Source organism: Schistocerca cancellata, chromosome 4, assembly GCF_023864275.1.
Source record: "Schistocerca cancellata isolate TAMUIC-IGC-003103 chromosome 4, iqSchCanc2.1, whole genome shotgun sequence".
NCBI lineage: Eukaryota > Metazoa > Arthropoda > Insecta > Orthoptera > Acrididae > Schistocerca > Schistocerca cancellata.
In genome coordinates, this window is record NC_064629.1 from 98,429,799 (window position 1) to 98,501,887 (window position 72,089).

Genomic DNA, 72,089 nt, shown 5'->3' on the forward strand with positions numbered 1-72,089 from the left:
AATTAACTGCTTGAAAAACACGGACTTTAAGGTTTAATCTTGTCTAATATCATATCTACGAGGTGCATTCAAGTTCTAAGGCCTCCGATTTTTTTCTAATTAACTACTCACCCGAAATCGATGAAACTGGCGTTACTTCTCGACGTAATCGCCCTGCAGACGTACACATTTTTCACAACGCTGACGCCATGATTCCATGGCAGCGGCGAAGGCTTCTTTAGGAGTCTGTTTTGACCACTGGAAAATTGCTGAGGCAATAGCAGCACGGCTGGTGAATGTGCGGCCATGGAGAGTGTCTTTCATTGTTGGAAAAAGCCAAAAGTCACTAGGAGCGAGGTCGGGTGAGTAGGGAGCATGAGGAATCACTTCAAAGTTGTTATCACGAAGAAACTGTTGCGTAACGTTAACTCGATGTGCGGGTGCGTTCACTTGGTGAAACAGCACACGTGCAGCCCTTCCTGGACGTTTTTGTTGCAGTGCAGGAAGGAATTTGTTCTTCAAAACATTTTCGTAGGATCCACCTGTTACCGTAGTGCCCTTTGGAACGCAATGGGTAAGGATTACGCCCTCTCTGTCCCACAACATGGACACCATCATTTTTTCAGCACTGGCGGTTACCCGAAATTTTTTTGGTGGCGGTGAATCTGTGTGCTTCCATTGAGCTGACTGGCGCTTTGTTTATGGATTGAAAAATGGCATCCACGTCTCATCCATTGTCACAACCAACGAAAAGAAAGTCCCATTCGTGCTGTCGTTGTGCGTCAACATTGCTTGGCAACATGCTACACGGGCAGCCATGTGGTCGTCCGTCAGCATTCGTGGCACCCACATGGATGACACTTTTCGCATTTTCAGGTCGTCATGCAGGATAGTGTGCACAGAACCCACAAAAATGCCAACTCTGGAGGCGATCTGTTCAACAGTCATTCGGCGATCCCCCAAAACAATTCTCTCCACTTTCTCGATCATGTCGTCAGATCGGCTTGTGCGAGCCCGAGGTTGTTTCGGTTTGTTGTCACACGATGTTTTGCCTTCATTAAACTGACGAACCCACTAACGCACTTTCGACACATCCATAACTCCATCACCACATGTCTCCTTCAACTGTCGATGAATTTCAATTGGTTTCACACCACGAAAATTCAGAAAACGAATGATTGCACGCTGTTCAAGTAAGGAAAACGTCGCCATTTTACGTATTTAAAACAGTTCTCATTCTCGCCTCTGGCGGTAAAATTCCATCTGCCGCACGGTGCTGCCATCTCTGGGACGTATTGACAATGAACGCGGCCTGATTTTAAAACAATGCACATGTTTCTATCTCTTTCCAGTCCGGAGAAAAAAAATCGGAGGCCTTAGAACTTGTATGCACCTCGTATATTGTATAAAATCATTTGCCTTATATCAATAGTATATTGTATAAAATCATCATACTATTAAATAAAACCAGGTCGATCACTCGCCTGCAGAAGAACCTACTCCAGTCACTGAAGACAACAGAGCACCTTTCCACTCTCCAACCATCTCTTTCACAGCACCAGAGTAGCCTTGTTTGGTGTTGTCGTGGTGTCAGTGGTATATGGCTAGGGGCATGCGTGATCCTAATCCTGTGGCAAACATACGGTTCCCAGTGGTCTCTGATGATGCAGCAGGTGCAATACGTGATCAGATTTCGTCCATGAATGATGTTTAGCGTTCAGTTGGCCATTGCTGCTCGCGCAGTGTATCGTCTTGACGTGCGTCTGTACTATGCGGACGTCGAGAACCTGTTCGATAGGTGTGGAAATGTTCCACAGACCACAGTTAAAAGCAACGGCACAGCACCGATACATTGCGCCCACTGCCTGCAGTGTCAAAACAGAGGGTACAGAGAGAGGCCCCCTGAGCGCGATCTGATTGCTGATGACCGTGACGAATAAATTAACATAGGTATGCACATATGAGAGCGCGCAGCGCGGGGTAGCCACGCGGTCTTGGGGGCCTTGTCACGGTTCGCGCGGTCCCCCCCCCCCCCCCCCCCCCCCCCAGCGAGTCCTCCCTCGGGCATGGGTGTGTGTGTTGCACTTATCGGACATTAGTTTAAGTTAGATTAAGTAGTGTGTAAACCTAGGGACCGATGACCTCAGCAGTTTCGTCCCATAGGAACGTACCAGAAAAATATGCACGTATTATACTGCTTCACATGTTGGGCACAATGTATCGGTGCCACTGAACCTACAGCTTGAGGGTGTTGCTTTTTTCCCGGTAGTGTAGATACTTATCCTGAAATTGAATATTATCGAACAGCGTTTACTCGGCCTCATGATGACACTGAGGAGCTAGTTGAGTGAAAATTAGCAGCTAGAAGTCCAAGAAGCCAACAACGGAGAGAGAGCGGGATGCTGACCCGACGCCCCTCCATACCACATCTAATGACGCGATTGGCTGAGGATGACACGGTGATCGGTAGGGCCCCATTAGCCCACCAGGGTTAGAACGGGGAGCTTTGTTTTCTTTGGTAGAGGGTGAGAACACATTAAAGTTAAGCCTCTAGCGACTGATACGTTTCTTTCAATTCAAGAAGTTTGGTTTACTTTAGACGCAACATGCAACTGTGCTACACACAAATAATTAACACATGGAATAGCAACAACAACAATATTGATATCTTTTGCACGCTCCTCTCTTTATTTTTCTCGCCTTGGATAGTTAGTCTACGCTAATGACATTCTCTGTAAATGTTCGTACCAACTTTGTTTGTCTTTATTTTACTCAGAAGTGGTTTAATTTAAGATGCTTTCCGTTTCCACTCTACTTTCGTGAGCATACATCGATGGACCTAAACATTAGAGCCGCTGCCCACCGCAAAACTGGATGCCGTCTGATAGCTCTGCGCCCATGTCACGTGCTCAGGAAAGTACGAGGGCGTGCTGAAAAGTAATGCATCCGACTCTTTTTACGTTAAAACTCATAAACCACTTTAAATGAAACCAAGTTTATTAGAATTACAAATGTTAACTGAATCTTCGTCGGTTCTTGGTAGAACAACGTTATAATAACTGAAAAGCACTAGTTTGCTTATTTTCTACAGTATTACTTTTATTATGCTAACCGGTTTTCGGCTTACACGGCCATCTTCAGACATCTGAAGATGGCCTTGTAAGCCGAAAACCGGTTAACACAATGTAAGTACTACTGTACAACAAAAGCAGACTAGTGTTTTTCATTTATTACAATTATAAATATTTGTTCTTCGTGTCTACTTATTTATTCTTGAATATAGTTATACTGGGGACGAATACATTTCTCGAAAAGATAGACCAGCAGTTTTATGAGGGTTCTATCGCAACTCCATAATTACGTTTGGCCTTGCACACACTAGTACACAAAGTCGAGCGATTTGTGCATCTTGACAGTGTCTGTAGACAATTGAGCGATTATGTATGCAGACAACTGAGAGACGGTTCTAGTCCATAGATACGCTTTCGCAACAAAATCGCAGAAATTTTGACTCCTCTTTGAAATGGACGACAAGAGACAGTTATTCGACAGTTACTATGTTTACATGCACTTCCGAAACCGGCTTTCGTAAACCGATTTACCAATACCGATTATGGTTGTTCATGTAAACACTCCAAAATATATTCTGGATATCTGTTTCTAACCGCCGCTTTTCCACTTCCAGCCGGCCGCGGTGGTCTAGCGGTTCTGGCGCTGCAGTCCGGAACCGCGGGACTGCTACGGTCACAGGTTCGAATCCTGCCTCGGGCCTGGGTGTGTGTGATGTCCTTAGGTTAGCTAGGTTTAAGTAGTTCTAAGTTCTAGGGGACTTATGACCTAAGATGTTGAGTCCCATAGTGCTCAGAGCCATTTGAACCATTCCACTTCCACAATCGATTTTCGCTCATATATAAACGCACAATCGTTTTTTAAACGTGCCTGGGTTGTCATGTTGTGTCTTGTTTTCAGACTATTCGACTAATATGGACGGAGTGGGTTATTGTGCAATGAGGGAGAAACAGAAATATTGGACTTACTCCCGCCGGAAGTTCGAGTCCTCCCTCGGCCATGTGTGTGTGTGTTGTTCTTAGCAGAAGTTAGTTTAAGTAGTGTGTAAGTCTAAGGACCGAGGATCTCAGAATTTTGGTCCCTTAGGAATTCACACACATTTGAACATTAAACTTGTTTAAGCGAAGAGGTATTGCGATTGTGCTGACTAAATCAGAAACTAGAACAGCTGTTTACCATACACCATATTTTACTGGGCTAGCAAATCTGGTTCAGACCTTAACACATAAATGCGACAGCGGGGAACGGTTTTCGAAATTCGGTTTTCTTGTTTCCGAAGATATGTCGCATGTATACATAGTGAATGTGGCGCAACACCTCTTAGTGGACGTGTTGGCAGACATGGTCTCCAGATATTTTCTTCGCGCCGTGGAAAACGCTTAATCGCTTTTTTAATATTTTTATTGTTAAACATCCCTTATCAAGACGTAGCCAAAGGAGGAAGTGCTGCAGCTGATTGAAGATTTTCACGTGGCATCATGTTCATGAGAAGATAGTATTTGCGAATTTAAAAATCGCATGGGCTGGACAAAATATATTAAAAGTCGAAAGTAAATTACAGTCGAAACGATGACCCTCCACAAACAGGTCACGTTTCTAAATTTCCTAGTTTTTGATTTCTTTCACTGTCCATTATTATCACTGCGTAAACCCCGATCCCAACAAGATCAGCCATATTTGTCAAATATCGACGAACTAGGCATCCATGTGTGTACACGAGACAAAGTCTACACACATTGTCTGGCTACATGTCTATAGACAGTACCTTGACAATATCAAATACAGTCAAAAAAAAATGGTTCAAATGGCTCTGAGCACTATGGGACTCAACATCTTAAGTCATAAGTCCCCTAGAACTTAGAACTACTTAAACCTAACTAACCTAAGGACATCGCACACACCCATGCTCGAGGCAGGATTCGAACCTGCGACCGTAGCAGTCCCGCGGTTCCGGACTGCAGCGCCAGAACCGCTAGACCACCGCGGCGGGCTATAGACAGTCGTTCGATTTTGTATACAGGTGTGTACTTCCCTTTACACATCGAGATGTTACACGCTCCTACCGGCAGAGGGTTGCAACTGGCGTCAGCGAAGCGGGGAAGTCGCCCGAGTAATATGCATGACATGTAATACCTCAACCGATATTGAGAACAGAATGAAGAATTCGGAGCCATTACTTTTCAACACGTTCTGGTATACTCGTGTAAGAGGAGCAAATACGAATGGAAAATCAGTCTAGCGGCGATACGGACCTCATATGGCGAAATCCACTGACGTAAACGACTTTGACGAGGGGCAGATTGCTATAGCACAGCACCTGCAAAAGAGCATCTGGGAAACGGTGAAACTAGTCTACTGTTCGCATGATACTTTCCTGAGAATCTATGGAAAGTGCCTGAGCGACGTTGAAACCACAAGTAGGCTACAAAATGTTGGACGTCCACGCCTCATCACAGAACGGGAAGTTAGGTAGGTTGCCAACCGTTTAAAGCAGGATAGGCAGAGATCCGCAGCACATATAGTGCAAAGAGTGCAATGATGCAATGTTGGTGCAGGCAAAAGTATTTCGGAGCACGCAGTTTAGATCAAACTGCTGAATATAGGGCTCTGCAGTAAACGACCCTAGCGCGTTTCCATGTTCACCCAACGACGTTTTGAATTACGACTGCAGTGGGCAAGGGATCACCGAGATTAGACGGTGGATCAATGGAAACGTGTCATCTAATTGAATGAATCACGTGTCTTGTTACTTACACCAGGTTGATGGTCGTGTTCCGATACGTCGTCATCCAGATGAACGGCTGCGCCACGGACAGCGGGTGGTGAGGGCAGTATTGCGCTATGGGGTACATTCATCTGGGTCCCCACGGGATCTGTTTAAGTAATCCAAGGCACAGTTACAACTGTGAACTACGTGAACGTTATCGTGGACTCCCAGCATCTGTTTGTGCTTGATGTCTACCGCGATAGCGATGGCAACTCCAGCAAGGTAGCTGAGCGTGCCACAAGGCTAGAATCTCTCTACATTTGTTCAGGATTTCGTCACGATCTTTACCATTTTAATACACAATATAACATATGAAACATGTATTTTTTTGCTTTTTATACAATTTTTTCTTTAATAATGAAGTACTGTCGTATTTAGAGAGACAATTCTTAAATAATATGCTGCTGCATACTTGCTTATAATAAAAATTGCCTGTCGTAGTTTATTGTCACTATCAAGCATAATGTCTTCATGATAAGCATGCAGTATTGAATTTAGAGAAATATTTTCCCCTACACTAATCCTAGGATGAAGCTTCGATCACCATGCTCCAAACATGCCATTCATGAACGTATTAATCGGTACTGACCGAAGAGTGCAAACTTGTCTACTTATTTGTTTATGGGAATCTTTTCGGTTACACATACATTTTTTAAATGCTAGTGTTGGTCAGAGAACGTCAGTACGTAAAACACAATATATTTACTGAAACTTGCTTCATGCTATTAGATACGTCTAGTTTAGGAAGGCAGTAATTTCGTTATGAAGGTATTTTATTTTACTCCCCACAGCAAAAACTGCGTTTTGCTGCCATAGCTGCAATTTCAGAGTTCTTCGATCGTCTGAAGATACAATAAAGCTCCATCAGTTTAAACGTAACACTATGTTAGACAGTGTAGTGTGCAATAAAATTGTGCACTTGCGGTGAATGTACAGGTTCATTCCTATTCCGGTTAGTGGTTACCTGTTTTGAAAATCAGTCCTTATCCCCTTGCTTCCAATGCAGATGTAGGTGTAAATGTAGACGTAAATAAGCACCGGTCAGTACTCTCTGCAGTTGCCACTTCATAACTCGGTGCAACTTCCTTGAGTTAAGCATTAACGAAGACGCAATGCGAATAAATGAAGCTTACTTTTCTTTACACCAGGATATCAGAATGGCCTCCCTTTGCAGTTACAGCAGCCTGACACCTCACTGTCAAAGATCCGTCAAATTTCTGCAGCGCAGTTCTTGAAATCCAAAACCGAATACTGTTTTCCAGTTGTTCTACCGTATGAGAATTGTTTGAGTACACCTTATCTTTCAAATTTCCGTAAAGAAAGAACCCGGAGCCACGTCAAATACCAAATAATCAAAAACATTTCGTAATACTATCATAAAGGCATTGGTAGAGTGTGCTCTTGCGTTGTCCCACATGAAATACATGAAAATTTCTGGGCAGTTCATAGTTCTCTGAAGAAAGGCGATGGTTTCGTGGGGAAAGATCGGACCAATAATTCGAGGTACACTTACACTACTGGCCATTAAAATTGCTACACCACGAAGATGACGTGCTACAAACGCGAAATTTAACCGACAGGAAGAAGATGCTGTGATATGCAAATGATTAGCTTTTCAGAGCATTCACACAAGGCTGGCGCCGGTGGCGACACCTACAACGTACCGACATGAGGAAAGTTTCCAACAAATTTCTCATACACAAACAGCAGTTGACCGGCCTTGCCTGGTGAAACGTTGTTGTGATGCCTCGTGTAAGGAGGAGAAATGCGTACCATCACGTTTCAGACATTGACAAAGGTCACATTGTAGCCTATCGCGACTGCGGTTTATCGTATCGCGACATTGCTGCTCGCGTTGGTCGAGATCCAATGACTGTTAGCAGAATATGGAATCGGTGGGTTCAGGAGGGTAATACGGAATGCCGAGCTGGATCCCAACGGCCTCGTATCACTAACAGTCGAGATGACAGGCATCTTATCCGCATGGCTGTAACGGATCGTGCAGCCACGTCTCGATACCTGAGTCAACAGATGGGGACGTTTGCAAGACAACAACCATCTGCACGAACATTTCGACAACGTTAGCAGCAGCATGGACTATCAGCTCGGAGACCATTGCTCCGGTTACCCTTAACGCTGCATCACAGACAGGAGCGCCTGCGATGGTGTACTCAACGACGAACCTGTGTGCACGAATGGCGAAACGTCATTTTTTCGGATGAATCCAGGTTCTTTTTATAGCATCATGATGGTCGCATCCATGTTTGGCAACATCGCGGTGAACGCACATTGGAAGCGTGTATTCGTCCCCGCTATACTAGCGTATCACCCGGCGTGATGGTATGGGGTGCCATTGATTACACGTCTCGGTCACCTCTTGTTCGCATTGACGGCACATTTCAGCAGTATAATGCACGACCGCATGTTGCAAGTCCTGTACGGGCCTTTCTGTATACAGAAAATGTTCGGCTGCTGCCGTGGCCAGCACATTCTCCAGATTTCTCACCAATTGGAAACGTCTGGTCAATGGTGACCGAGCAACTGGCTCGTCACAATACACCAGTCACTACTCGTGATGAACTGTGGTATCGTGTTGAGGCTGGATGGGCAGCTGTACCTGTACACGCCATCCAAGCTCTGTTTGACTCAATGACCAGGCGTATCAAGGCCGTTATTACGGCCATAGGTGGTTGTTCTGGGTACTGATTTCTTAGGATCTATGCTCCCAAATTGCGTGAAAATGTAATTACTTGTCAGTTCTGGTACAATATATTTCTCCATTGAATATCCGTTAATCATTTGCATTTCTTCTTGGTGTAGCTATTTTAATGGCCAGTAGTGTATTATACACCGTACAACCGTTTTCGAATTATAAACATCCTCTTGATGTCACAGATGACCATTTACGGAACTGCAACGTCGGTTGTTCTGCAGGATCACGTATCCCGACAAATGAAGTCCTACTTAGAAATAAGAGCATTGCTGGGCCATCCTCTCCATCGAAAACAGACCACAATAGGCAGTGACATACTGAAGTCGAGCAACAATATCTAAATCAATGAGTCGATACACTAGCGTTACTTTTTGAGGTGTGATTTGACGTACAGCTCTGCGAGCAGGTGCTACTGACACGCGAGCTGAAGTGTTACGGCCGGCCGCGGTGGCCGTGCGGTTCTGGCGCTGCAGTCCGGAACCGCGGGACTGCTACGGTCGCAGGTTCGAATCCTGTCTCGGGCATGGGTGTGTATGATGTCCTTAGGTTTAAGTAGTTCTAAGTTCTAGGGGACTTATGACCTAAGATGTTGAGTCCCATAGTGCTCAGAGCCATTTGAACCATTTAGAAGTGCTACGTGGCGCAATGATTTTGTCGGACTGCTATCGAAGACCACTCCTAGCTCGCCTAATTGTTTAACGAATAAAACCGATATGCCACTTGCCATAGTGCCTCATAGCCAAACCTCCAGATGTCAGTCGGTGAAATCGTTGCTAAACGTTGTATATCGACACCATATCACCCAAAGCTCCCATATAATTTGTAGTGTCTGCTGTCGTCGAGGAGAATGTGCATGAACGGTAAGTAACATCTGATCTACGGATCACAGGAAGAGCATAACTGTCGTCGAGCAGAGCTCCAGTGGGGTAGTCGGTAGAGCGTTTGTTTGCCATATCAGGGGTTCTAGCCCTGGCCATGCCAGTTTTTGTTCTGCACGACGCGTGAAACTATTGTGTACAACAACATGTTCCTGACATGTACATCTAAGTCTTCGTACATACTCCATAATCCACCGTACGGTACATGGTGGAGGGTACATCGTACCACGGCTAGTCATTTACATTCCTGTTCTACTTGCAAATAGAGCAAGGGGAAAACGCCTGTCTGTATGTCTCGGTATGAGCTCTAATTTGTGGTGCTTACGCGACACGTATGTTTTCCGCAGTAGAATCTTCTGTAGTCAGCTTCAAATGTCTATTCTCTAAATTTTCTCAATAGCGTTCTTCGAAAAGAGTTCTAGAAGCAACCCACAACGCGTGCCTATTGTTCGAACCTATCGGTAACAAATATAGCAGACCGCCTTTGAATTTCTTCGGTGTCCTCATTTAATCCGACCTGGTACAGATCCCAAACAGTTGAGCTGTACTCTAGAAGAGATCGCACTACCGTCCTATATGTGGTATCCTTCACAGATCAATCACACTTTCCCTAATGTCTCCCAATAAATCGAAATCGACCACATGCCTTCCCTACCACAATCCTCACGTGCGTGTTCCATTTCATATCGCTTTACAACGCTACGCCCAGATATTTAAACGACTTCACTGTGTCAAGCAGGACACTAGTAATACTGTAGCCGAACATTACAGGCGTTTTCTTCCTGCTTATCTGGATTAATTTACATTTTTACAGATATATGGCTAGCTGCCATTCACTACACTAACTGGAAATTTTGTCTAAATCGTCTTATATATTCCTACAGTCACTCAACATCGACAACTTCCCGTACACCACGGCATCATCAGCAACAAACCGCAGATTTCTGCCCATCCTGTCCTCCAAATCATTTATTTATATCGAAAAGAATAGCAGTCCTATCACAGTTCCCTGGGGCACTCCAGACGGTACCATTGTCTCTGATGAACGCTCGCAGTCGAGACAACGTACGGGGCTCAGTTATTTGAGAAGTCTTCAAACCGCTCACATATATGTGAACTTATTCCATCTGCGATATCCGAACATTGCGGGTTTGTTTTTCCTACTCATCCGAATTAATTTACATTTTTATGCATATAGAGCTAACTGACATTCATGACGCCAACTAGATATTTTGTCTAAGTCATATTGCGTCCTCCTACAGTCCCTCAACTATGATACCTTCCCGTACACCGCAGTTTTGTACTCCACTTGTTTATGTTTATTCTGTGGCACTACAAATGTACTCTAAAGCTTTGCTACTTTCAAGAAAACGAAGCGAACGCTGACTGCCAATTGAATATTGCTACAAACTTCTGACAGTTCTTTTACATGTCAGGAATATGTTGTCCTAGACAACCTTATCACACGCACAGAGATACAAAAACTGGCATGACCAGTGTTCGAACCCAGGGCCCTTGGTAAGGCAAACTAACGATCTACCGTCTTCCGCACGTGAACTGTACATGACAGCCACTCACAGTTATGCTCTTCCTGTGCTCCGTAAGTCAAGTGTTACTTATTACTTACTGTTTACGCACGTTATTCTAGACGACAGCACGTAGCACAAGCTATATCGAAGTTCTGGTTGATACTCTGACGGTATACAGGGCTCGGTAACGATCTGACTGACAGGTGGAGATTTGGGTGTCAGCGACGGGCTACAGCGTCCTGCGATAATGGGGGCTGGCCTACCGCCTGCGGTTGTGTTGGTTCCGCTGCAAGGCGGGAGATAGCCTCGTATCGTACGTGAAAGAGCTCGTATTTCAATATTCACGCTTTCTCTCAGACGTGGTATTGGCAGCTGATGCGAAATACTCCGCAGCATGAGAGATTTTTACCTACGTGGAAAACATAGAAATCAACGTTCTGAATGCGTCCTACTCCTTTTCAATCTGAGTACATTACTGGTGTAAAATCAATATCAGTGCCCTGAATATATACCCCTCGTGTAGAGGTTTTTGAGCAATAAATTAATATTAACGCGATCTGGGATATTTGTGAGACATTCGGAGGTAGGAAAGATTTTCATTCCGCAATGATAAATATAGAGGATCTTCAACATGTACTTAAACAGCTTCAGTACACTCAAAGCTTGCTAACACGATGTTAAAGTGTATTTTATCCTACCTTATATGAATCATGTGTGCAGTAGCAATGTAGATCCCAAGTTGTATAAACTAACATCTGTTCTTAACAAGATTTAAACACACCAGTCATTCTCAGCATACTGAGGACTAGTACTGGTCTCGAAGTTCTCTGCAGCCCACGTCTATCTCAATCTTGCTGTAACATGCATGCAGAGAAACAATTGTATAATCTTCGGATGCAGCTTGCGTAAACAATGACTCCGCTGAAGGCCCAGAGTATTCAGTTAGTGTGCTCATGTCGAATATGAGTTTAGACAACCATTATATAAGCATATGGGAACTGACCAAGAAAGGATGATAAATTACGATTTGTTTCGGGGTGACAATTAATTAAAGACAAACTGGAATAATGGTTGATAATATTTCAAGGAAAACAGCACTGTGGCTCAGCAGTGAAATTACAGACGTGGAATACAATGATTACCAATCACCAAAATCAGAACAAAGAGAACCCCATATAATTTGTAATCCCTGTGGTTCACTAAGGTGACAAAAGTCATAGGATAGCGGTACGCACATATACAGATGGCGGTAGTATCGCATACACGAGGCATAAAAGAGCAATGCATTGGCGGAGGTGTCATTTATACTCAAGGGAATCATGTAAAAGGGTTTCCTACGTGATTATTACCGCACGACGGAAAGTAACAGACTTTGAATGAGGATTGGCAGTTGGAGCTAGACGCATGGGGCATTCCATGTCGGAAATCTGTAGAGAATTCAGTGTTCAGAGATCCACAGTGTCAAGAGTGTGCAGAGAAAACCAGGTTTCAGCCATCGGACAATGCAGTGGTCGACGGCCTTCACTTAATGACCGAGAGCTGCGGCGTTTGCCTACAGCTGTAAGTGCGAACAGACAGGCAACACTGCGTGAACTGCAGAAGTCAAAGTGGGACGGACGATGAGCGTATCCGTTAATGGGCATTGGCAGCAGACGACCGACGCCCATGTCTTTGCTAACAACACGAAATCGCCTGCAGCGCTCCTCCTGGGCTCGTGACTATATCGGTTGGACCCTAGACCGCTGGAAAATCGTGGCCTGCACAGATGAATGGCGATTTCAGTTGGTAAAAGCTGATGGTAGGGTTCGAGTGTGGCGCAGACTCCACGAAGCCATGGACGACACATGTCAACAAGGCACTTTGCAAGCTGGTAGTGGATCCATAATGTAGGCTGTGTTTACATGGAATTGACTGGTTGCTCCGGTTCAAGAAACCGGATCATTCACTGAAAATTATTGTGTTCGGCTAGATGGAGGCCATCTGCAGCCATTCATGGACTTCATCTTCCCAAACAACTCTAATATATGAGTACATACATCCTGAGAAATCAGAACCCAGAACAACCACCTCTGGCCGTAATAACGGCCTTTATACGCCTGGGCATTGAGTCAAACAGAGCTTGGATGGCATGTAAAGGTACAGCTGCCCATGTAGCTTCAGCACGATAGCACAGTTCATCAGGAGTGGTGACTGGCGTATTGTGACGTGCCACTTACTTGGCCACCATTGACCGGACGTTTTCAGTTGGTGAGGATCTGGAGAATGTGCTGGCCAGGGAAGCAGTCGAACATTGTCTGTATTGGGATACCCTGGATACAGGACCTGCAAAATGCGGTCGTGCATTATCCCGCTGTAATGTAGGGTTTCGCAGGGATCGAATGAAAGGTAGAGCCACGGTTCGTAACGCATCTGCAATGTAACGTCCATTGTTCAAAGTACCGTCAATGCGAACAAGAGGCGACCGAGAAGTGTAACCAATGGCACCCCATACCATCACGTCGGGTGATACGCCAGTATGGCGGTGACGAATACACGCTTCCAATGTGCGTCCACCGCGATGTCGCCCAACACGGATGTGAACATCATGCTGCTCTAAACAGAACCTGGATTCATCCGAAAAAATGACATTTTGCCATTCGTGCACCCAGGTTCGTCGTTGAGTACACCATCGCAGGCGCTCCTGTCTGTGATGCAGCATCAAGGGTAACCGCAGCCATGGTCTCCGAGCTGATAGTCCATGCTGCTGCAAACGTCGTCGAAATGTTCGTGCAGATGGTTGTTGTCTTGCAAACGTCCCCATGTGTTGACTCAGGGATCGAGACGTGGCTGCACGATCCGTTACAGCCATGCGGATAAGATGCCTGTCATGTCGACTGCTACTAATACGAGGCCGTTGGGATCCAGCACGGCGTTCCGTATTACCCTCCTGAACCCACCGATTCCATATTCTGCTAACAGTCATTGGATCTCTACCAACGCGAGCAGCAATGTCGCGATACGATAAACCGCAATCGCGATAGGCTGCAATCTGACCTTTATCAAAGTCGGAAACGTGATGGTACGCATTTCTCCTCCTTACACGAGGCATCACAACAACGTTTCACCAGGCAGCGTCGGTCAACTGCTGTTTGTGTATGAGAAATTTGTTGGAAACTTTCCTCATGTCAGCACGTTGTAGGTGTCGCCACCGCAGCCAACCTTGTGTAAATGCTCTGAAAAGCTATCCATTTGCATATCACAGCATCTTCTTCCTGGAGGTTAAATTTGGCGTCTGTAGCACGTCAGCTTCGTGGTGTAGCAATTTTAATGGCCTGTAGTGTATTTTTTTGAATGTCAATGCGCCTTGGCGTTGGGCTACAGTTGTTCACGATTGGTTTGATGAACATTCTGGACAATTCGAGCGCATGGTTTGATGACGCATGTCGCCCGAGATGAATCCCATCGAACACTTATGGGACACAATCGATTGCTGAGATCAAGCTCAAAGTCCTGCACCGGCAACACTTTAGCATGGCTCCAAATTTCTGGAAGGGACTTCCAACGACTTGTTGAGTCGATGCCCCGTCACGTTGCTGCATTACGCAGGGCAAAAGGTTTCCAGTACGATGTTAGGAAGTATCCAAATACTTTTGTCACCTCACTGCAATACTTCATAAGTGGAACAGTATCTTGAACCACGATTTATATTTACGGATCAGTTAATCAAACACCGATATTGGTCCTTGAACAAGGAACAAAGGCTCTCGTTCGTGACAACGGATTTAGCATTGGTCACAAAGAAAGTACATCTATAAAGCTGAAAATTAAATAAAGCTGAAAATTAAATAGGATATGACGCCATAGAGCGCGAGGCGCGACATTCTCACCGCAGATTCTTGTAATTTGCGGCACAGAAACGTTAGACAAAGTCGTCAAGACAGATTAAACATGTAAATGCAGGCAGCACCCATGCTATAAATCTGGCCTCTGCAACTCCAGAAATACAAGTGTCTTTGTCTCACAGTCCACATCGGGCTCAACCGACCTTATACATGACTGTTCAGCCAGAATCCCCGATGTGCTTACGTTATGCAGCCACAGTCTGTGGCGTTCCTAACAGACGAAATCCGTGCACTGAGTGTCTTTGCATCTTGCCAGAGACTTACAGTTCACTTATGGATAAATGATATGAAGACCTTTTCTGATGAAAGGTATTCATATCTAAAGACGGAATTTCCTTACTTCCGTTTCCTCCTTGAAATGCAAGGGTTTGCCACTGTCTACCTAGGCGGTGCTGGCAGTTAGGAGTTTTCTGTTCTGTTGGGTGACTCTATACTGTACTTCATGGACACTTCTTCCTATTGTTCGTCCTTTTTCTTTTATTTAGAGCATTCAATGACGGCCGTAGCAGAAAATGGCATGTGGAATTAAAATTACTCGAACACTCTAGCTGTAAATTACTCCATGCGTATACCACGTGTTTGGGGTCCAAATTTCTTACCTTTGGTAAAATGAAAATGCTACAAGGCATGTCTCACTCAAAGTAATAATTATATTTGTTATTAAAACGACTTAATGGTGCTAAAAAATTACCATCGTGATTTTTGAAATTTCCTGTTATGCATATTGTTATAGCTTCGAGTCAGAACAAATATTTGTATCTCTTTACAGATCAAGTGGTTATCGATACCATATACATCTGGGTAACGTTATAGCTAAGTTAAACGCAGTATCGATAGGCAACAAACGAACAGAAGACAGGGATCCACTATTTCCTCGATTATCTGTTGTCATCAAAATATACTATAGAAGAACCTATTATAATTTTGGACGGTTGTAGTAAAGTAAGCCACCGTGTTCAGACTACGGAGCTTCTTCAGTTGATCTTGAAAGAGAGAGAGAGAACTGTACATCAGTCTCTTTATTCGTACAATGACAGTGATGTGCAACAGTGTGTGCTGATTCTTGTGTGCGGAAATAAAATGTCATCATCTGGTTGAGAACAGTACATAGAAGTATATGATTTGCGTAAGATTGTATGTGTAGTGGTGTTCCATAGTTTCTCTGTATTTGTCGAATGAGCATACAATTTAGGTCGATATTCTGACAAAAGAATAGACGAGCTGCGTAGTAAGTATATATAAATATCGACGTGTTAGCAGAAGCGTTATCTAAGTGGTGTGTATTGTCACTGATCCACGTCGATCTATGATTTTTACCAAACCTGCAAGATAGAAAAATTTTATGACGGTACGTAAGAAATGGCATGATCACATCGATTATTAAAGTTTTCTTTATGGTTGCGATAGTTAATGTGTCTCTGTCGAGCTCCAATCCGCTTGTCTCCAAAAATATCTTATCTGGTTACATCCATTGTCTCCTTCGATTTTCTTTCCATGATATTTGTCTTTCAAAAATGGTTCAAATGGCGCTGAGCACTATGGGACTTAACATCTGAGGTCATCAGTCCCCTAGAACTTAGAACTACTTAAACCTAACTAACCTAAGGACATCACACACATCCATGTCCGAGGTACGATTAGAACCTGCGACTGCAGCGGTCGCGCTGTTCTGGACTGAAGCGCCCAGAACCGCTCCGCCACAGCGGCCGGCGATATTTGTCTTTGGTGAAAGATTAAATACCATGAGCACCTCATTATAGAACACACGACCCTCTCCTCTTCGTAAGGAGTTGTATAATAAACGTTCCGGTTTCATACGTCTAAAACCGGTTGCCTAATCGTCTTGTCTTCCCTGTTGCCTGAAAATGTCTTAGAGAAAATTATGTTTCCAGGAGCTAAAGTTAATCCTATTTTATTTCAGCGCCTATATTAAGTGGAAGGGCTCTAATTCATGTAATAACATGTTCTTAATTTCTTATTGCCTCTTTCAGGATTTTGTGCCACCGCTAATATGATTCGAACAAGAATTTTGCGCACATCTTAACGCCCAATAGGCAATTTGCTAGACTGGAGGTGAGCCACATCCCCAGCAGGCGTTCCATATGAACGATTACTGCCGTGTTACAGGTCCCTCATGTTGATTTTGCGCCCTTTTACGTCTACGAGGCATACAGGCAATTTCCTTAATTTGTTCCCACATGTTGACCTTGTGGGAAACAGACATTTTCTGTCATTCAAGAGAGCACACAGAGTGGCACACTCGTACAGCAACTCTATACTATCAAAAACAATTGCCGTTGGGCACTATTCCGCACAACTTGAGAATTTGGATACATTTGAATAGTCTTTCTAGCTGTAGTTCCGTACAAATTCAAAGAGGACGTTTTCAGCAGTAACTGTTAAGTGCGGCAAGTAGAGAGGAAACTCAATCTCTTCCCACACTATACTTCCAGTCTTATCCTGTACCACGTTACTGCTCCGTCACATGTTGTATGTAAAGTACAAAACTTTTTCCCTGCACTGCACATAAGACGCCTTTCTTAATCTACTAATTGCCTAACATATCACAACTGGACAGTGTCCACCAGAGGCCTCAATTAATAAATTGAAGAATCACTATGAAACACATGGCAAGTATCGTGTAAAGTTCAACCCTTCTTTGGTATGATGTACTGATGTAAAGACAGTCTTATTACAGTTCGAAGTAGCATCATAAGCTGCGCATCTCTTTCCAGTAATGTGGTTTCATTAGCCCTAATTATAATCACTTTATTTATTCTTTCGTTATCAGTGAGCAGCACTTTTTATTCAGTATATTTCCGGATATCGTACTACTTATTTCGATTTTAAAAATATCTCTAAAACTCAATAAACGTAAAAGCCATATTCATCATATTGCAGGAGTTGGACGTACACTTGTGATTACCATCTTGAGAGCGAAGTTTTTCGGAAAATTTTCAGGTACTGTTGAAGTAAAATGGAAGTTGAAGAAAGAAGAAGAATGAAATCAGTCATCTTTAATACTGCCGCGCAGAAAATTATTAGTATCTTAGTATCTGCGAAAATCTCTTTAAGCAGAGATAGTGGAACGGTTATCCGTTGGGAGGGAAGAGTATGAGGGCCTAGAAATATACTGGTGATCTTACCCTATCAACTCAAAATCATGCAGTTTTCCAAATCATGGAAATGATTGTATGAGGCGCGTTCGGAAAGCGAGGACTATTTGAAAATAAAACTCTCAAAGAATCTTTTTTTTTTCAAGCCAAAATTTATTATTATAAGAAAGAAGATTTCTTAAACTATTTTTCTACATCGTTGCCACCATTGTTCAGACATTTGTCATAGCGGCAAACCAACATTTCTCTACCCTTGTCATAGAAAGATGCCGCTAGTGAAGACAGCCACTGCTAAACACTGCATTTTGCATCGTTATTGCTGTTAAAACACCTTCATACAAAATCATAGTAGAGCTGACTTCACTGGCGGCATCTGTCTGAGAAGAGGACATACAAAAGTAGGTTTCCTGCTATGACATATGTCTGAAGAATGGTGACAACTACGTAGAAAAATAGTTTAAGGAATACTCTTTCGTGTAAAAACAAATTATGGTTTGAAAAATGTTTTTATCAATTCCCTTTCGAAAAAGGTGCTTACTTCCCTGACACACTTCGTAGATGAAAATGCAAGAGAAAACGGACCTGCAGTTTCCTAAAAATAGACGTAAGTCATGTAGTGCTGATACTAGTGACATATTTTCAGTGAGAATAAAGAGGAGATGTCTCGTAGAACACGTAAGTTGAGATGCTTTCAAGACAGGATAGCGGCAGTCTCTTTAGGAGAGAAAAGAATAACGTTGCAGAATGTGGTAACACCATAGGAAACTCAGGGAACATGAGAATTTTTCAAGGACTATGCAAAAACTGCATGTAGCAATGAGCTTGAAATCATATGGCAATGTCCTGAGAATGTCTGAAGAATGGTTAGACGAAATGATGTTTGAGTACATTGGAGCGATAAAAGTGACAACAAAATACTTAGAAGTTCAGAGGAACGCGGAAGTGATTACGATCACCGTATTGATGATAGATAAATCCTGAAAGAAATTAACTAGAACTAAGATAAGAAATATGATTATACGTGGCAAAGACAATGACAAAAGTCGAAAGACTGGCTACATCTTGAGAGTAGATGGTACTGGACGGGCATTACATGAATCACTATTATCAAAAGTGAAAGAAAGCAAATGAAAATCACTTAATGCTTTGTGTCTATGTCAGCCGTCTTCAGTGCATAATACTTACGATAATGTTTCGATTCCAAGGGACTTATCATTCCGTGCGTCAACGAATCTCAACGTTTCCCAAAATAATGAAATTGTACAGCCATGTGTACATTCTTGCTCTATTACAGTTCTGTCTACTGGACAGTTCATGAGCGCTACAATGGTCGGAATCTACGTTAAACTGTACGTGTCCTTATATCTGGCTATGTAAGTCACTTCAAAAGGTCGGTGGGGGGAGGGGGAGGGTAACGGTATGCCACCTCAAACAGGACCATGACTACCAAAGCACTGTGGTGTTCCAGGATTGATAACTGCTTTACATTTTAAGTTCGAGAGCAGAAAATTCAAATGGGAGGAAAAACCGAATGACAGTTCGCCTGTGCTCCGTTTTAATTCTAATACGGAACCAGAACTTTTCTGTCTTGGACTAATAAACGATGGCCATAGATCTAGCATTTAAAAATCAGGTTTCGAAATATGGAAACGCGTACGTAAAGACACTGCCATATGTTCGGTGCACTGGTGTGTTGGCCATGATGCACCGCGGCAGTCGGGTTCTCCCCTCGGCGGATTCAGCACCTGCACGCTACTCTTCATCTGCTCCACATGGCTCATTTGCCTATAACAGATTTTTAAACCAGATCTCTGAAGAGAACCGTATGCCATTAGCCAAAGGATCTGTGCGCTAATTGCACATATGTAAGTGCTCGATTTGGTGCACTTGTGTGCGGACGAGCACGCAAAATGCAAATGGTGCATTCGAGTGTCATATTTGAATACGCGGGAAAACAGTATGCAAATCGCGTCGACACACGTGGCATATGTGCACCACTGATTAAGAATCCCTCAACGCAACACACCTGCGCGTTACTGTTATCTGTTTTGATATGCTAATTTTCGGTGTCGTGCACGGATCCTTGTTAAGTTACAGGAAGCCGTGACGCTTAGTCCGGCAGTTTGGGTTTCTCTGCACAAGTGACTGGTACTGCAAATGAAAATACTTTCAAATATACACTAAATGGTAATTTTTAATACACTTTCCGGCTTGCAGTAGTGTCTCTGCATGTTGAAAGCCGTTCGGTTAGTAGAAAACAGGAAATTGTTTAAAGGAATTCTTTATCAGCTTCTGTCTGTAAATTCATTATTCTTATGCGCTGTCTATCGATATCGATTTCATGCCATTTTCAAGCGATCGCTTTGTAGTGCGTTAGTGACATGCGTAGCGCGCGTACTAGCGAGACACGTAGGCGAGCCTGACCCAAACTAAATCCGTACGGCGGATTGACAACCTTAGCCTGTTACAACAGACAGTCTGGGTGTGGTTTTTAGGCTGTTTTTCACGGTCATATAGGCAAATTCTGGTCTGTTCCTGAATCTCCGCCTCAGAAAATACGGTACCCGAACAGGTAACATACGACACAAAACAAACGTTCTACACGACTCACATACAGATAGTACACAGGACATCCTACCCCTAGTTTAACTGGTGACTGTGGCCACAGGAAGGGCATCCGCCCTCAGAGATCAGTGATAAGGTTTATTCAACTGAAGACGTATTCTGTTTTCCTATCACTTTATCAGTGACGATTGTGGCGTAATCGTGTGCTGAGTTGCATGTGATGGGGTGATAGGCGTAGGTGGCAACCAGGAGTTACAACATCTGTAGACGCCGGCGCTCTACGCGGTACGTTTGAGAACAGAAATCAGGGAAAACGAGAGAAATACTGTGATTCTTGCCGAGGCGCAGCATAAGTTCTTTCTATAGTCATGGAGGCAACTTCAGTGCTGAAAATGTGACTCAAAAGAGGAGAACGACACCGTAAATAAGTATTAAAACATTGGACAACAGTGTAAAATTTTAAGGAAATATAAAAACTATGAGAATTGGACTCTGCTACGGTCGAGGTCTTCTGGAATCCAGAAACACTAAGCAACTGCCGCATATAGCAATCCAGGGGATATCTGTTTTATACATTGAGCTGAAGAACAGTAGAACGTTAAATTTTAAACATGTTAAATAGCTGTACAGTTATTTCATCATTTCTGTAAGTTTTGTAGCTATGATAGCACTGTAAATAATAAGGTTAAACTTACGCAATAGGCGGTAATTTTTGTTACTGTTAATATATGCGCTCGTTTGTAATACTAAATGCAAGCAATAGAACTAACTAAAGAAAGGGCTGATACCATGGTCAATATTATGTAGTTAAGATAATGAGGAGGTAAATTTAGTTTGTAATTTTATTTACGTTAGTACTTACGGATTCAGCCAGAAAAACAAAATTTTTCTGATAAGATTTACTAAATAAATTTATAGAATGTTATTTATTGTAAATAAATAAAAATTACGGTTTAGTTCACTTTCTAGAAAAGATGTATATTAGCAATAAATAAATTAATTTTTAAATTCCCACGGCCACTAGTCGACGTTTTTGGGTGATCCCGATTGGCCGCGAAGCCAAAATTTTACCTTCTCCTGAAGTGGTCAACTGAGTGCGTGGTCGTTTTTCGAGACTAGTCAGCTGTACATGGTGTCATAATTATCGTTAAAATGCTTTACAAAATACTCATATCCATAATAGAGCACTCGTCAAAGTATTTAAAAAGACACGGAAATTATTTTCATTGCTTATGATAATAATAAGAAATTCTTTTTGAAAAATTCAAACGTGTCATAGTTCCATTTCTGTACTTTAAAACCAGTTCCCGTACATACTGCACATGTATTTCACGTATATTGTTAGATCGGTGAAGCCTGTCTGCATCATTCATTTTAATGTAGGTGGTTGTTTGATTTGGAACTATAGCGTCAACTAAATGATACATATGATGTGAGCTTTCACAATTAAGGCCAAAAGCCATGCCAGATGCCTAATGAGTACTGCTTGTTCTACCAGAATTTATAAAATTGGCAGCCCAAATTTCGGGCGGAACACTGAACTTCAATTAACCTTTTCGGCAATGGCGGCAAAATATTCCTACTATCCACATAAATATAATTTTTTATCTTAGTAACATTTTGGCTGGAAATATCGACTCGATTGTAGGCAACGTCTTCGCGAATTAATTTCAAAGGTTCCTAACATTACTCATTAACAGCCTTCCGTTTTACACTATTGGAAGTTATTTGTCTCTGGCTTCATGGTTAAGACAGACTTCATTAGTAAATAGAATCTTTTAAGTAAATATGTCACAAGTTGTTACTGTGCGCCACTACACAATTCCACGTTGTGTTTCTCTGTCTTCCAGAAATTTATTTCTTCCAACAACGATCAGCTTATGGCGTCTTTTCACTTTTCAAATGCTCCACAGTAACGTTACAACTGCTTTCTAACTTACTAGTCACATACGATGAGTTGGAACTGGCATACACAACACAGTACTCGAGAAAAAAACTAATGGTAACAGCGCAACCAACGGTTCAGAGCAGACATCACCAAGCGGCAAATAAAACACTCACGTACAGTCGACTTTTTTGTTGAGATAATGTTGAACCTACTCTTACGCAGTTGGGCAAACAGTAAAACTTTTTACGCGCAATCGATAACCACTCGGCGTTTTTATTACCACTTGCCGATGGCTGAAGTGGTCCTCAGCAGAGAGTCCAGTTCTTTACAGGGGTCATTTTTCCACCCTGGCTTCCATGAGAGTGTGTGCAAATGATAGAGTGTTTTTCCAGTCCTAGTATTCGACAGGCTGGCTGGCCACCACCGAACAAAGGTAGTTTTCGCTATAGTTTGCTAAGTTTTAAGTACAATTCCTGACAAACTAAGACCCGCAATAAAAATGAAAATTGTATGAAATTACGTCGTCCGAACCGCAATCAGTTTGAAACTCTGATGAACGGCGAGGCTTTTTTTTTTTTTTTTTTCAGGAGGAAACTTCCATGATCATCCCCTGCAACTGGCAACGACGTGTGAGCTATTGTTTCAGATGACGTCAGACAATGTTGTCATCCCATGAGATTTCATCTGTTAATGGTCTCTGAAATTACTTTGGGATAACAAATATTCAACGAATTTTTCAGTTATCTCTCTTTAGTAGATCAATACGTAGAGAACTGCAGTTATTCTTTTTCGCAACAGTGAGCTTTCGTACGAGATAAGGCTCCATAGTGGTTTAAGTATTAAATATTAATTTTATACTGAAACACATTTACGTGTTAGAGAATCATATGCGCAACATTAATTCCTATCGATATTTGGGCAGCTGTTGTACACTACATTGGTGGGAGCTGTTTCCAAATGGCGCACATCACGCTCCCAGACGTGCTCAATATATTGCACTAAGTTCAGATGTTATGAGGAAGCACCCATTCATCTTCGTGTGAGTCAATTGTACCTGAAACCACCCTGACATCATTCAAGAGCGATGGTGTTTTGTGAAGGTATTTATCGTCTGCGGGGCTCTATAGGCGGACAAACGGATTCACATCAGCTTCCCATGTCGCTCGCCGAGAAGAAATGATGCAAATATTTCATACCATCCCGCCTAAACATCCCCTGCAAGAGAATATCCCCAGCACTGGCCTCAACGGGATGCTGAGGAGTGTGTTCCACTACCTTGCCACTGGCTTGTACTAACGTTTATCGTACCAAGCCCCATGCTACGCACGCATGCTAGTCTTCGTTCCCTGTGACGTGCGGTGCGCCGTCTTAGCCATGTCAGAGGTGGCTTCTGTGCACCATAGGAAAGAGATGGTGCTACATGACTGAGCTGTTCACCGGCGGTTCTTGTGCAACAATGCCTTAAGTGATTGGTTTGCTACCCTGTGGTTAGTCCACCCGCTGTTGCAGCTCGCAATATTCGACGGGAATACCTGCCATAAATACGTTTTCGCGTAGTAGATGACTCTAACGGCTGAGATTTTCAGCGAATCGAGTACTCGCTTTAAACCCTTCACATTGTGGCACGTGAAAAGCCCAGAACCCACAGATCTAGGAGATGGAGTAATGTACTAGCAATATGGCCGCGATCAGATTCCTTGATGAAGCGTCTCTCGTCCATCATGCAATCGACTGTCACACCAACAGCCAGTACAACATATCACGTCTTCTCCGTCATCTTACAGGACGCACTAGTCCATTCCTCGTGACGACAGGTACGCACAATTTCACATGAGTGTAGAAAAATGTGCAGTACGCAGATTTCTTCACAGATATTGTTAATAACAAGAGAGCTTTTTGTCATTAAGCATAAATGATTTTCGTCTGAGATATAGTCCAAATTATTCAACGAATAACCTTCTGTTTATACTGTGAGTGCACAGTAACAGGTTGGTTGGTTGTTTTGGGGAAGGAGACCAGACAGCGAGGTCATCGGTCTTATCGAATTAGGGAAGGTTGGGAAAGAAGTCGGCCGTGCCCTTTCAGAGGACCCCCCCCCCCCCCCCCCCCGGCATTTGCCTGAAGTGATTTAGGGAAATCACGGAAAACCTAAATCAGGATGGCCGGACGCGGGATTGAACCGTCGTCCTCCCGAATGCGAGTCCAGTGCACAGTAATACAGAGATGCTATAACTTTATAGCACAGTAGTATTTTCCGTGCCTAATTACGCACAACTTTGTTCATTTGCAGTGAAAACGTTTATCTGATTTTTTCCACCGTTAATCAAACGTTGCTCACACTGATGTCTCAAATAGCTTTATCATCTAGTTTCGTCTCTGAAAACTGTCTGAAAATTTTGTCGCAAGTACAGTCTGTAGTAAAGAAACAATAAATTAAAACGTCATTCTTCATGCGGTAGTTTTACGGCATGAACAGCAAAAATATAGTAAGCGGTAAATTTTTCTCCTTTCACCATTTTATGGGGGTTGTCAGCAAGAAAAGTTTCATGAAGGTTAGAAACTATGCGTAATCTTTGTTGCGAGTCACTAAGTGCTTTCGTTCTCAAATACTGGATGACCAAAGTAAGGGTACTAACTGTTCGCGCATTAAGCTGCTATTACATCCCCCCCCTCCCCCCGCCCTTTGGTAGGTATGTGATTGAAACTTCCTGGCAGACTAAAACTGTGTGCCGGACCGAGACTCGAACGCGGGACCTTTGCCTTTCGCGGGCAAGTGCTCTACCGTCTGAGCTCCCCAAGCACGACTCACGACCCGTCCTCACAGCTTCAATTCTGCCAGTACCTCGTCTTGCCCGCGAAAGGAAAAGGTCCCGAGTTCGAGTCTCTGTCCGGTACAAAGTTTTAATCTGCCAGGTAGTTTCAATTCAGCGCACACTCCGATGCAGAGTGAAAATCTCATTCAGGTATGTGATTGTTTACCCCCATTGTATACCAAATCTGATTGAAATCGGTCCAATGGTTTACGAGGAGATGTGCAATATACGTACATACTTGCATATATACACTGATCAGCCAAAACATTATGACCACCTACCTAATAAGCGGTATGTCCCCCTTTGGCACTAACAGCAGCGGTGAGGCGTTGTGGCGTAGAAGCAATGATTCGCTGGAGGGAGGTGGCACCACATCTGCACACACAAGTTACCTAATTCCCGCAAATTCCGGTGAGGGGGGCGATGGGCTCTGACGCCACATTCAATTACATCCCACGCGTGTTCGAACAGGTTCAGACCTGGCAAATTGGGGGGCCACCGCGTCAGTTGGAACGTGCTACTGTGTGCCTCGAACCACTCCATCACACTCCTGGCCTTGTGACATGGCGCATTATCTTGATGAAAAATGCCGCTGGCGTCGGGAAACATGACAGTCATGAAGGGGTGTACGTGGTGGTCTGTAACCAGTATACGATACTCCTTGGCCGTTATTGTGCCTTGCATGAGCTCCACTAGACCCATGGTTGCCCACGTGAATGTTCCCCAGAACATAACAAAGCCGCCGCCAGCTTATCTCCGTCACGCACTACGGGTTTCAAGCAGCTGTTCCTCCTCGAAGACGATGGATTCGCGCCCTCCCAGCAGCATCATGAAGAAGGTATCGTGGTTCATTAGACCATGCAACGCTCTTCCACTGCGCCAACGTCCAGTGCCGATGGTCACGTGCTCATTTCAGTTGTAGTTGGCGATTTTTAGTGTTAACATTGGCACATGCATGGGTTGTCGGCAGCACAGATCCATCGTTAACTGTGTTCGCTGTATTGTGTGTTTAGACGCACTTGTACTCTGCCCAGCACTAAATTCTGACGTTAATTCCTCCACAGTTCGTTGCCTGTCTTGTTTTACTAGTCTGCCCAACCTCGACGTCCGGCATCTGTAATGACGGATGGCCGCCCAACCATTGGACGTCTGGGCGTGGTTTCACCTTTGTTTCGCCACGTGTTGAAAACACTCGCCACATCACTCGTCGAGACCCGACAAGTCGCGCAGTTTCCGAAACGCTCGTGCCGACCCTCCGGGTCATCACAATCCGTTCTCAGTCAAACTCGGACAGATCGCGTACCTTCCCTATTCCACGCACGGACAGCACGCTCACTTATACTACATGCGCGGTGCGTGTGTCTGACTAGCAGTCATTCCTCGCCAGGTGATGATACTATGAACTGAACGTGTTTATATCGTTAGCAGGGCGGTGGTCATCATGTTCTGGCTGATCAGAGTACATACATCTATCTTCATAATACTCCCCTTTTAGAGATTTCCCATTCACTCAAGATTTATTGTTGCAACAGTACATATGAAACACATGAAATGACTACATTTACAAAAATGGTTCAAATGGCTCTGAGCACTATGGGACTTAACATCTCTGGTCATCAGTCCCCTAGAACTTAGAACTACTTAAACCCAACCAACCCAAGGACACCACACACATCCATGCCCGAGGCAGGACTCAAACCTGCGACCGCAGCGGTCACGCGGCTCCAGACTGAAGCGCCTAGAACCGCACGGCCACACCGGCCGGTGATTACATTTACAGATCAACAGCATAAGCGGTTCTGAGGTACCATGTGTCGATCCAGCTGAAACACCCATACTAGCACGTGGAGTTGCCGCCACGGGCAGAAATGCAGGCGCTGACTCTGGCATGCAGTCAGTCGCACAGATGATGAATACCGTGCTGGAATACGTTATACTATGCCTGCTCGACCTGTTTACGAAGCTGTGTTAGAGTTGCTGGCTGACGAGCCACATGACTCACTTCTCAGCCGCGCGGTTAGAGGCGCTATGTCACGAATTGCGCGGCCCCTCCCGCCGGAGGTTCGAGTCCTCCCTTTGGGCATGGGTGTGTGTGTTGTCCTTAGCGTAAACTAGTTTAAGTTGGTTTAAGTAGTGTGAAAGTCTATGGACCGACGACTTCAGCAGTTTGGTCCCTTAGGAATTCACACACATTTGAACATTTGACTCATTTCTCGTCATTTCATATCCCACACGTGCTGGACAGGAGAAAAGTCCGAAAATGGTGCTGGCCAGGGAAGTTGCTGCACATCTCGCAGAGCACGTTGTGTTTCACGGGCAGTGTGTGGACGAGCATTATCCTCTTGGAACGACATGTCACCTTCCTGTTGCAAGAACGGCAAAAGAATGGGTCTAACAACGTTCTTCACGTACCGAGCGCTGGGTAGCGTTCCTCCCAGAAACACCATAGATGAACGAGAGCTGTAGCTTATCGCACCTCAGACCATAAGGCCTGGGATGGGGCCGGTCTGTCTGCGACGAATGCACTCAAAGAGACGGTGCTCACGAGGTCTCCGTCGCACGTGCAAACGACCATCGCTTGTGCGTAGGCAGAATCTGCTTTCAACGCTAAAAGTACACGCTGCATCATTCCGTCTTCCAAGTGATCCTCTGACGACACCCGTCGAGACGTGTCCGTCGGTACTGTGGCGTGAGTGGAAGACAGCTAGATGTAGGCTTGTCCGTAGCCCCAGTGCTAATAACCCTTTCCGCAGCAGGTTGTATTAACAAATCTGGCCTCACAAGCCATCTTGGCTGTGGCACCTGTACGATATGCCACTACCGCCAATACAATACGACGATCCTGGCGGGAGTCTGTGCTGTGTGGACGTCCAGAACCTCGTCTATGGGTGTGAGAATGTTCATGTGACTATTCATTCTAGCACTGTTGCACAACTGGCACAACACGTCCAGCTTGTGTGGCAGTTCTCCGAAAGGACCATCCCGCCACTCGAAAGCCATAATATGACCCCTTTCAAACACGCTCATTTGGTTGTACGAAGCACGAGTACGTGTCCGTGGCATGGTTACCTGCTTGCTTGACGCATCTGCATCACACTGAGAATTCTGGCTACTGAAGGAGACTCACAGAAAACGCTCTGGTAGCTATCCCGTAGCCCACGCTATCTGTTGGTAGGCGATGCTGAAACCATTATCAGTACATCTGCTGTCTCCGAGGTGTTATATGCCGTGATCGGATCAAAATCGGCGTCGTCTCTCCAAGTGTACTATTTTTTTCCATCAGTGTATGTATGGAATAACTATCGTGTGCATTTGTCAACGTTATTATTCCATAGAGTGTGAAAATTCACAGCGGTCTTCTAGTTACCTCCTTTATATTATTGTTCTAAAACTAATTTGCAGATTTTGTGTCACACCACCATTCTAAATTATTTGATCCTTTCTGTTGGATGCATTTTATGGTGATCTATAGTCAGGTTTGGTACTTAAGATCACCCAGTCGTATCATGTGACAGACTACAAGGGATATATACAGGGTGTCCCATTTTTCTTGACCACCCTAAATAACTGTTTGTCCAGATGCAAATTACAAAATATTTCAAGCAAATGTTCTTTAGCCGTCAGGGGGACATCAAATGGTTCAAATGGCTCTGAGCACTATGGGACTTAACTGCTGAGGTCATCAGTCCCCTAGAACTTAGAACTACTTAAACCTAACTAACCTAAGGACATCACACACATCCATGCCCGAGGCAGGATTCGAACCTGCGACCGTAGCGGTCGCGCGGTTCCAGACTGCAGCGCCTAGAACCACTCGGCCACTCCGGCCGGCGGGGGACATCAATCACAATCATTGCCTTCGTTGTAGCTCTGTTCTTTACAAAGATATGAACAGCGGTATGACTTCTTTAAATGACACCCTGTATTTTTTATTCGGTAATTCATTTCCTCTCCTATATACCTATTCAAAAATGTATCACAGTGTACCATTCACTGAAACACGACGTTATTAATTATACAACACAACATTGACTTTGAGTCCGTCCAGTTGCTGGAGTTGTCTGAAAACAAATGAAACCAAGTAAAAACATAACACAAAATTGACTTTGACTCTGCTGTACCATTGTCCAGGAGTAGAACATTCAAAGGTGCTCAAGTGGTGACCCTGGACACCGATACACTGCTGCACTCGTTGAATGAAAGAATTATTTACTGCTTCCAATGTTGCCTGCTGAAGAGAATTACAGGCAAGCACGATATTTTCCTGCATGTCTTCTGGAGTGGTTGGAATCGCGATAGACAACATCTTTGATGCATCCCCAAAGAAAAGAGTCCAGAGAATTTAAATCAGGAGACCTAGCAGGCCAAGTAACTGCTCCGCCTCGACCAATCCATCTGGCAGGATACCTTCGGTTCAGCACACGACGTGCACGCAAGGCATTATGCGCTGGACATCCATCATGCCGATACCGCATAAGAGTTCTGGTTCTTAGCGGCACTTCATGCAGAAGAGGAAGAGGAATTCGTCTGAAGAAGTCGGCATACACTCTGCCGTTTAGACTACCATTGATGAAATAAGGGACAATAATTGTAGTAACAAGAATCCCACAGCAGACTTTAACTCTCCATTGACGCTGATGTTCTACCTGTCTAAGCCATCGTGGATTGTCGCTGTACCAGTAATGCATGTTCCTTGTATTTACCTGCCCACTGTTTGAGAAGGAACATTCATCGGTAAATAGAACATTGTAGAAGAAGTTCGGGTTGCTGCTGTGCCCACTGACAGAACTGTACACGATTCTGGAAATCATTCCCATACAATTCCCGATTTAGGTGTACATGGTAAGGATGGATGTGCACTGGTTTTAGGAATGCCAATCTCGAGTTCAAGCTGTCGTGTGCTCACATGTGGATTCATAGCAACGGAAGCAAGAACAGTAGCTTCGGCAGCTTCGTCTGTGCGAGTGCTACGACTATTGCATTTCGTGGACTGAAGCTTCCCGTTCACTGAAGCGTCGCAACAAGACGAGAAAACATCTGTAAGCAAGGTGGGTTCTTGTCAGGATATCGCCCTCTGTACTGTTCCGTTGCCTGCGTAGCATTTCGCCTACCTTCAACAACAATAAAAGAAACGTTATGTCGATACAGTTTGCGGGAAGGACAGCCTTTACTGTATACCTACTTTACACAACAGTATTTAAAAGGACTAAACTACTGTACTAAATGTACACGTACATAAGAAAACAGTATTGCTATTACTGTTCTGCTAACTTACATTCCCCATAGATGAGTAGCATTTCTACCTTCTCTTCGTTGATGTAGATTCTACTCACACAACTCTTCAGCTGACGGTGGTTGACGGAATGATGGGTGTGCATTCTACTTATGTTTACATTTGGCCTCTGTCAACGTCAACACGTGGATATGTTCCTTTACCACGACTACCTGCACTAAGTGCTGGGAGCGTCAACGTCAATGTTGTGTTATGTAATTAATAAACCTGTGCTTCAGTGAATGGCACATTGTAATACATTTTTGAATAGGTCTTTAGGAAAAGAAATGAATTGCCGAATAAAAAATACAGGTTGCCATTTAAAAAAGTCATACCGGTGTTCATATCTTTGTAAAAAAACAAAGCTGCAAGGAAGGAAATGATGCTGATTGATATCCCCCTGACGGCAAAAGAACATTTGCTTGAAACATTTTGTAATTTGCATCTGGACAAACATTTATTTAGGGTGGTCAAGATAAATGGGACACCCTGTATACTCACTCATCTTACGTAAGGGCACTACGTCAATTACGACAGTTTCGGCCGTTTCCGATGCACAGCGTTTCAAAGATCCTTTGATGAGCTACAGTCATGTTTGGTCAGTATTTCCAGTCCCAGTGAATATACAGGGTGTTACAAAAAGGTACTGCCAAACTTTCAGGAAACATTCCTCACACACAAAGAAAGAAAATATGTTATGTGGACATGTGTCCGGAAACGCTTACTTTCCATGTTAAAGCTCATTTTATTACTTCTCTTCAAATAACATTAATCATGGAATGGAAACACTCAGCAACAGAACGTACCAGAGTGACTTCAAACACTTTGTTACAGGAAATGTTCAAAATGTCTTCCGTTAGCGAGGATACATGCATCCACCCTGCGTTGCATGGAGTCCCTGATGTGCTGATGCAGCCCTGGAGAATGGCGTATTGTATTGCAGCGGTCCACAATACGAGCACGAATAGTCTCTACATTTGGTACCGGGATTGCGTAGACAAGAGCTTTCAAATGCCCCATAAATGAAAGTCAAGAGGGTTGAGGTCAGGACAGCGTGGAGGCCATGGAATTGGTGCGCCTCTACCAATCCATCGGTCACCGTATCTGTTGTTGAGAAGCGTATGAACACTTCGACTGAAATGTGCAGGAGCTCCATCGTGCATGAACCACATGTTGTGTCGTACTTGTAAAGGCACATGTTCTAGCAGCACAGGTAGAGTATCCCGTATGAAATCATGATAACGTGCTCCATTGAGCGTAGGTGGAAGAACAGGCTACGTACTGATGTGCTTGATGCTAGTACTGTAGAGCAATGAGTCGCATGTCAACACAAGCACCGAAGTCAACATACCTTCCTTCAATTGGGCCAACTGGCGGTGAATCGAGGAAGTACAGTACATACTGACGAAACTAAAATGAGCTCTAACATGGAAATTAAGCGTTTCCGGACACATGTCCACATAACATCTTTTCTTTATTTGTGTGTGAGGAATGTTTCCTGAAAGTTTGGCCGTACCTTTTTGTAACACCCTGTGTTATTATTATGCAAACCTTTCCAGTCATTGGTGGCTTTAGAGAGATCAATTCCACGTTGAAAATGTCGCAGTTTTCTTAAGTTAGTTACAGTTCATAGCGTTAAATTTAAGTAGAAGCAACAGCATTAATGAAATTGTGTATCGAACAGAACTGCTAAAATTTTTCATAGCAACAGTAACGTGCAATAGTGGCATTAATTCTGGGCGGTTTTTTGAAATGTTATTCATTTAACATCAGAGGGAGACGTACGTATGTAGCTGAAAATAAACCAATGAATTGTGCATTTATATTAAAGTATGTATATTAAATATTAAGCATTTTCAGAATATGACATATTACATTATTTTCACTAAAAATAAATGAATAGACTTAACTGACAGCGATTTTTAAGTTCACTGTTTTACACGCTTGTGCAGCGGCAAAGCAAGTTTGTCATTTGCTTTGTTCCAACAAAGTAAAAAATTAATTTTTATTGCTTTATCCAGTGAGAAAAATCATTCAGATCATTGTTATAACTTCAGTAGCAACAAATTGTTGTTAAGAGTAAGATTTACTTAATTTCTGCATAGTTGATACAGAAGACAACATCGAAAACAAGGTTTCTAGTGACGAAGTGTGCTGCCTGTTTGCTGAGTAAAAGGAGTAAGGCAATAACACTCTGTGAAGAAGGCTATACATATGCAGAGATAGTAAAAATGTTGGGCGGAGATGCAACAGATTCGAGTGTGGGGAAAGCCTCTTAGCGGTATGAAGAAACTGGGCCAACCAAAGCTGCTCCAAAAGCTGCCAGAAAATCAATACTGACTGATCAGGACTTTCGCAGAATCTGACGTCTTTCTCTGTAAGAACGACGGCGTACAGTAAAAGATATAAATGCTGTGCTGAAGACTTCATGGGTTGAAGTATCTGATAAAACAGTCAGAGAAAAACTTTGTGGAAATGGTTTGCGAGTGAGGACTCCGAGAAGGAACCTCTCTGAAATTGTCGGGTAATGAATATTTTGTCTGATTTTTAATTAAATTTAATTTCATTTTTATATTTTAACAGAAATTTTTAAACAGCGAATAGTAAGTCTTGTTTTTCGAACATTTTCAATAAATAATAAGGTATAAAAATTAACTTCTGATTGCAGTATTCAACTGAACCTTACAAAGTGTCCAGAGCAAATGCCGCTCCTGTATACTGTCGTACCCATAACTAAAAGTCTCCACAAGTTACACATTACAATACAAACGAGAAATATACTCAAATTACAAACCTTTTTACTCAGCATTCTTCTGATTACTCGAAGAATTACGGCAAATGAAAATACCACAGGAAACGAGAACTGTTTGTCCAACTTTTGAGGTTCTTCCGATAACGTATCACAACAATGAAGAAACGAGAGGTCTCATCTTCCGAAGAAAGCGCTGCGGCTACTGGAGAAGCCCTGGATGCCGTGGAGTTATGCTAATAGCGCAACGTGAGCACATATTGACAGTGCCTAAACACGGGCATTAATAATGGTTACAATATTATCCATGTAAATGAGACCTGAATAAACATCTGGCACATAATGCGTCACTGATAAGGCGCCTAATGGCGGCATCTTCACGCTTCGTCGACTGCAGCTGTTCTGCGCTCGCTCCGAGAGCGCTCCACTTCCGGTTCCAATTGCTGTCGAATGCATTAAACTCGTGAATCACGCAGGTCCCGTATGTTCAATGCAAATCAGGTTCTCCCGCGCCGCAACTGTTGCCTCTGACGCGTGTTTTCATCTGCGCTGGGAGAGGGCGAGAAATTTATGAGTTTATCCTCAGCTCAAAACTGCTGTCCCTCTGGCATTCGTTCCCACGGCCACCGGGAGCTTCCTGATGAACTCGACATGTAGCTTCCATGAATATAAGTGGCGAAGGAGGGCTAGAGCTTATTATGAGGAAAAATTAAGCATTTTTTTCGTTCTGGAGTGAAATGTACGCTGGTTTCAACTCTCACAGATTAAAACTGTATACTGAGGATGTGCTCGAACACGAAAGCTTCGCCTTTCCCGGGCAGTTCGTCTACCGATTCACTTATCAAGGCACGACTGACGACCCTCACAGCCTTACTCCTGCCAGTATCTCTCTCCTACTTCCCATAACTCACAGATATTTCTATGTGAAATATACAAAAGCAGTGGGTAAATTTCTCTGCCTGACAATCAAGTGCCCTTCAGTGTCAATGTATTTAGCTTACGGAACAATAGAACAATTTCGTGCTTACAAAGTTTCCCAGTGACAGAGTTCTAGGCTAAAAACCCAAATGTCTCGTGTTCGATCCCTGGTCAGTCCTAGGATTTTTCTGTGAGTTATCACTTTGTTAAATTTTTGTAATGTTTGTTAATGTGAAAAACGCCGAGTGGTAACGTAGTTCGGACTCCACGTCAAACTGCAAGTCTCCCACTAAGTGGATAGGTAAGTCATTTCCAAGTCAGAGGTAGATTACCTCCAATAGGACCACGCCTAGTAAAATATTTTCGTGTCCAAATCAACCTTCGGGATGTGACAACCTTACATTAGAATACATCCCCGAAGAAAAGAGTTCAAAATTCTCATAATGTCATAGGCTCTTTATTAAACTCGAGACATTTTCCAGCCACTGATTTCTTTCGACGTGATTTTAAGTGGAAGTCACTCGGTCGCAAACCTTTTGAACACGGTGGATATTCCGACAACTTCTACCTCAAACACCTCACTTTCCCGTTATCGAAATACTCTCACGAACAAATGCCTTATCCTCGTGAAGTATGATATCTTTCTTTCCAGTCTATGCACCATCTCAGACATGAAATCCACAAGATACGCGTCGTAGTCGACAGTTAATGTTTTACGTACTATACCATAGTCAATAAGAAGATTTCCTTTTGCATCCCAGAAAAATCTGGCCGCAAAATACCTGGTGGATGAAATGGAATTCATCTGTTTGGGAGCAAATTCACCGGCTTCTAAGCGCTGTTTTGATTGTTGTTTAGTTTCTGGCTGGAAATGGTTGAATGATACTTCTAATATTTTCTCGTTATGGCATGGATTTAGAGCCCTTAACATCGAGGTCACCAGTGCCTCTTGCTTCTTCAGTAGCTACTGTTGCTGCTTGACATTGGTCAGTGAGTAATCAGATAACGTCGGATCCAGCGTATGGCGATGCTGATCCGTTGTCTATATCTGTGCACAAGCCAGTGCATGCAACATACTGTCTTAGTGCAAAATGCAGGCTGAAGTATGTAATGTGTATCTGAAACTGTCAGCCGGCTGGGGTGGCCGAACGGTTCTAGGCGCTACAGTCTGGAACTACGCGACCGCTACGGTCGCAGGTTCGAATCCTGCCTCGGGCATGGATGTGTGTGATGTCCTTAGGTTAGTTAGGATTAAGTAGTTCTAAGTTCTAGGGGACTGATGACCTCAGAAGTTAAGTCGCATAGTGCTCAGAGCCATTTGAACCATTTTTTGAAGTAAACAAAGCTTTCGTAAAATGTTAGTTTTGAGGGTATATAAGTGTGTGTGAGTGTGTGTGGGGGCACGCGAACATAATTCATTCTGCCTTTTTACATCTACATTTACATTTTTACATGTGTTAGGGTAGATGTGCATATATTTTTATGGTAACAGATAACGGTCTACTGATCAGCATTACATCAGTATTCACTTCATTTGTAGGCTAATAATTATAGCTATTATGAGTTGTATGTCTGCAAGTTGGGTAATACCTCCAAGTACATGTCACATGAGTAAGCCATCAATGATTACTTTCTTCTGAGTAGTAGGTAAGATGTTGAAGTGTGGACGCAGAAGGGTTAGACCATATTAACATGCACAGCACACACAAAGGTGCAGTAAGGACCGTGAAAAAAGCATCAGGTAGTGAATTATGTAGCGTATTTGCGGGATGACTGGTAGGTGCAGAGAAAAAACAACTAACAGACTGAAGTTGGTACATACTAACGTGCCAATGATAACAATATCTGAACATACATCCCTAACACCCTCTATAACGAATATACTTAACTTTTAAATAATTTCAATATTGCGCTAGAGATGCATATTTGTACACGGTTTTTACATAAAGAAATCATCTCGTTGAACTTGACATCACTCAGTTTTTACGTCAGAGGTTTATATCTACATGTAAATAGCGTAGCTTGGATCAATTTTTATGCATCATTTTAATCTTGCACCATAGGTACATAAATATCTTTCGGAAGTAATGAAAGAGGCGTCATTTTTATACATCACTTTAATGTTACATCATAGGCCTCTAAATATCTTTGAATTTCACGGAAATAATACATATCTTAACTTTCAAGTGGAGGTTACATAATTTTAACTGTATATTTGACGCGATTTTTATGCATCATTTTAATACTAATCTCTGAGTGGTGAGGGAGGCGAGTATGAGGGGGAAGGGGGCTTTCAGTACTTTGATGTAATTGGCAGGGGAGGAACGGTGAAGGAAGCACAACTGCACTAGATGCACAGGTATATACATGTACGTAATTATCATTGACTTTCACAGAAACACTGTAACTTGACACCATTTTTACACATCATTTGAATACTTGGGTGTGATTGCCTGGAAAGAAGGTAGTTTCACCATTTTGGATTTTTTTATTGGTTGTTTCATTATTAATAATTCGATGTGACTGGTTGAAGACAGGTGGAGGGGAGAGGTGGGTGTGGTGGAAGGTATGGGAGGGGAGGGGCATGATTCCCTCTTTAGCCCAAGTTCAAGGTCAAAGGTCAAGCTACATTGCTCTTACACCTGAATTTAGGCTACTGAAAGTTGAAAGGTCAGTTTCTATCAAGAACATACATAGTATTGCTGCTATGCTACCTGAGAAAGACCCCCAGTGACGAGCAATACTGAAGTACCATACCAGTCAAATGAATATTTTGTATGTCAGTTACATCTTGTTAGAATCCTTCCAATGAATCACCGTGTGGCACCTGATTTTTCTACAAGCACAATGCTGGGCGTTAAAATTATAAACAATGGAGAGATACCAAATAACCAAGTTTTTCTAACTGTGTCGGTGGTTCAGATACAGAGTGCCAAGACTTGGGCTCGATCTTATGTCAGTCCCTGAATCTTTATTTGTCGGTTAATATTTCTTTCTCCTATGGTTACGCTTATTAACGTGAAATGTACCGACTTTCTTCGTGGTTCGGAGCCCACGCTAAACTATCGATCCCAATAACTGGATGTGTAAGTCAGTGAGCAAGGTCAGATGAAGGCAACGGTTTACCATCTCCAATAGAAACATCTCTAGTAAAGCTCTGTAGGTTGATATCATCTTTACATTTGCAGTGCAGGAGTAAGAACACGTGATTAAATTTGTAGATGATTTAGGGAATTAATTTGCGGAGTTTAGTGCACAGGATTTCCATCTCTGACACCAGCAATGATCCTAACGCCACAGGGTGTCGCCTCAACCTCAGCCTGGGCGACAGATAAATGTACATCATAACACGCTGCCTTAATTTTATACCAGAGTTCATTAGTCGTAGTAGCCAGTGAGTGATGAGGACCAGTCCCTTGGTAACTCACGACCAGATGTTTTTAATGATTGAAATATCGGGAGAATCTGCTGGAGAGCTCAACAACTGAATACCTTCCGTATCAAGAAAGGTGAGGACACCACATGCAGCCGGCCGGAGTGGCCGAGCGGTTCTAGGCGCTACAGTCTGGAACCGCGCGACCGCTACGGTCACAGCTTCGAATCCTGCCTCGGGCATGGATGTGTGTGATGTCCTTAGGTTAGTTAGGTTTAAGTAGTTCTAAGTTCTAGGAGACTAATGACCACAGCAGTTAAGTCCCATAGTGCTCAGAGCCATTTGAACCATCACATGCAACATGTGGTTTTGCGTTATATGTTGGAAGATAACGCCATGGAGACACTGAAGGTAGGGCACGGCCACTGACCTAATACTTTAGAAACGTAGCACCTACTGTCTAAATTAGTAGCTATGTGAGCCTTTGGTATTGCGTGTCCAATGCCACTGCATACCATCACTCCTGGGGCAGAGATGTACGAAGCTGATAAATGGTGTCTGACAACGTTCGTTCTCCAGCGGCCGCCATATGTAAATTAGTCCATCACGATGTCATACACGGGACTGGGGTTCCCCTGAAAAGTAGAACTGATGCCACTCTTGTGTCCAGTGGTATCTTCAGGAGCATTAATTTCAGTGTGGCTCTTTCTGTTGTCGTGTTGAGGGAAGCTGCAAAACGACTAGCCACGCTGGAAGTTTCTGGTTCTTCTGATGTTGTTGCATTGTTCGTGTAGGTACTTGTCCTGCTGCAAACGAGCCCATTTCCTGATCCAGGCTATGTGCTACAGTTCTACGATACTGTACAGCCGAGTGAAAAATGTCTGCCCTCTCGAGCGCTAGCCACGTGGGACCGTTGAGATCCTCAATGGCGTTGAGTGTGGTCGTCCTGAACCCATCTACTCCAGTTCTGCATGAAAGACATTGAGTCCCAATCAATGCGAACAGCAATATTGCATAACGGTAAACCACAGTCTCAACAGGCCACAGTCCTCCTGCTGTAGGTTTCCGAAATGTGTTACTGCACGTTTCTACTCTTTATATCTTCTCACAAACACTCAGTTATCAAATCTCAAATGCTGTTTATTAATGGGAAAGCTACTGTGTGACCTTTCTTTACAGTCGAAGTGTAGGTGGCTTTACTTCCACTTACTTTGTGAGGTTGGTCTCAAAGGCTGATAATGTTTACACTGATGAGCCAACACATTATGACCACTGCCCACGGCGAGGTTGTATGCTGCCTGGTGGCGCTGAGGGAACGTGACGAGGTGAGAAAAGTACATGAGCGGAGCAGAGACGAATGGGGAATCATTCTAGCGACTGTAAGTGGCGGAAATGTGGAAATCCGGCCACTTAAGGAACTTTGACAAAAGCCAGATTGTTGTGCCGAAGTGCCGGGAAGCGAACATCTCTGGAGTGGCGAAGCTGGTAGGCTGCTCGCCCGCTGCTGTCGCGAGCATACATGGAAAGTGGTTGAATAATGCTGAAACCACGAGTAGGCGACGGGAAGTTGGACGTCCTCATCACAGAACATAGGGATCGGAGGCTTGTCCGCCCTCTAAAGCCGGATAGGCGGTTATCTGTGGTAGATCTGACGACAAGGTACAGTGCTGATGCAGGCACAAGTGTTTTGGAGCGCAGTGTTCAGCGAACAGTGTTGAACGTTTTGATCCGTAGCAGAGGTCTCCTACGTGTTCCCATGCTGACCCAAAAATATCGTCAATTATGATTACAGTTGGCACGGGATCATCGAGATTGGACCCGGGATCAATGTAATCTTGATGACTGGTCGGATGAATCCCGTTCATTGTTAAACCAGGTCGATGGTCTATTCCAGATACGCCGTCATCCAGGCGGACAGCTGCTCTTCTTCCATGGGCCTACGGGAGTAATCAAATGTGCCATGACAGATGTGGACTACGTGAATATTATTAGGCACCACCTATAATCCATTATGCTTGTCTTCCTCAACAGCGATGGCTTCTTTTAGCAGGATAACTGGCCGTGTCAGAAGGACAGAATCGTGCTGCAATGGTTTGAGGAGTGTGATTGTGAAGTCACCTTGATGTCTTGGGCATCAAATTCGCTTGTATGAAACCGATGAAACCCAACTAGGATGCTACAGGGAGCCAGCTCTGCGCCCACAAACCAACCGCCGGTCGATTATAAGAAGTGTGTGACTGGTGCGTAGGCATCAGAAGCTTCAAACCTCTAGAAACCTATAAAACACTTGATGAATCCATGGCACGCAGAATCACCTGCGAATTGCGTTCCAGAAGTGGACCAATACGCTTTTAAGTAGATGGTCATAATACTATGGCTCATCACTGTATACACGTGCATGTAGCTCATTTCATGCCAGTTCGGCGTTTCCTGTGTGGCTTGTTCATGGCATCGCAGTTTTCATGGGCAGAAGTTTATTAATGACAGCAAAAGTACAGCAGGTGCCTTTACGGGGTTCTGGTCCTAATTTTATTTAGTATAGTAGATTACGGTGCCTCGACGAGTAGCACGCCAGTAAACTGTCATATTGCGAGTGTTAAGTGAGTTCAACACAGCTGGACGACAATTTCAGGGCTACGTGTTGGCAAAACAAAGAAATGAGAAGATACGGAGAAGGAGAGAAGGGAGCGGCGCGTAGGAACGGCAGTGGTGCGGGAGCCGCAGCAATACGAGAGATGATTCCCGGCCGCGAGTGATAAAAGCGTCGACGGCGTCGCTTCCCCGGCTTCGGCAGCGACAATTTGTGTCGGCGGGCGGCTTTATGAAGACGTTGATCGTTGGCGATGGACTCAAATTGTTGCCATAACGGCAGCCGCTTTATTGCCGCAGACGGGAGGAGTCGCCGGCAGGTGATGGCTCGCCACAACGTTACGTCTGCGCTGCAATGACCGCCTTTCACCTACGCAGCTTTCACGTGAAGCAGCAGCCTCAAACGACCAACACCTTTGTAAACAGACTCTCGCATTTGAGCGACTGGTTCAAAGTGTGGAAAATTAGGCTGCCTCCTCGTATATTTTAAAACACAATTTAAATGCGTTCAGAAAATCAGCAGGACTGTCTGGATGAGCAACAATCTATCACTGAAGAAGAAATGTAACCAGTGCTTCATTATCGTATTCGTGTAACTTTATGGTTGGTGTGGTGTCACCGCCAGACACCACACTTGCTAGGTGGTAGCTTAAATCGGCCGCGGTCCATTAGTACATGTCGGACCCGCGTGTCGCCGCCATCAGTACTTGCAGACCTAGCGCCACCACATGGCAGGTCTAGAAAGACGGACTAGCACTCGCCCCAGTTGTACGGACGACATTGCTAGCGACTAGACGTACGAAGCCTTCCTCTCATTTGCCGAGAGACAGTTAGAATAGCCTTCAGCTAAGTCCATAGCTACGACCTAGCAAGGCGCAGTTAACCATATCTGGAGAGAGTCTTACTTGTATTCATCATAGAGATGTACCACACAAGAGAATAAAGTTAAGTATACGAGAAGCTCCGTTCTTTTCTTATTAGCATTCATTAAGTATCCTGTTTCAGACTTAACGCAGGACGGCGTGAGTTGACGCGTGCCCTATTCGGCCCCTTCATAATAACACTGTGTCGGCACTTCTGTCGACACACATAACAGTTGGCTTGTTTCTTACGCCGTTACTTATACCAGTTGCAGCCATAGGTAAAATCTACAATTATTGCTTCGTTATCATTAGTCTTTAAGGAAATGATTTTCACCTAATTGCGATAGTGTAAGTTAAATTTTCCAGTCACAAATACAGGGTGTTCAAAAGGAAGTGTCGATTACTTTGAGAGGTGCTACTACACTCCTGGAAATTGAAATAAGAACACAGTGAATTCATTGTCCCAGGAAGGGGAAACTTTATTGACACATTCCTGGGGTCAGATACATCACATAATCACACTGACAGAACCACAGGCACATAGACACAGGCAACAGAGCATGCACAATGTCGGCACTAGTACAGTGTATATCCACCTTTCGCAGCAATGCAGGCTGCTATTCTCCCATGGAGACGATCGTATAGATGCTGGATGTAGTCCTGTGGAACGGCTTGCCATGCCATTTCCACCTGGCGCCTCAGTTGGACCAGCGTTCGTGCTGGACGTGCAGACCGCATGAGACGACGCTTCATCCAGTCCCAAACATGCTCAATGGGGGACAGATCCGGAGAGCTTGCTGGCCAGGGTAGTTGACTTACACCTTCTAGAGCACGTTGGGTGGCACGGGATACATGCGGACGTGGATTGTCCTGTTGGAACAGCAAGTTCCCTTGCCGGTCTAGGAATGGTAGAACGATGGGTTAGATGACGGTTTGGATGTACCGTGCACTATTCAGTGTCCCCTCGACGATCACCAGTGGTGTACGGCCAGTGTAGGAGATCGCTCCCCACACCATGATGCTGGGTGTTGGCCCTGTGTGCCTCGGTCGTATGCAGTCCTGATTGTGGCGCTCACCTGCACGGCGCCAAACACGCATACGACCATCATTGGCACCAAGGCAGAAGCGACTCTCATCGCTGAAGACGACACGTCTCCATTCGTCCCTCCATTCACGCCTGTCGCGACACCACTGGAGGCGGGCTGCACGATGTTGGGGCATGAGCGGAAGACGGCCTAACGGTGTGCGGGACCGTAGCCCAGCTTCATGGAGACGGTTGCGAATTGTCCTCGCCGATACCCCACGAGCAACAGTGTCCCTAATTTACTAGGAAGTGGCGGTGCGGTCCCCTACGGCACTGCGTAGGATCCTACGGTCTTGGCGTGCATCCGTGCGTCGCTGCGGTCCGGTCCCAGGTCGACGGGCACGTGCACCTTCCGCCGACCACTGGCGACAACATCGATGTACTGTGGAGACCTCACGCCCCACGTGTTGAGCAATTCGGCGGTACATCCACCCGGCCTCCCGCATGCCCACTATACGCCCTCGCTCAAAGTCCGTCAACTGCACATACGGTTCACGTCCACGCTGTCGCGGCATGCTACCAGTGTTAAAGACTGCGATGGAGCTCCGTATGCCACGGCAAACTGGCTGACACTGACGGCGGCGGTGCACAAATGCTGCGCAGCTAGCGCCATTCGACGGCCAACACCGCGGTTCCTGGTGTGTCCGCTGTGCTGTGCGTGTGATCATTGCTTGTACAGCCCTCTCGCAGTGTCCGGAGCAAGTATGGTGGGTCTGACACACCGGTGTCAATGTGTTCTTTTTTCCATTTCCAGGAGTGTACTAATGGAAACAAGCCCGCATCTTGTGGTCGTGCGGTAGCGTTCTCGCTTCCCACGCCCGGGTTCCCGGGTTCGATTCCCGGCGGGGTCAGGCATTTTCTCTGCCTCGTGATGGCTGGGTGTTGTGTGCTGTGTGGTGTCACCGCCAGACACCACACTTGCTAGGTGGTAGCTTAAATCGGCCGCGGTCCATTAGTACATGTCGGACCCGCGTGTCGCCACTGTCAGTACTTGCAGACCTAGCGCCACCACATGGCAGGTCTAGAAAGACGGACTAGCACTCGTCCCAGTTGTACGGACGACATTGCTAGCGACTAGACGTACGAAGCCTTTCTCTCATTTGCCGAGAGATAGTTAGAATAGCCTTCAGCTAAGTCCATGGCTGCGACCTAGCAAGGCGTCATTAGCCTTACATAGCAATTGATAATTATCGTCCAAAGCATGTCTCAACAAGAACGATGTATACCACAAGGATAATAAAGTTAAGTAAACAGACATTACGTTCTTTTCTTATTAGCATTCATTGAGCGTCCTGTTTCAGACTTCACGATATTCTGGGTGAGCTTATAGCGTGCATATTGGCCCCCTCAAAATAACACTGTGTCGGCTCTTCTGTCGACACATCATGCTGTCCTTACGTTAGTTAGGTTTAAGTAGTTCTAAGTTCTAGGGGACTGATGACCGTAGCAGTTAAGTCCCATAGTGCTCAGAGCCATTTGATCCATTTTTGAACCATGGAAACAAGAAAAATAATTCCAATAAACATGCATCCGGAAATAAATACTTTATGAGACAAGTCCAATAAACATGGATCCGGAAATGTATACTTTCTGCTATAAAAACGAGCTTGCAGGACGCGTTCAGTGTAGCATCCATTCATGACAATGTACTCCTCTTTCCTCCGGCGTAAGGAATGACGCATCATTTCATGTATACCCGGTTGTTGTTGTACCTGCTGGCACGCATTGAAGACGCGACCCTGTACAGTTCGCACATCGTTGATTGGCGTGGCGTAGACCAATTCCTTTACGTGACCAAAAAACTGGTTCAAATGGCTCTAAGCATTATGGGACTTAACATCAGAGGTCATCAGTCCCCTAGGCTTAGAACTACTTAAACCTAACTAACCTAAGGACATCACATACATCCATGCCCGAGGCAGGATTCGAACCTGCGACCGTAGCAGCAGCGCGATTCTGGACTGAAGCGCCTAGAACCGCTCGGCCAAAGAGACCGGCTTTACGTGACCCCATAGCCAAATGTGTAAGGGATGAGGTCTGGGGTACAGGCAGGCCCCAGGTGTGGGGCCCCCCGACCAATCCAGCGATCCTGAAATGTCTGCGTCAGATGTTCACGCACATTGTGACGAAAGTTTTCTGGTGCGCCATCACGCATGAACCACATTTGTATTCGTTGCTCCAATGCCACGATCTCCAGTGAGGTAGGCAATACATTAATGAGGAAGTCCAGATAATGCGCCCATGTTAATCTTTGTGGTAGCACGTATGGCCCTATTAATCTATTACCACGTACGTCTACCTACACATTAATTGAGAATCGGTGTTGATGACCTCTTTCCTGAACTGCTGGTTATGAAAATTCACAATACCATCTCTTGCGAACCATACCTCATCGGTAACTAAGATTTTGGATGTGAACAGTGGATCTGCGGCACACTTCTGCAACAGCTGTTAACACAAACGCTTTCTGCCAAGATGATCCTGTGATCTCAGGGCGTGAACGCGCAGTTGATGATATGGGTACGTCAACTGTTCGTGAAGTGACAGCCAGATAAGAGAGTGAGACACGACTCTTGTTGCTGCTAATCGTTGCACTCTGGTCCAGGGGTTTCTTCCACGAAATGTTGAGCACGCTCCTTCGCGTCCGAAATGTGCGGGACCTTCCACTGTCGGTCTTCTGAGGTGCAAGGGTACCTGTGTCCGTCAGACGCTGGAGAAGTCTGTCGAACAACTTATCAGAGGACACTGCGTAGAGGGCATGGGCTCGCAGGCTACGTCCATTTTCTAAACCATAGCATAATATCGTATCAGCCATTTCGCTTGTCGAGTAGTAGGCTTCCAGAAAAAACGTAAATGTACTACGCCATTTGTGCGTACAAACAAGCCGGCCGAAGTGGCCGAGCGGTTCTAGGCGCTTTAGTCTGGAACCGCGCAACCGCTACGGTCGCAGGTTCGAATCCTGCCTCGGGCATGGATGTGTGGGATGTCCTTAGGTTAGTTAGGTTTAAGTAGTTCTAAGTTCTATGGGACTGATGACCTCAGAAGTTAAGTCCCATAGTGCTCAGAGCCATTTGAACCATTTGAACGTACAAACAGCGGAATAACAATAAACACATAAGTGAAACCGTGTTTGGAAGAAGCTAAAACACCATGATACGTTCCATGGGCTGACAGTATTGTACAATAAGGCACACAAACACGACGAAAACCAATATAGCCTACAACACGACTCGAAATGATTAAAAAAAATTGTTCAAATGGCTCTGAGCACTATGGGACTTAACTGCTGTGGTCATAAGTCCCCTAGAACTTAGAACTACTTAAACCTAACTAACCTAAGGACATCACACACATCCATGCCCGAGGCAGGAGTCGAACCTGCGACCGTAGCGGTCGTGCGGTTCCAGACTGAAGCGCCTTTAACCGCTCGGTCACTACGGCCGGCTACTCGAAATGATTACAGACCACATAATGGTAGGTAGAGTACTGTGAGTAAGTCATCATAATACCATACCGACACATTTGACGGAGTGCCAATGCAACGACTGTGCTAATATCCGCAACCAAGCATGGGGCAGCCCATCCCATAAACGCGTGCTTATGTCGGAAAGGACGCGTTTCCGGAGCCATGTATATTGGAGCTATTTTTCTTTTTTCGGTGAGTACTACCACCTCTCAAAGTATACGTCACTTTTTTTACCATCCTGTACAATAACGTAAAACTACAGAATTACATTATTTACATAAGAAGATCTAAATGCTCTGTCAGTTACACAGAGTTATTACGAATGTAGTAAAAAACATTAAAAGGAGATGGCTATTTAAACACAATACTATATGCCCTTACTAATTTTTCGTGCTATTGTATTGTAACAAATTATATCTAGTTCGACAAATTCTAAGTGTCATGAGCTTCGGGGTAATCCTTGTGTGAGTCTTCTTGAGCGGCGTTGTAGGGTGCATTTCAGAAAACGTTTAGTTGGTGACGTTCCTGCTTGAGATGACTGGACTGAATTCAACACTACGTACCTCACATCGTTGCTTTATTTGAATCCTCAAATTTGCATTTCTTTGTTCGTCTGGACTACAGCATGAGATTGGGATATACCTGACAATTTTTAGTTTGGAAGTTGTTGATACGTTACGTTGACGATTTGTGTATAGCTGATGAAGTATTCCGCTAGGGTGAGAAATTTGGAGACGGAAATAATCTGGTCAATTATTTCTAGTGCAACACTGAGTCTTTTACATTTGTCCCTTTGAGGTCAGGAGAGGTTCAAATAGCTCTGAGCACTATGGGACTTTTGCGGTCATCAGTTCCCTAGAACTTAGAACTACTTAAACCTAACTATCCTAAGGACATTAAACACATCTATGCCCGAGACTGGATTCTAACCTGCGACCGGAGCGGTCGTGCGGTTGCAGACTGAAGCGCTTAGAACCGCTCGGCCGAGATCAGGAGAGCCCCACATAATTTTTGGTGGTCTCATGTTGAGAGGATTCCACCCAGCATCATCTGTGTGAAAGTTTTCGATTATTTCACAGTTCCATATTAGCATGCGACTGTCTATCACGCTGTAGATACAGATTTTCGTCAATATTTTGTTTTTACCATTGTAGACATTCCTGAACAAAATAACACTGTCAATCGAATTCCTCTAAACGAATTAATGATAATTTAGATTGCAAAGTGTGCAAATTAGCTAAGCGTTTTGCACCTACCTGGTTACCTTAACTGATCACCGAGTGCTAAAATAAAATAAAATATATTTTAATATACTGCACACATAACATTTATTGTGCATTAACATAGTTATTACTACCATTGTCTATGTTATTATTGCTACCTATATTCTCACAATTGTCGCTACTGGTCTGCTTGTATTATATACCACGCTGTAATTATTGTATTCTGTGTATGTTCGCGTCCGTAGCTAAGTGGCCTGCACAAATAATTATCATGTGGAGGACCGGGTTCGATTCCCGGTACTACTATCGATTATTTTCTCTGTGGGAGGACTGGTGAGGGCTGCACTCAGCCTCGTGAGGCCAACTGAGGAGCTAATCGAAGATTAGTAGTGGTTCCAAGGTAAAGAAACCCGACAACGACGTGGAGAACGGTATGCTGACGGCGTGCCCCTCCCCACTGCATCCAAAGACGCTGTTGGCAGAGGATGACACGGTTGGTGCACGGGGTCGACTGGCAATTGGATTTAATCTCACCATTAGAATAAAATAATGCAGACTGAAATAAAATATAGATCGAGAACCAGCTCCTCTCGTCAAGTAGTCAATTAAATGACCTTTTTTTCACATTGTCCTGCACTGGCCACAGACAGAGAAATTTCCGGATATACTCATGTTTGACAGACAAAAGAATGTGGACTTTGACACAGATGGACGGCTGGAAATTTATAGATATACAACAAAGTATTCAACTATTCAACATTTCGGTTCCATAACTGCGGAGGCTCACTGGTAAAACGGGGGTATGAGATTCTGGCTGCAAATAGCGACCGTAGAGCTCAACGTTTTTACCGTCTTTTAAAACCGTAGAATATGGAGACATCTCTTAATCTTGGCTTCAATGCTCCACACTTCACTTTACTGATTTGTATCAACTCGAGAAAAGGTGTATTGAGGATTTTATTACACTACTGGCCATTAAAATTGCTACACCAAGAAGAGACGCAGGTGAGATGTGATTACATTTTCATGCAATTTGGGTGCATAGATCCTGAGAAATCAGTACCCAGAACAACCACCTCTGGCCGTAATAACGGCCACGATACGTCTGGGCATTGAGTCAAACAGAGCTTGGATGGGGTGTACAGGTACAGCTGCCCATGCAGCTTCAACACGATACCACAGTTCATCAAGAGTAGTGACTGGCGTATTGTGACGAGCCAGTTGCTCGGTCGCCATTGACCAGACGTTTTCAGTTGGGTAGAGATCTGGAGAATGTGCTGGCCAGGGCAGCAGTCGAACATTTTCTGTATCCAGAAAGGCCCGTACAGGAACTGCAACATGCGGTCGTGCATTATCCTGCTGAAATGTAGGGTTTCGCAGGGATCGAATGAAGGGTAGAGCCACGGGTCGTAACATATCTGAAATGTAACGTCCACTGTTCAAAGTGCCTTCAATGAGAATAAGAGGTGGTCGAGACGTTAAACAATGGCACCCCATACCATCACGCCGGGTGATACGCAAGTATGGCGATGACGAATACACGCTTCCAATGTGTGTTCACCGCGATGTCGCCAAACATGGATGCGACCATCGTGATGCTGTAAAGAGAACCTGGATTCATCCGAAAAAATGACGTTTTGCCATTCGTGTACCGAAGTTCGTCGTTGAGTACACCATCGCAGGCGCTGCTGTCTGTGATGCATCGTCAAGGGTAACCGCAGCCACGGTCTCCGATCTGATAGTCCATCCTGCTGCAAACGTCGTCGAACTGTTCGTGCAGATGGTTGTTGTCTTGCAAACGTCCCCATCTGTTGACTCAGGGATCGAGACGTGGCTGCACGATCCGTTACAGCCATGCGGATAAGATGCCTGTCATGTCGACTGCTACTGATACGAGGCCGTTGGGATCCAGCACGGCGTTCCGTATTACCCTCCTGAACCCACCGATTCCATATTCTGCTAACAGTCATTGGATCTCGACCAACGCGAGCAGCAATGTCGCGATACGATAAACCGCAATCGTGATAGGCTAGAATCCGACCTTTATCAAAGTCTGAAACGTGATGATACGCATTTCTCTTCCTTGCACGAGGCATCACAACAACATTTACCAGGCCGGTAAACTGCTGTTTCTGTATGAGAAATCGGTTGGATACTTTCCTCATATCAGCATGTCGTACACTCCTGGAAATTGAAATAAGAACACCGTGAATTCATTGTCCCAGGAAGGGGAAACTTTATTGACACATTCCTGGGGTCAGATACATCACATGATCACACTGACAGAACCACAGGCACATAGACACAGGCAACAGAGCATGCACAATGTCGGCACTAGTACAGTGTATATCTACCTTTCGCAGCAATGCAGGCTGCTATTCTCCCATGGAGACGATCGTAGAGATGCTGGATGTAGTCCTGTGGAACGGCTTGCCATGCCATTTCCACCTGGCGCCTCAGTTGGACCAGCGTTCGTGCTGGACGTGCAGACCGCGTGAGACGACGCTTCATCCAGTCCCAAACATGCTCAATGGGGGACAGATCCGGAGATCTTGCTGGCCAGGGTAGTTGACTTACACCTTCTAGAGCACGTTGGGTGGCACGGGATACATGCGGACGTGCATTGTCCTGTTGGAACAGCAAGTTCCCTTGCCGGTCTAGGAATGGTAGAACGATGGGTTCGATGACGGTTTGGATGTACCGTGCACTATTCAGTGTCCCCTCGACGATCACCAGTGGTGTACGGCCAGTGTAGGAGATCGCTCCCCACACCATGATGCCGGGTGTTGGCCCTGTGTGCCTCGGTCGTATGCAGTCCTGATTGTGGCGCTCACCTGCACGGCGCCAAACACGCATACGACCATCATTGGCACCAAGGCAGAAGCGACTCTCATCGCTGAAGACGACACGTCTCCATTCGTCCCTCCATTCACGCCTGTCGCGACACCACTGGAGGCGGGCTGCACGATGTTGGGGCGTGAGCGGAAGACGGCCTAACGGTGTGCGGGACCGTAGCCCAGCTTCATGGAGACGGTTGCGAATGGTCCTCGCCGATACCCCAGGAGCAACAGTGTCCCTAATTTGCTGGGAAGTGGCGGTGCGGTCCCCTACGACACTGCGTAGGATCCTACGGTCTTGGCGTGCATCCGTGCGTCGCTGCGGTCCGGTCCCAGGTCGACGGGCACGTGCACCTTCCGCCGACCACTGGCGACAACATCGATGTACTGTGGAGACCTCACGCCCCACGTGTTGAGCAATTCGGCGGTACGTCCACCCGGCCTCCCGCATGCCCACTATACGCCCTCGCTCAAAGTCCGTCAACTGCACATACGGTTCACGTCCACGCTGTCGCGGCATGCTACCAGTGTTAAAGACTGCGATGGAGCTGCGTATGCCACGGCAAACTGGCTGACACTGACGGCGGCGGTGCACAAATGCTGCGCAGCTAGCGCCATTCGACGGCCAACACCACGGTTCCTGGTGTGTCCGCTGTGCCGTGCGTGTGATCATTGCTTGTACAGCCCTCTCGCAGTGTCCGGAGCAAGTATGGTGGGTCTGACACACCGGTGTCAATGTGTTCTTTTTTCCATTTCCAGGAGTGTAGGTATCGCCACCGGCGCCAACCTTGTGTGAATGCTCTGAAAAGCTAATCATTTGCATATGATAGCATATTCTTCCTGTCGGTTAAATTTTATTTAAAAAAGCGGATAAAGTGTCACTAGAAGCCTTCCTAAGAGACAATTTCCATTCCCTCCGAACTGACTATGCAAATGTAGACGAGATTTGGCTCAAATTCAAAGATATGGTAGCAACAGCAAATGGCTCAAATGGCTCTGAGCACTATGGGACTTTACTTCTAAGGTCATCAGTCCCCTAGAACATAAAACTACTTAAACCTAACTAACCTAAGAACATCACACATATCCATGCCCGAGACAGGATTCGAACCTGCGACCATAGCGGCCGCGCGGTTCCAGACTGTAGCGCCTTTAACCGCTTGGCCACCACGGCCGGCTAGCAACAGCAATTTAGAGATTCATACCTCATAAATTAGTAAGAGATGGAACTGATCCCCCATGGTACACAAAACAGGTCCGAATGCTATTGCAGAGGCAACGGAAAAAGCATGCGAAGTTCAGAAGATCGCGAAATCCCGACGATTGGCTAAAATTTACAGACGCGCGAAATTTGGCACGGACTTCAATGCGAGATGCCTTTAATAGGTTCCACAACGAAACATTGTCTCGAAATTTGGTAGAAAATCCGAAGAAATTCTGGTCATATGTAAAGTACACAAGCGGCAAGACGCAGTCAATACCTTCGCTGCGCAGTGCCGATGGTACTGTTACCGACGACTGTACCGCTAAAGCGGAGTTGTTGAACGCAGTTTTCCGAAATTCTTTCACCAGGGAAGACGAATGGAATATTCCAGAATTTGAAACACGAACAGCTGCTAGCATGAGTTTCTTGGAAGTAGATACCTTAGGGGTTGCGAAGCAACTCAAATCGCTTGATACGGGCAAGTCTTGAGGTCCAGATTGTATACCGATTAGGTTCCTTTTAGTTTACGCTGATACAATAGCTCCCTACTTAGCAATCATATACAACCGCTCGCTCACCGATAGTTCTGTACCCACAGATCGGAAAACTGCGCAGGTCGCACCTGTGTTTAAGAAGGGTAGTGATCCATCGAACTACAGACCTATATCATTGACGTCGGTTTGCAGTAGGGTTTTGGAGCGTATACTGTAGTCAAACATTATGAATCACCTCGAAGGGAACGATCTATTGATACGTAATCAGCATCGTTTCAGAAAACATCGTTCTTGTGCAACGCAGCTAGCTCTTTATTCGCACGAAGTAAAGGCCGCTATCAACACGGGATTTCAAGTTGATTCCGTGTTTCTAGATTTCCGGAAAGCTTTTGACACCGTTCCTCACCAGCGACTTCTAATCAAGCTGCGGGCCTATGGGGTATCGTCTCAGTTGTGCAACTGGATTCGTGATTTACTGTCAGGAAGGTCGCAGTTCGTAGTAATAGACGGCAAATCATCGAGTAAAACTAAAGTGGTATCAGGTGTTCCGCAGGGAAGCGTCCTGGGACCTCTGCTGTTCCTGATATATATAAATGACCTGGGTGACAACCTGAGCAGTTCTCTTAGGTTGTTCGCAGATGATGCTGTAATTTACCGTCTAGTAAGGTCATCCGAAGATCAGTATCAGTTGCAAAGCGATTTAGAAAAGATTGCTGTATGGTGTGGCAGGTGGCAGTTGACGCTAAATAACGAAAAGTGTGAGGTGATCCACATGAGTTCCAAAAGAAATCCGTTGGAATTCGATTACTCGATAAATAGTTCAATTCTCAAGGCTGTCAATTCAACTAAGTACCTGGGTGTAAAAATTACGAACAACTTCAGTTGGAAAGACCACATAGATAATATTGTGGGGAAGGTTAGCCAAAGGTTGCGTTTCATTGGCAGGACACTTAGAAGATGCACCAAGTCCACTAAAGAGACAGCTTATATTACACTCGTTCGTCCTCTGTTAGAATATTGTTGCGCGGTGTGGGATCCTTACCAGGTGGGATTGACGGAGGACACCGAAAGGGTACAAAAAAGGACAGCTCGTTTTGTATTATCACGTAATAAGGGAAAGAGAGTGGCAGATATGATACGCGAGATGGGATGGAAGTCATTAAAGCAAACACGTTTTTCGTCGCGGCGAGATCTATTTACGAAATTTCAGTCACCAACTTTCTCTTCCGAATGCGAAAATACTTTCTTGAGCCAAACCTACATAGGTAGGAATGATCATCAAAATAAAATAAGAGAAATCAGAGCTCGAACAGAAAGGTTTAGGTGTTCGTTTTTCCCGCGCGCTGTTCGGGAGTGGAATGGTAGGGAGATAGTATGATTGTGATTCGATGAACCCTCTGCCAAGCACTTAAATGTGAATTGCAGAGTAATCATGTAGATGTAGATGTAGCACGTCATCTTCGTGGTGTAGCAATTTTAATGGCCAGTAGTGTAAAAGAATCAATTATACACGTTTACAAGGCGCTGCTGCAAGATCCGCACCACCCATTAGTCAACAAGCCTCCACCTCACAAAAGGTGGACGATTTGGGGCAACGTGCTTAACAGAACGCATAGAACTTATCGGCGCTCGCTCTGGTACGGTCCAGCTGCGGAAACCACCTCCACATAGGAGGAAAGACTAAGGATCAAAGCTCCACCATGGCGCCTTGCGATGACTGTCACGTTATTCAGTCCACATCTGACATTGGTCTGTGTAAACGGCAAGTCATCACACGAAACTAGTGAAGGAAGAAACTAATCCTCATGAACGGCACGGCGTCACATATGACTGAAAGGCCGGCCGCAGTGGCCGTGACGTTAAAGGCGCTGCAGTCTGGAACAGCAAAACCGCTACGGTCGCCGGTTCGAATTCTGCCTCGGGCATGGATGTTTGTGATGTCCTTAGGTTAATTAGGTTTAACTAGTTCTAAGTTCTAGGGGACTAATGACCTCAGCAGTTGAGTCCCATAGTGCTCAGAGCCATTTGAACCATTTTTATGATTGAGATACAGCACTTTCTAAAGAGGACTTGGTTACATTGTTGCTTAACAGTTGAACGCGGTTGGCCTGAAGCTTTGTAGCAATTCAAACATGAAAGATTATTTCATACATCTATCAACAAAACATTTTCAAGTCATGAATCGACCCCAGCACAAGTGTCAATACACCTGCCAGAAATATCTGCGTAGTGCTTTATCCTACCTACAGATGTGAGAGTTAACAGAAAAATTACTTACAAGACTAATGGGAAGGAAGAAGAAGGAAAAGATTTTCCATTTCACTGTCGTTTAAATAAATATCAACGCTTTTTTACTCTTGAAAGAAGAATTCAGTTTCTTACATTTCAATCTCTCTTTAGCTTTTCAAGTATAATGAAACAGAAGAAAATAATGAGGAGAGTTTCATTTAATTTATCATCTTATTCCATTTTGTCGGTTTTTCAAATCCACAAGTAAAAATGCAGGTAAGAAAATAAGATACCTTTCATTTGAGTTTCAAATGATGAACATGGAACTACTTCGTATTTTGCAATGCGACAGTGACAATGAAGCCAGGTTGAGAAGGCAAATGAATTGGCTAACGAAAAGAGAAACTGAAGGGTGGGAGGAGTTAAGAAAAAGAAAAAAATATCTAAAATCGAAAGAAAAAGTGGTAAGATAGCCCGCTACGAATGCATATGTCTCTGATTCAATCCCCGGTCAATCCAAAGATTCTTGTCTGTATCTTATCACTTTTTCACCTTTGTCATTGTTTGTTAATCCCGCGCTGCACCGTGATTGAGAGTCGGCGTTAAACTGTGCGTGCCCCCTATAAGTAACTAGGTACGTCAGTTCAAAAGACGGAGGAAGGCAACGGCATACTGGTCCCAATAGGACCATGAGTAGCAATGCTCCTTGAAGCTCAAAACAACTTTCGGGTTGATAACAGAGTTACCTATAACTTTATTTAATGAGACTCTGTTATTTAGCTCATGCCGTAACAGTCTGAGGATTCAACTTTTCCCACCTACAATAATGAGGGTTAAAATTGTTTTTTAAGGTCTATTCAAAGATGAAACTGTAGTGATGAAGTACATGGACACAAAAGATAACTCTTCCTTGAAAGTTTCGACGTCAGAGTACTTGTTCAATAATAGGAGTCTATTATGGTGCTGGCTTCATTTTAGGAAGGTATCACTGTGTAGCCTCTAAGAATATAAACACACAGATGTTCGTAGTGAAAGACAAAAATGAAGTGTACTGCAATGGTCGTGCAAATATCAGATTCTTCCGATGTCCTGTCTGACACAAAAATACGATGTGTTTTGTAAGAACTAGATGTCCTGTGTGTGTTTGAAATCTTATGGGACTTAACTGCTACGGCCATCAGTCCCTAAGCTTACACACTACTTAACCTAAATTAGCCTAAGGACAAACACAGACACCCATGCCCGAGGGAGGACTCGAACCTCCGCCGGGACCAGCCGCACAGCCTATGACTGCAGCGCCTTAGACCGCTCGACTAATCCCACGCGGCCTAGATGTCCTACTTAGACCGCTCGACTAATCCCACGCGGCCTAGATGTCCTACAACAATGTTTAGCCCTTGTAGGTAATCTCCAAAATGGTGAAATTCAACTTTAGTTTCATGGAAAATGAAGCCGTCTTGTACATAAACAGTCACAGCGCTATCCTCAATAATTCCTTGTACAGGTTTTTGAAACTTGCCGTAAATCTTGCTCAAGAATCTGCGTAGGAATGGAGGATAAATTTTCGACACGCAAATAACATGCACTTCCGTAACTGATTCTGATTTAGCGATTCTTCGACTGACAAAGCCAAAGTGCGAAGCTACACAAGTGTGAAATTAATGATGGCTTCTCTACTGCAGTTGTAGCATCCGTGTTGGAAATGTGCCGAGTCGCATCCCCTAGATTGCATCCACGCCAGGCATGTAGCAACGTTCAAGTGACAGTCTCCATTCCGATCGGAAATGCTAGCAAATAACACTATCTTATGTCTGCTATTAAAAGTGCTTCTCAAGACGACAAAATGCCGAATGTCAGCCCATTCACTAACAACGAATATCATTTACCTTTTAGGTAAAAAGTTCCGCACTGGAAACTATTATGATAGTGCATGCTCAGTTTCTGAGCTAGTGCCAATCTTATTATAATTTACCAATAGTTTAAAATATGTGTGATGTTCTGAGAAGTGTCTGTATCCGAATGAAAGAATCAAGAAAAGGATATTATTATTCCATTATAACGTTTTTGCGAATTGCTTTATTTCCACTCTCATGTATTGTATTTTCCAAATCTGCATGAATATTCAGACAGCGTTTGTCTTTTTCTGCAGTATGTTCTTCAGCGCAGAATACATGTAGTTGTGAACACGTGTGCTACTTTGCTCTGTGATATTGATTAATTGGCTTCTGTCTCGGGTTCTTCGACCGACGTTTGTTTCATTATTTTTCTGACGTTTCACCATCACGAGTGGTTGACATTGTCAAAGCTTCACCCTCCACTGCAGGTGGTGGACTGGAGTCGATCTCGTGGTCGTATATTATATATACCTTGCGCGTCTACGACCAAGGGCTTTTCGTGGGTGTTTCGGGTGCTGTTCTCCCCTTGCTACCTGCAATAGTCGTTCGCTGCAGTACGGAAACCTAGGATTAGGTCACCCTGAGGCTTTCTTCTTTGTTGTTGTAGTTATTCTCATGTTTGTGTATTTCTATAGCTTATCTGAACAAGCGGGTGCGATAGCTCTTCTTTACAGCCAGAAGTTCCATGTTGACGAATTTTACTTTGTGGTCGGTCTCACACAGCGTGTGCTCCGCCACGCCGATTTCTATTCTTGCTCCTAACTGCAATGCCGCTCATGTTCGATGATCAGTGATCATGGTGTTCATTGATCGTCCAGTAATTCGAACATCGATTTTTCCGCATGTAGATGGTGTCCGGTATAATCCCGACATTGCAGGTAGATCCCTTTTCTCCTTCGTTGATCTGAGACATCCTTTGATCGTCTTTGTCGGTTTGTATGTAGTTTTTACCCCGTGCCTGCGCAGTATATGGCCGATTCTGTCCGTCATACGAGGAATGTGTGACAGAAAGACTGTAACTGACATTTCTTTTTCGAATTGTCACAACGCCAAGTATTTGATTCTACGGCACTTCTTCTGTAACTGTGGAGTACCCGTTGCTCCTCGGAACACTTTCCATGTATTGCATCTTGCGTCTGAGGTACTGCGGCTCACATATTTGTTTTGCTTGCTTCACGAGAGCGTTAATCATGTCTCTTTTCTGGCTCGGGTGGTGACTTGACAGATTGTGTAGATGTTGGTCCGTGTGTGTCGGCTTTCCATACACGCTGTGTCCCAGGTTTTCACTACCCGTCGTGACCAACAAATCTAGAAATGGTAGCTTTTGGTCCTTTTCTATCTCGCCAGCCGGGGTGGCCGAGCGGTTCTAGGCGTTACAGTCTGGAACCGCGCGGCCACTACGGTCGCAGGTTCGAATCCTGCCTCGGGCATGGATGTGTGTGATGTCCTTAGGTTAGTTAGGTTTAAGTAGTTCTAAGTTCTAGGGGACTGATGACCTCAGAAGTTAAGTCCCATAGTGCTCAGAGCCATTTGAACCATTTTTCTACCTCCATGATAAATACTACTATGGCATGGAAGCTATTCAGGTATCTTATGAAATCACTTCTACGAACAGCTTGAAGGCGTCGCCCTGGTTAGTCCTCTTAGTCGAATGGTGGCCATCTTCTTCATGGACCATTTCGAGGAGCAGGCACTGGAAGGAGCAGGAATGGAAGTGGGTAGATCACATAACTAATGAGGAGGTATTGAATAGGGTTGGGGAGAAGAGAAGTTTGTGGCACAACTTGACCAGAAGAAGGGATCGGTTGGTAGGACATGTTCTGAGGCATCAAGGGATCACCAATTTAGTATTGGAGGGCAGCGTGGAGGGTAAAAATCGTAGAGGGAGACCAAGAGATGAATACACTAAGCAGATTCAGAAGGATGTAGGTTGCAGTAGGTACTGGGAGTTGAAGAAGCTTGCACAGGATAGAGTAGGATGGAGAGCTGCATCAAACCAGTCTCAGGACTGAAGACCACAACAACAACAACAATGAAGTCTTAAAGGTTTTCCTCAACATGGCTCCTCACAATAAGGTTGTCGTCGACGTATGTGTACCACATCTTAGGTTTGCAAGGTGCCGATTCCAGTGCCTGCACCTCGAAATGGTCCATGAAGAAGATGGCCACCATTGGACTAAGAGGACTAACCTGGGCGACGCCTTCCAGCTGTTCGTAGAAGTTGGCATTCCACATGAAACTGCTCGGGGTGAGACATTCTTGAAAGAGCTTGGTGACGTCTTGCCGGAAACTGGGACCGATGTATTCCAGAGAGTCACTGAGTGGCACTTGAGTAAACAAATAAATTACACCACTGACCAGGATTTGGTTTGGTGCAAGCTCTAGTTTCTTCAGCTTCTCAATGAAATGTCCTGAGTCGTTTATGGTAGATGTCAGTACTTCGTACGTGCAGATGGAGGAGAGAGGCCGAGTGTTTTGCCAGTGTATACGTCGGTGAGCGATGAGCGCTGACAGTCGTCGTAATAGAACATTATTCATCTGGATCTTTGATAATCCAGAGTCGAAGTGGTAGGGCTTCCGTGAAGCGCAGGTTCCGCTGTATGTCTCCCGAAAGAGAAACGCCTTGATAACCGATTCGTGTCCGTGTGATCCGCTGCGTCTGATCTGCGCTTCATAACCTTCGATCTTCATTACGACTTTCTCATCTCCCTTATTGGCAGACAGTACTAATATGCTCTTAGTTGCGTTAAGACTCTTGATAGCTTGTAACTTTTCTTTCTTCATGTTGCAAGCTATCAACAACCTTAACGCCGACAAAAGCAAAGCTGCAACTTCGAATACAAATTCTGGAACAGCAACAACAGCGACAATTTATACCACAGCAGCTCGTCAAGCCAGAACAGCATCCAAGCCCAACACCACCGCCACCACCATCACCAATCGCGTCATTTCATCCAGTACGCGAGGCCTTGGACTCATACCACAGAAGTCTGCAGCTACGCATCCAATAGCATAGCGGACATTGTTAAACAGATTGATTTTCTGCTATTCACCAAACTTCAAACACAGCGTCTTGTGCAAAAATTACGAGATGTCGATAAAGCTGAGTGTTTGGATTTGTCTGAAATCAGTAGTTAGCTCTCGAAGTATTACGAGCAGCAAAAGCATATTGTTGGATGTTGCCACAAGAAGTTACAGCATCGTTAATGTCGATTTTTGTCTGAAAATCAAAACTGGTAACAATCCCAGAACTCCTTAAGATAGACGTTGACTGTGGATATTGTATAACAGACATTGTCCCTTTGACTGTTCAGACATGTCATTAAACCCACTCAAAGATGTAAACAACGATACATGGGCAGCGCCTATTAGACGGGGGGGGGGGGGGGCGGTCCCACAGCCGATCAGTTCCACACCAGGATGGAGGTACGAGGCTCATGTTGTCTGTGGTTCAATCATAACTAGACGGTCAATACCGCGGTTATATCGCGTCCGCATTGTTACTTTGTGCCAGGAAGGACTCTCAACAAAGGAAGTGTCCAGGCATCTCAGAGTGAACCAAAGCAATGTTGTTCGGTCATTGAGGAGATACAGAGAGACAGGAATTGTTGATGACTTGCCTCGCTCAGGCCGCCCAAGGGCTACTACTGCAGTGGATGACCGCTACCTATGGATTATGGCTAGGATGAACCCTGACATCAACACCACCATGATAAATAATTCTTTTCATGCAGGTACAGGACGTCGTGTTACGACTCAAACTGTGCACAATAGGCTGCATGATCCGCAACTTCGGTCCCTACGTCCATGATGAGGTCCATATTTGCAACCGCGACACCATGCAGCACGGTACAGATGGGTCCAACGACATGCCGAATGGACTGCTCAGAATTGCCATCACGTTCTCTTCACCGATGATTGTCGCATATGGCCGGCCGGAGTGGTCGAGCGGTTCTAGGCGCTACAGTCTGGAACCACGCGACCGCTACGGTCGCAGGTTCGAATCCTGCCTCGGGCATGGATGTGTGTGATGTCCTTAGGTTAGTTAGGTTTAAGTAGTTCTACGTTCTAGGGGACTGGTGACCTCACCAGTTAAGTCCCATAGTGCTCAGAGCCATTGGAACTAGTGTCGCATATGCTTTCAACCAGACAATCGTCGGAGATGTATCTGAAGGCTACCCGGTCAGGATGAACGCCTTAGACATACTGTCCAGCGGGTGCAGCAAGGTGGAGGTTCCCTGGTAGTCATGGAAGGCGCCGTAACGGCTGTACGTTACGTGAATATCTTCCTGCGACCGTTAGTGCAACCATATTGGCAGCATATTGGCGTGGCATTCGTCTTCGTGGATGACAATTCGCGCCCCCATCGTGCACATCTTGTGAATGACTTCCTTCAGGATAACGACATCGCTCGAATAGAGTGGCCAGCATGTTCTCCAGACATGAACGCTATCGAACATGCCAGGGATAGATGTGATTTCAACAGACGGTTTCACAGATGATAGAATTACATTATAGCTATCATCTATGTAGGCCACATATTTATATCTGTTTTATTTCGTGATTTATTACGTTTTTCATATCTTTTCGTTATTCAAATGTTGGCCACAAAATTGTATGCTCCACAATTACACAATAAATGAATGCAGCAGGAATATCTCACATTTTGATATACTTGTGTATTTATGTAGGGAACATTTTACAATTTCGCCAGTAACTTTTTTAAAATATTAATTACAAGTGATGATACAAAGCATAGTAATTTAAGAAGTGGTCAGACGCATTTGTTAGCTGATACCACCTTTCTACAAGAATATCAACAGACGTTTCTGACAAGCAGTTCCAAACAACTTTTCAAACACTGTTTAACGGCAATCTATTGTATTTTATCATGAGCACACTTGCACAAAAATATTGGCGTATTTATTTATGGACCAACCTATATTTATATTTATTTTGTTTGTTCAGAGTGTGACAGAATGTTTATAACATTCTTTACTTAAATATTGTTCTAACATATTTGTCTAGTCCAGGAACAGATGAAGTTAAGTCTGTTGAACTAGAGAACAACGTATTTTTTGTACGAATGGCCATAAGCAAAGGGAAAAGCAGGCAGTAGTGAAACACTATGGGAGTCAAGTGAAGACTGAGTCTTTTTCGAGTGAAGAGCTCAATGGAGTGATTCTGGGCACGTTTACGTGTATGTGATTGATTCTGGGTGGGGAATGGCCCTTACCATACTTCAACTTCTGAATGGACTTTATATTTCGAGTTGTCTTAATGTGCTTCAGTATAGTAGTCTACCGTTTTCCGCTTTTATTGAGGAACTGAAGACAGATAGAATATAAATTACTATTCTTCGGATCGTGTGAGTTAATTTGTAAATCATCATTGTGAACTCTGAGCTGTTTCGAGCTGGTGAATATTTCGTGTAATATGATTACTATATGAACTAGTTTTCGCGTATGTTTGTCGACTATTTACTTTGGGGATTTTGCTACAATTCTCATAACACTCTCAACGTAACCTTGCAGCATTTGATAATGGTATTTTCTGTCTGTATTTTAACTGAATATCGTAGGACCACATCCCATTCATTTGAGATGTGATTTCTTGAATAAACGTTATTCAACGTAGTTCTCTGTTGTCCACAACAATTTCAGGTGTTAGTATAGAATCGTTTTTACTAAATTATTCATTTAACTTTGATTTTATGTTTCTGTGTATTTTGATGTAATTCTAGTCTTTGCATAGACTATTTGACAGCAGGATCACAGCTACAGTTTGCAGCAAATTAGCTGCGGGGCATGAAATCAAGCTTGCATGGCTAGACGCTATGACTTCATAGAGCTATTCATTTCAAACCGAGCCGTGCATAGCCCAGGTACTACAATACGAGTAACCTCAGAGAAAGACGCAACTGGTATGCTCGTATGGGATGCTGTGTAGAACAACAACACAGCAACACTAACCGTTAGATACCGTAGCATCTTCTTAAGTAATAGAATTCAATACACTGGCCTCTACAGCGAGTGTTTATGACAGACAAGGATGTCATCAGTAGTGCCCCGCTGATGTGACATGACCGTTATTATGTACTATATACATAAATGATTTGGTAGACAGAGTGGGCACCAAATCTGCGGTTGTTTGCTGTTGACGCTGCGGTGGGCGGTACGGTATCGCAATTGCTTGACTGCAGGAGGTTTAAGGTGATTCAGACAAAATCTCTAGTTAGTGTGATGAATGGCAGGTGATTCTAAATGTAGAAAAATGTAAGTTAATATGGATGATTAAGAAATACAAACTCGTAATATTTGGATGCAGTATTAGTACTGTTCTTCTAGGCACAGTAACATCGTTCAAATATCTGGATGTAACGTTGCAAAGCGATATGTAACAGGACGAGCAAGTGAGGATTGTGGTAGGGAAGGCGACATGTCGATTTCCGTTGATTGAGATAATTCTGGGAAAGACTGGTTCACCTGTAACAGCGACCGCATACGGGATGCTACTACGACCTGTCCTTGATTACTGTTCGTGTGTTTGGGATCCGTACCTGGTCGGATGAAAGGAGGACATCGATGTGATTCAAAGGCGGGTTGCTGGATTTGTTACCGCTAGGTTTGAACAACACTCATGTGTTACGGTGGTGAATTGGGAACTGAAATGGGGATCACTGGAGGCAAGGCAACACTATTGGGAAAATTTATAAAACCGTCATTTCAAGCTTACTGCAGAATGATTCTAATGCCACCATCATACATTGAAACGTCCCCATTGAACAATTATACATGACTGTGCTTAAACTGACACAATATTTTTAGCGCAACGCAATCTGACTTTCAAAAATCCCTACAAAAGAATGGCCCTGACTAACATTAACCTATACCTTTCACAAATCACTTACCTCACCAAAAATCTTCGTTACTCGAACTACTGCAATACAGCGAGCGCCACTACTGCCAGCTAAATAAAATATTCAAACTACTGAAGGCACTAACTACTGATAGGCATAGTTAGCAAATGAAAGATTTTGATAGAGAACAAACAATGTATTTACCTTAATAGTGTTGAAAAATCATAATATACATAGCAGTTTATGACATCCAGTCTTACAAATTTCAAAACTCCGCCATTTCTCTCCCCACATCCACCACTGCTGGCGGCTCACCTCCAACTGTGCAACGCTACGCGCTGTTCACATCCAGCTGCCGCTGCCCAACACTACAGTGGCAGACAACAATGCAAACTAGCACAGACTGCACACAGCACAGCCAGTGATTTTCATACAGAGCGCTTCGTAACGTTGCCAATAAGAAAACATAAACAGCCTACTTACATAGCCCCCATGCTCACCACAAAAAATTTTACAAATAGTTTTGGGCAGTGGCCAATACAGATTTGAAAAAATTTATCATAGTTACAATAACAAAGATATCAAATGCACACACTTATTGATACAATGTTGGTCAAAAGCTAAAATTTTCTCACAGTCCATAAAGACAGTCCTGATCATTCATCATAATAGTAATTACAGTTTTTTCACAAAGTCTCATTAGTAAAAGAAATTGCACACAGAAGTAGTGGATTTCCATGCAGTCTTGAAGAAGTAGTGTTGTCCTTATAACGGAAAGACAGTGCTGACTCTTGACATGCAGACAGGTAATGGGCCACAACAGAGCAAACCCACCGCAGAGTCAGTCAAAGTTGATGAATATTGGTAGGTAGGTCATCACAGAGTAGACCCACTGTAGTCCTGGTAGAGATTACGGTATTGGTGGGCCACCAGAGGTGCAGACCCACTGCAGTCCTTGTAGAAATAATGGTACTGGTGAGTCAGCAAAGGTGTAGACCCACTGTGGTCCTTGTAGAAATAATGGTATTGTTGCGTCATCAAAGATGCAGACCCACTGTAGTCCTTGTAGAGATGGCCAGCAGCCATCTGTTGTGACTGTGCAGGTGCACAATCACCATTGAAGAGTCTTGTAGATAATATAGCAAGTCCATAACCACCACTTGTGCACTCACAAAAATTTTTTTTGAAATGTCCTTAGAACCAGCAATGCTGTTATCCAGTCCCTTGCTGAATTATTAACACACGTGCAAACACTATCAGTCCCTACTTCTCACATATTGTGCATTACTAAGACCAACAGAAATGTGTGCAGTGAAATGAATGCTTACAAGTTACTTAATTTGATGAACTGGTGTCAATCACAATATTATAACATGAGAATACAATTACAGAAATACAGAAAACATCATTAAAGAACATAACAATACAGATAACATTTGTAGTACAAGCTTTACAAAAGAATCGAAATAACATATACATCAGTGTTACAGGAATTATGACATGAGTACATACATAAAAGATCAGAATAACTTTCGAAACATCAACTTTACACATGAGCATTAAAACAGAACAGAATAAATAATGTCTAAACATCTTTACAAAGAAAATAACATATTATCAGAAAAATTCTACAACATAAGTCTTATTAGCTAAACACATAAACACAGGAAAAAACAAATAAACAAGGGTACCCAAACACATAGCAGAATAACACAAAAGGAAAGGACAGGGTTCGTTTTCAGTGTAACATTTGGTACTGCAGTCCAACCCAAAACTTCATTCCATAGATCTTTCGTCTTATTTCAACCTTTGCTTCCACCAAAAAAAATCCTATCCAAGCATGCTATCCGTATTTTTCTCGTATAACCTCTCAGTGCATTTCTTCAAATTCATCGCAACTCATTCTCTTATAGGCTACCCCCTCTTAAGCTAACTTAAATCTACTGAGCTCAGATGCTAAACTAAGGGACGAGGCAATGCAGCAGCACAAAACAATTAACACGAACAGCAATGACAAAAAAATTCAAATTGGCAAAGTAAGCAACAATACTACAACTAATATGAGGCAATGAGCAGCAAACAAGAAAAATAAATCAGTAGTAAACTGGCTTAGCAGAGTAACACAAAGTCAAATTCAGTAACACTATGCCGTTGGTGGGGAGGCTTGCGTGCCTCAGCGATACAGATGGCCGTACCGTAGGTGCAACCACAACGGAGGGGTATCTGTTGAGAGGCCAGACAAACATGTGGTTCCTGAAGAGGGGCAGCAGCCTTTTCAGTAGTTTCAAGGGCAACAGTCTGGATGATTGACTGATCTGGCCTTGTAACATTAACCAAAACGGCCTTGCTGTGCTGGTACTGCGAACGGCTGAAAGCAAGGGGAAACTACAGCCGTAATTTTTCCCGAGGACATGCAGCTCTACTGTATGATTAAATGATGATGGCGTCCTCTTGGGTAAAATATTCCGGAGGTAAAATAGTCCCCCATTCTGATCTCCGGGCGGGGACTACTCAAGAGGACGTCGTTATCAGGAGAAAGAAAACTGGCGTTCTACGGATCGGAGCGTGGAATGTCAGATCACTTAATCGGGCAGGTAGGTTAGAAAATTTAAAAAGGGAGATGGATAGGTTAAAGTTAGATATAGTGGGAATTAGTGAAGTTCGGTGGCAGGAGGAACAAGACTTTTGGTCAGGTGATTACAGGGTTATAAATACAAAATCAAATAGGGGTAATGCAGGAGTAGGTTTAGTAATGAATAAAAAAATAGGAGTGCGGGTTAGCTACTACAAACAGCATAGTGAACGCATTATTGTGGCCAAGATAGACACAAAGCCCATGCCTACTACAGTAGTACAAGTTTATATGCCAACTAGCTCTGCAGATGATGAAGAAATAGATGATATGTATGACGAGATAAAAGAAATTATTCAGGTAGTGAAGGGAGACGAAAATTTAATAGTGATGGGTGACTGGAATTCGTCAGTAGGAAAAGGGAGAGAAGGAAACATAGTAGGTGAATATGGATTGGGGGGAAGGAATGAAAGAGGAAGCCGCCTTGTAGAATTTTGCACAGAGCATAACTTAATCATAGCTAACACTTGGTTCAAGAATCATGAAAGGAGGCTGTATACATGGAAGAAGCCTGGAGGTACTGACAGGTTTCAGATAGATTATATAATGGTAAGACAGAGATTTAGGAACCAGGTATTAAATTGTAAGACATTTCCTGGGGCAGATGTAGATTCTGACCACAATCTATTGGTTATGAACTGCAGATTGAAACTGAAGAAACTGCAAAAAGGTGGGAATTTAAGGAGATGGGACCTGGATAAACTGAAAGAACCAGAGGTTGTAGAGAGTTTCAGGGAGAGCATTAGGGAACAATTGACAGGAATGGGGGAAAGAAATACAGTAGAAGAAGAATGGGTAGCTCTGAGGAATGAAGTGGTGAAGGCAGCAGACGATCAAGTAGGTAAAAAGACGCGGGCTAATAGAAATCCTTGGGTAATAGAAGAAATATTGAATTTAATTGAGGAAAGGAGAAAATATAAAAATTCAGTAAATGAAGCAGGCAGAAAGGAATATAAACATCTCAAAAATGAAATCGACAGGAAGTGCAAAATGGCTAAGCAGGGATGGCTAGAGGACAAATGTAAGGATGTAGAGGCTTGTCTCACTAGAGGTAAGATAGATACTGCCTACAGGAAAATTAAAGAGACCTTTGGAGAGAAGAGAACCACTTGTATGAATATCAAGAGCTCAGATGGAAACCCAGTTCTAAGCAAAGAAGTGAAAGCAGAAAGGTGGAAGGAGTATATAGAGGGTTTATACAAGGGCGATGTACTTGAGGACAATATTATGGAAATGGAAGAGGATGTAGATGAAGATGAAATGGGAGATAAGATACTGCGTGAAGAGTTTGACAGAGCACTGAAAGACCTGAGTCAAAACAAGGCCCCGGGAGTAGACAACATTCCATTAGAACTACTGATGGCCTCAGGAGAGCCAGTCATGACAAAACTCTACCATCTGGTGAGCACGATGTATGAGACAGGCGAAATACCCTCAGACTTTAAGAAGAATATTATAATTCCAATCCCAAAGAAAGCAGGTGTTGACAGATGTGAAAGTTACCGAACTATCAGTTTAATAAGTCACAGCTGCAAAATACTAACGCAAATTCTTTACAGACGAATGGAAAAACTGGTAGAAGCCGACCTCGGGGAAGATCAGTTTGGATTCCGTAGAAATGTTGGAACACGTGAGGCAATACTGACCTTACGACTTATCTCGGAAGAAAGATTAAGAAAAGGCAAACCTACGTTTCTAGCATTTGTAGACTTAGAGAAAGCTTTTGACAATGTTGACTGGAATACTCTCTTTCAAATTCTGAAGGTGGCAGGGGTAAAATACAGGGAGCGAAAGGCTATTTACAATTTGTACAGAAACCAGATAGCAGTTATAAGAGTCGAGGGGCATGAAAGGGAAGCAGTGGTTGGGAAAGGAGTGAGACAGGGTTGTAGCCTCTCCCCGATGTTATTCAATCTGTATATTGAGCAAGCAGTAAAGGAAACAAAAGAAAAATTCGGAGTAGGTATTAAAATTCATGGAGAAGAAGTAAAAACTTTGAGGTTCGCCGATGACATTGTAATTCTGTCAGAGACAGCAAAGGACTTGGAAGAGCAGTTGAACGGAATGGACAGTGTCTTGAAAGGAGGATATAAGATGAACATCAACAAAAGCAAAACGAGGATAATGGAATGTAGTCAAATTAAGTCGGGTGATGCTGAGGGAATTAGATTAGGAAATGAGACACTTAAAGTAGTAAAGGAGTTTTGCTATTTAGGGAGTAAAATAACCGATGATGGTCGAAGTAGAGAGGATATAAAATGTAGACTGGCAATGGCAAGGAAAGCGTTTCTCAAGAAGAGAAATTTGTTAACATCGAATATAGATTTAGGTGTCAGGAAGTCGTTTCTGAAAGTATTTGTATGGAGTGTAGCCATGTATGGAAGTGAGACATGGACGATAACTAGTTTGGACAAGAAGAGAATAGAAGCTTTCGAAATGTGGTGCTACAGAAGAATGCTGAAGATAAGGTGGGTAGATCACGTAACTAATGAGGAGGTATTGAATAGGATTGGGGAGAAGAGAAGTTTGTGACACAACTTGACTAGAAGAAGGGATCGGTTGGTAGGACATGTTCTGAGGCATCGAGGGATCACAAATTTAGCATTGGAGGGCAGCGTGGAGGGTAAAAATCGTAGAGCGAGACCAAGAGATCAATACACTAAGCAGATTCAGAAGGATGTAGGTTGCAGTAGGTACTGGGAGATGAAGAAGCTTGCACAGGATAGAGTAGCATGGAGAGCTGCATCAAACCAGTCTCAGGACTGAAGACCACAACAACAAACAATGCCTGGCAAACATCAGCAGCAAATGAAATAACTTATCTAAACAAGACATAGCTCAAGCAGAAAAAATATTACAGTAAAAATGGCCATGTTTAATACCTAGGTCACATCTTAACACTAGAGTGATACATCACAAAAACTTACTCTACCAAAAAAATTACCAAGTAGTTGAAAAGAAAATTATGTATGCAGTTCCTGTGAACGGAAATGTCTTTGTGCTCCTTCGTTTTTTTTAAGTACATCAAAGTTATTCTTTACTGGGTCTGTAGGCATAAAATATTTATATTAGTACATCTATAAAATTTTATTTTAACCAATGCTGCAGGGCAGCTAGAAACTAGATATTAAACAAAATGAGTAAATAAATACATAAAGCAAGACATATGGCATTTCTCTCAACTAGAAAGACAGTAGTCATAATCAGGGTATAGACAAAAAATATTTCTCGTCATTTCATTAGGCATTGCAGTAAATATCATAAATTAAGACCTCCACAGTGTTATCATGTTTTCAAGTTTGAGGGTGTCGTATTTACGATGCTTTCTACAAAGGAATGTCAATAGCGAGGTTAATGGCCTCCCTATTTTTTTTACCTGTGCCTCTCAAAAGGCACACCCTAATGGCTTGTTCTCCAGGCGACTGACACAGCTGGGTGTCCACGACGCATTACGTGCAGGTGGTCACTTAACTTTCTTACGGAAATATTTACGACGGCAGTTTTCGCTACAGTGACAGTCTCATATACAAAATTTCACGGGTCGAGAATTTGCGTTACAAGTCTGTAGAAACAAAATTCTATTGATATAACAGTGTCCAAAAAATTTTCGTCGGCATTGTGATACATTCACACATTTACACACATTTCATATCTCTTAAAGTACGATTCTTGGTTTCCAACATCCTTTTTCACAAGTCAGAGTCCCTAACCACTATTCATTACTCCTTACCTTATTACACATATATATATATTCATCGACACTTCTTCAATATTTCATCTTAATAAATATGTAGCATAATCAAATTCCTCATATAACATCGCCTTATTGATCATAAACATACCTCAACAGCATAATACACATCACCGTCGTAAAAATAACATCATAACACCTCAGTCAACTCTCAAAATCGTCGTAGCTTCCTCCAATAATTTCAAAACCTAAAAAAAATTTTCTGCTCATGTCAAAAGTGTCATCTGCCTCAAACGTACTTTAAAAATCGTGATCCCATACCAAATATATCATTCAAAGTTCTCATAATATCACAATGGGTCTGAAAAAATATGAACAGTTCACAAAGTACAGACAAAATACAATTTCGTAAGTGTGAAGTAATCCAACTCTGTAATTGCGTAAACATGTGTCACTGACGTAGTAAAAAAGTTTGTCTCTCTCTGTTAAATGATCAGATAGCTTTGTAATTATGTGTTAGAGAAATATGGTACCGATGTGTAAAGTTGTGTAAACAAATACCATATTAGCTAGGGCTCCTTGTGCTTGCCAAACTCATGATACACAAAGTAGGCGTGTACCCCCCTGAGGATCAATGTAATTATACCTTCAGGTGTTACAGATTACAGCTATGGAATGAAATGCATCACGGAAAACTTTCTTTGTAATTCAAAAATCTTAAAAAATAAATGTTTTAAGTACAAAATTAATCACTGAAATGCGTGTCCTGTAGCGCTAAATGTGCGTCTTGTTGTAAGATAATCTCTGTGGAAGTGTCGTAGTTATTTTCCTCTGAAAGCTAAGTTCTGCAGAAACCAATGTACTTACCTATGATAAACAAAAGTGAAATGCCTTGCGTATAGATATCTTAGTTATTACGCTTATTGTTGTGATGATGACAGTACTGTGCTGTAACGTATTGTTGTGCTACGGAAAAGGCTGTCTCCTTGTAGCTACACCACAAAAGTTACTACTAAAACATGTTTTACTTTCCAGAAGAATTCAGAAAAACTGTGCAGATATAAAACAGATACACCGCAAAAGCAACATTTTAAATTGTCACTCATTAGTATCGTCATGATAAAATCGTGTAGCTGTCACATAAACTAACCACTGTGTCATCTGGTATCTCTCAGAAAGTACTTTAATTCAGAATGTATTTTCAAGTAAACCAAAATGTTGCATTAAAATCTCATTAGCAGTACTGGTAAATGTTCTAAGTATGTGAGCCTTATAGTCGTTACGTAATCGTGCAACTAACAAGCAAGAATGCACCCACACAATAACACTGTGTCGTCTGTTCACAATAACAATGCATTCGTAATTTCTGTTTAAATAATTTCTCTTGGTTCTTGACTGGATATTTAACTTCAAACATTGTTGCATGTTAACAGATACTAAGTCTGACAAAGCATACTGGTAATGTAAAGTGAAAAGTTATATGGCAAAGAAAAAGTTAAAAAGCAGGTTATCTTACAATAAGGGTTTTACATGTGAAATGTGGTGTAAACCTTTACTCTTCCTAGTACGCAGAAGTTCAACTTGAACGGAATTATCATGCGGCATACGTCGGTGAGGAGTGCTGAAGTTTTTTCTCAAGGTTAGCGTCTATGTTATTTTTCTGTGAGCCAGCCGGCGCACGCGCGGCTGCCTGCGGTGTGAATCATTGTCTGTTTCTTTGTTGGCGCGCGTCGTTATTGGGATTAGGAGACCTAGCTTCTACAAATTCACGTTGTCGAAAGTGCCCTGCTCTGTTTGAATCCCGCCAGTTCTGATGAAGTTCAGGTCTGTCGTTACGATCATATCGTCTGTCGTCATGTCGGTAGATTCCATAGTTTCTTTCTTGTCTGTCACGTGGTGGAGAATTTCTCCCTGAGTCGTAACTGCGTGCTGGACCATTGTGTCTAAAGTTATTCTGTCTCCCTTGATAATAATTATTTTGGTTCCCAAATTGTCTGTTTCTCTGATTGTCTCGGTGATAGTCATTACTGCGGAGAGGTCATCTTTCCCTGTAATTATCACTACTCTGCCAACGGTTGTCATATGGGTGGTGTCTGTTTCGGTCACGATTTACTTTGAAAGAATAGCCTTGTTGTATATTATTTCTGTCATCACGGAATTGTGACAGATGTGATCTGTAATTGTTGTGCTCCTGTTTTCGCGTTCCGCGATTGTCAGTGTCAATTTCCAGTTCTTGTAACAGTCCCTGAAAAGCTTCAATGTCGTCTTTGCAACGTCCTGCTAAAATAATATGTCATAAATGTTCAGGCAGTTTGATTAAGCAAATGCGGATGAGTTCTGAAGGGCTGTATGGGTTTGACAGGTACTGATTCTTGTGCAACATGTCTTCGAAATATTTCACAAGACTGGAAAATTCAGATTGTTCGAAATGTTTCATCATTATGATGCTACGTTTTACTCGGTCTTGTGTAGCTTGAGACCAATATGCTGAGAGGAACGCATGGTAAAATTCTCCTTCACTGTGACAATCGTGAATGACCGATCGCATTCTTACAGCTGGTTCATTCTCCAAGTAGCCACACATAAATTCTAACCTGTGCTCCAATGACCAGTTGGGAGGAAAACAATGAGAGAATTGATGGAGCCACGCTCGTGGATGAATGTCGTTGGCAGAATTCTTCAACATTTTGAATTTACGTGTAGTAATGAACAACTTATAGTCAAAATCATCGTGTCGGCGAGTACAATATCGGTCATTGTTACGTCGTGTCGGCGGTTCCATCTCAAAATTCGGTGTACCTTGCCAATTTCTTTCATAATTTCCGAAGTGCCCTGAGTTATTATTTTGTGGCTGTTCCGTATTTCTATGTCCCTCTTCCCATATTGGAGCGCGAGTGGCCTCTGAAATACGTAATTCTTGTATTACCTGTGTCAGCTGATCTTGTACTTCCCGGATTTCTCTTTGGTGTTGCGTATTAATTTGATTCTGATTTTGTTTGAATTTCCTAATTTGTTCGCACTCTTCTGTGTCAGTGATGGCTACAGGTCTTGTGTCATTCAGATCATCATCTACCTTTGCAGATAAGTTAGTGAAGTGATCCGAAAGTTCGGCTACTTTCTCCGATAGTGTACTTATTTCCTCAGTGTGTTTTTCTGAACCAAGTTTCAGAGTGTCCATTTGTGTTGAAATCGTATCTACTGTGTCCTTTAAGTTTTCTTGAGTTTTTGCAAGTTGCGTAACCGAATCGGTAGATGTAACTGAGTCAATTTTAGCTTGCAAGGTGTTGTGATTTTCTTGAACGATAGTTTGGAGTTCTTTTATGGCTGCTTCGTGATTCTGTAATGCATTTTCATGCCGCGAAAAAATAGGTTGAAAATGCTCACAAATTTGTGTTTTTACATCATTACAGACTTTTTGACATTTCGATTCAATGCTATGTAACTCAGTAGTTAAATCTTCACGTGTTTGTTCAAGCTTATGTTCCACTGAGTCTAAGTTTTGAAGCTTTTGTT